Here is a 60948-nt window from a genome sequence, read left to right as displayed (position 1 = left end):
ATAGCTCCAGCAAGGTACAACAGACCCCTGCCTTTCACAGCGCGATGGGGTTGGCAGAACGGATTCTGGACTGAGGACGGGCTGCGCGGTTACCGCAGCTACGCGGCACAGGCTGCCGGCAACTGCACCCAGTTTGTTCAGTGCTGCAGTTATGGATTTGCACCAAGGCGAGTCTGAAAGCCGGGTCCTGGGGGCGCTTCACGAACAGCTTCTTCTCCAGAGCACAGGGAGGGTCGGTGCAGCTCGGCGCACACAGCAGAGAGGGTCCACGTCTCAAAGGTGCTGGGGAGGCAGAAGCCCCAGGTCTGCCATGCTCAGATGAGAATAGCCCTTAGCTGTGAATATCCATTTACTTCCTGGCAGGCAGGCATGCAGATCTGCCCATCCTTCGCTCCAGGCACCAGGACGGGCTAGGCTGGGCAGAATGAAGCTCTGGTGGAGCTGGCCAGCAAGGCAGTCTCATGGCAGCGCCTCTCAATGGCTGGACCTTCTCCAGCCCCTTGGGGCTCTCGCCACCCACGGGGTCCAGCACAGATGGGTGCCCAGACTGCCACATCTGGAGCGCAGGAAAACTAGGGGAGAACAGCCCCTAGAGACAGCCAGGCATCTCCGTGAACGTGCCGCAGTCCTTGGCCCTTCAATCCTCCTAGAGCAGCCCCCTCCCCCCTGCTGCCCCTGCCGGTCCAGGCCACTTAAACAGGTTTCGTCACCACCAAACCTATTCACACTTACGAGCTGCGGCGGGATTTGAACCCAGACCTGCAGAGGCCAGTGCGGGAAGCATCTGTCCCAGTTTCTGGTTGAGACCAATCAAGGTGCAGAGCCGGGGAGGCGGCCCCGTGGCAAGGGTGAGTGCATCGGGGCCAGTGTGCGAGAGGAAAGATGTTTGAATATATATAATATATACTTTTATTATTCACCCGTTAACTCCAGTATATGCCAATCACGAGCTAGTTTGCAGCAGTTACATTCCCTTGATCACGTCTGTACGAAGATGCAATTAAACTGAAAACACAGGAGACCCATGCCGCTGCCCAGGGTGCGACGGCTGGCGTCGCGTCACACAATCGTTACAATCAGTGGCGGTTCAGTCCCAGCTCCTCTGACGGAGGGTCTCGCTTCCTTGGAAACCCCAACAGCCAATAGCAACGTTCGCTTCCTGGCCCAGCTCCTCAGCGGTGGCGCTGCTCCTCTCCAGGGATTGGTTACTGCAACACCAGTCCAACCTGCGAGAGCCAATGGGAGAGGGGTTAGGAAGTGTTACCGTGACAGATCTTCTGTTTCAGCCCCACCTCTGGACCCCTGGCACCCATTCTCCAGCACTCCCCAGGGCTGCGGGAATGCAGCAGCAGTCTGATCCGGGCGTGGGAGTCCAGCCCGGGGCCTCGAACAGAAATAGGCAGTTCAACCAACAATCCGTCACAGCCCCAAGAAACCGTGGCAGAGGCCAGAGGAACAGTGTGTTGGTGGAAGAACACCCCCTGCTCACAGCAGCGTAAGAGCGTACGGCTATGAGTCAAGAGCCATGGGTCCTAGCCCCCACTCTGCAACTCACTCCTGTGTGACCCGGGGCAGATATTTACCCCGGGGCTTGGGAGACTCATCTGTAAGAGAGGGATGATACGGACTGACCCAGCGCGTGCTGGAGAGGTCCCTGCCAGGGCAGGATCCAGGCATTTGGAAATGATTTGTGTATCTCTTCAGGTTTTTCCCTGGCCAGTGTTCTGCACATGGAGCCAGGCCACTCTTTGGGGGTTTCCTCGGTGTCAGCTGCTGTGTGATGGGACATTCCTGGTTTGCAAAGTGCTCTGTTTCACTGAAGGGAGGTTGGGGGAAGGGCAAGCGCTGCCCACATGTGACCTACAGATCTGTCACCAAGCTGGGCTCAGGCCCTTTGCCGTTCGTGGTCCCTGGAAGCCCGTGCAGCGCCCTGCTCCCCCAGCGCCACCTTTTCCAAGCCCTGCTGGGGCGCTCGGGGGGTGGTGAGCGGAGCAAGCCCACTGGTTGCTTTGTAAAGGGCCAATTATCAGCAAGACAGGAGAGGCTGAGCAGGTCTAATTGTGAGCTTGGGGCGCTGCAGCCGGGTCGCTGCTGTGGAATTCACGGCTGCGAGGGGCTTCAAGCCACGTATCCTGGCTGGAGTAGGTCATAATCCCACACCTCATGTCTCAGGGCATGAGCCAGTTGCCCGCAGAGGCCAGAAGGGATTTTCTCCCACTGTTGCGAATAGCAACGCAAACCTGGCCAGGTGCGTTATGTGAGGGAGGGGGGTTACCGTCCTCTGAAGCAACAGAGACTATCCTCTGCCAAAGACTGCAGGAGACACTCCAGTGCTTTGGACCAGCATGGCAGGTCCTGTTACTCCAGCCAGCCTGGAGAACGTACCTATTGCATAGCCTAGAACACATGTGCGGCGCTAGGTAACAGGAATATTTTATAATTTTAGTGCACTTCCATCCCAAGGCAATTTACAAACTAGGTGTATGCACTGAAATGCAGCCACCTCTGGGGTGCAGAAGTGGCAGACAAATGGACAAGCCAGCAGGAAGGGAAGCTGTGGTCAGGACCTCCAGGACAAACATCTGCTTGTACAGTGGCAAAGACCCCATGGCCCCATTTCCCCAAGATGCAGGATGCTCGAACACACCGACTTGGGAGGAGGGAAACCCACCCAGGGAAATGGGAATCCCAACCAGTCCAGGTATTAACCTGCTGGGTAGGTGTGAAGCCACCCACCAGCAACATTCGTAATGAGCAGTTGACCTCTGGGAGCCAAGTCCTATGGGACTGAGACCCTGACAGGACAAACACTGGATTCTCTCAAACAATGGGCACTTGGTCCAGCTGCCACCATTAATTCGCCTGTTTTGCTTCTGGAGATGTTTTAAAGAACTGGGGAAAGACCGAAGTGCATCACTCAGGGGCACCGGGTGTCTGTGTGTCCTGCCCATTCCTGTACACAACAAACCCTTCTGCCAGAAGCTGTCTCATTCCTAAAACACCCCCGAAGGAAGGCTCCTAAGGGCTAGGCATGGGGCTTCGCCAGCGCGCTAACAGTCGGCACTCCTTGAGCACTCTGCCTCCATACAACACTGACTCACCCCCAGCCTTGTGTTCTCGCTCCATTTTACAGACGTACAGGTCACCACTGCTCTGCCTCAGTTACCCTACAGTGACGGAGGAGTCAGAACCCAAACTCAGGGGCTCCTACTTTAGTCCTCTGCTCCAAGGGGATAGAAAGGTGGCTCTGCTAAGACACAGCAACAGTCTCGGGTGTTTTAGTCAGCCCGTCAGGGCTCTGAGTGACAGGCTGGTGGAGGCTTCCAGATGGATTGCTTTTAAAGAGCCTGTGGGCTAGTGCTTCTAGTGGCCTGGCCCATGGTTGCAGGGCGGCAACTCAGTCCAGGGAAATCCTCCCCCCACTGACAAACAGCGTAGGAAGGCTCAGCAAAGCCTGTGGTATTTCTAGGCGCTAATTCCCAGGGTTATAGAGGTGTTGCTCAGCCCAGCCCAGGCGGGAGCCGACTGTGCTGGGTCTAGAAGAAGTCCCTTTCATTCTCCTTCGCCCTTACAAGACGCACGCATTACGAGCTGTTCTGCCTTCTGCTGAAGCTTGGCACACTGGCTGTTGCCATGACCTCAGTGGCTGGTGCAGTACCGCACCGGCCAGTGTCCCTGGAGAGATCTTTGAAGAAACCATTCCAGCGAGCGCACACAGTCACCTGCCTGCCCAGCTGCCCCAGCCAGCCCCCAGCAGGGCAATCCAGCGCTCTGGGCTGACGCGAGGCGCTTACCTTTTCTGCCCCCATGCTGGGACATTTCCAATTGTAAAGGTAATACTGCAGATTGCCATCCCCAATTCCAAACTTCAGCTTCTCCAGGAAGGGCTTGTTTTCCATCAGATCCAGAGCATTGAACACGTCGAACCCTTTCTGCACAGGGACGACAGGACAGAACGAGGTCAGGAGCAAGACTTCCCCAGGGCCAGCCGCTCGCGTTGTGCTGTCCTCCTCCACCCCCACGCACTGCTGCCCAGCGACTGGTCGTCCCGGCGGGGCGGCCATGGATTGACTCCCCTTCTCTAGGCAATGAGGGCCATTGGGAGAACACTGCTGTAGCTGTCGTCTGGATAAATACAGGGTTTCTGGCTCCATGGCTGTCAGGCCAGTGCCCCTCCCCAGCAGGCGGGCTGCAGAACGGTCCCGCACTACTACTGCGCCCCATTGTGGGCAGATGTGCTTTTTAGTGATCCCCCCTTAGGGCAGGATTTGTACAGCCCCATGCACCCAGCACATTTTTAGTGATCCCCCCTTAGGGCAGGGTTTGTACAGCCCCATGCATCCAGCACAGAGACATTTCTTGAGCCTGGTAAGTGCCTAGGGCATTCGGTAAATCAGAACCCATGTGGGAGGCCTAGGGAGACCATTAGGATGGGCAGAGCACACACTCGTCACAGCCATAAAACAAAGCTCCTCATTCACACTTTATTTTCAGTGCGGGCGGGGCTCACGTCCGGGGCTCCCCACCAATCCTGCGGAACAACCTGCACCAATGCAGCTGGTGAGGCGTTGGCTACAATCAGCCACCCCAGTGCCTGGGGTCGCACCTCTCAGGACCCCCCCCAAGACAGTCAGACCTGCCAGTGTGCCGGCCCCGCCGTGGAGCGCTGGGGGCGAAGGGCTCAACGCCAGCTTACCGACTTTGCCAGTATGAGGGCGTCGCTCATGAGGTCGAGGAGCGGGGTCTTGGTGTGAACGTTGTAGAAGGAGTACGCTGCTTTCAGGCTCTTGTGAGTGGGGTGGTTCATGATGGTGGAGGGCAGAGTGTAAAAGCTCAGGAAGTCCGTCACCTCGCCAGTGGGGCTCTGAAAGCGAAGAGCGACAGCTGAGCTGCAGCTGGAGCGAGGCCAAGGCAGGATGGAGCCGGAACCGCCCGAGCTCTCTGGGTCCACATGGCAAGTTGGCTCCCTTGCCTGCAGGCCCGGCACAAGGCCAGGCCAGTCCCGCAGGCCCCCGCTGAGGCCCAGCGCCACGGCAGAACAGCGCCACTGGCCATCGCCCCGCCTCGGCTGCACCCTGAGGGCTGTCCTGTGGAGCCCACCCAGGCACTGCCTTCCTACCCCTCCAGATCCACGGGCACCTCTTTCAGAGCATGCAAGAGCCATCCCGTTCCACGCCTGGAGACTCCTTTCTGAGCCCTGGGAGGGGGCTAGAGAGAACCAGCTAAGCCTGGAGCACGGGGCAGAACAAAGCCCTGGCTGGGCTGGTTTAGTTGGGGTTGGTCCTGCTTTGAGCAGGGGGTGGGACTAGATACCTCCTGAGGTCCCTTCCAGCCCTCACCGTCGGTGATTAATCTCTCGGCCTTGCCAGCTCACCTCCACCACGAAGGTGTCGATGATGTTCTCCTGAGGGAAGAACCAGTGCTCCACCTCCTCGCGACTCATGACCGGGGTCAGGTGGAACTGCTTCAGGTACTCGATCAGCAGCTTGTGCACGACGGCAATGTCTCTGTGCTCCATCGGCCGCAGGCCGGGTGTCTTTGGGGTCTGGAGAGAGGGGGAGAAGCTGTCCGCGCTGGCTGCAAACCGTCTTGACTCTAGTAGATTTGGTCACCATGGTTGCTACGGCCATTACCATGACTGCCAATGATGCATTAACAAAGAGGGCTCCTCCCCAAGCAGCTGCCTACAGGCCATCCCTGAGCTGCTCAGACCAGCCTCAAATCCCTGCCCTCCTAGTTTCCTGCCAGAGGGGTCCCAGAACCCCGGGCTTTGTCACGTGAGAAGAAGCTTCCAACCACCCAGGCCCTACAATAACGTGTGGCTAAGTCAGCGTTCCCATCACAGCACCCTGTTCCCGTGCCAGCACACACGTTAAGCGGCCCAGGCTGGACAAGAGATCGCCAAGGTGCTACTGGAAATGGGGTTGGTGATCCAGAAGGTGGCACCTTCCCTGGCTTGGCACCGAGTCCACACCTTACCATGGTGCCAGAGCAAACTGGAGGTGGCAAAATCAAGGCCCTACCTGCCCTGTGGTCACATTGGCACAATTTGTCCCAAGGTTCAAGGGGGAGCGGGGGGGAAGATGCCAGGGTACAGCTCATTGCCAAGTGCTTTGGGACCCCCCCAGACGGAAGGTGCTACAAGGAAGAAGCAGCTTGTCGCTTTGGTCTAAGCGACTTGCAGAGCGATGCGCTCAGTGTGGACATCAGAAGGTGGGTGGCTCTGCCCTGCGGGGGCCACACGCGCAGCCTGGGAGCTGGCAAACCAAGCTGCAGCCCTTGTGCCTCCCTGCCCCTCCAACGTGCGAGGAAATGCGCTGCTCCTGGCCAGGGTCTGGTGAGCCCAGAGCAGGAGGGCTGGTTTGTCTGGGTGTTTATTTCCGGTTTGATCTGATTCCTGCCCCAGGGGACGGCAGCGTCTAGCCGGACCCAGAACTGGTTTTCAGTTTCTGTTGCAAATAAGTGATTGGTTGCTACGGCGACAGGCATCCTAAATCATCTTTAAAGGAGGATGAACTTTCTTTAGGCAGCAGCTGCCGAGGAGCGAGGCTGCCACCGATGCCAGCTCTCCCTCGCGCTGTGCTGATGCTGGAGTGAAAACCTGGCTTTCCTGAGAACAAGCAGCGGCTGAGACGCACATGAGGCAGGTGCTGCTGGTGTCCTGGATTACAACACAGATTGGGTGGGTTTAAAGTAAGAGACAAAGCCGATCTGCAATCGCTCCGAAGCCTGCGGGCAAGGGGCTGACTCACCAGAAGGCGGCAGTTCACTAGAATTCATGACACTTGGCTACACGCGTTTTTCTTAAGAAAAGCACAGACACGCCGGCAGCGTGAACTAAGTGCTAGGTAGCTAACGATGGCTCCCCAGCACCCCTTGGTTACACTGGCCACAAAAATGTCCTTCTTTAAGTGAGGAACTCAGAGCAGCTGGGACGTTTGATCCCCGGCAAACCGCCCACGCCCAGTTCGGGAGCAGCAGCCTGCGTGTCTAGAGAGGCAGCACCTACTCCACTACACGGCAGCCCTGCCAACCACGCACCTCTGGCAGCCGGTAGAGCTTCATGGTGCGCTGCATAGTCATGTTCCTGCTCAGGTGGGAAAACTTGACTTCAATCAGTTTCCGAGGATTCAGGGACCGATGCCAGTATCTGCAGAAAGACAAGTCTAGATCACACCAGCGGGACACTCGCCACCGGACAGATGGACGAGGAGGCTGGAAAGAGCATGCAAGTCTTTTAAGTGCCAGAAGATGGCAAGCAAGAACACAAGATTATTAGCAAGGCAGAAACGTCTCCATCACATCAAGCAGCCTGGCTTCACTTTCAAGCCCTCCGCAGCCTGTTCCCACCCTACCTATCATCCCCCATTCAATACCAAGCTGTGGACACTTGGCTTCCATTGGCCCACGATGCCCATCTCCATCACCCACTTGCTAAATTTTCGAACACATCCCTTCCTGAGTTCTCCCATGCTGCCCTTCCCGCTTGGGAGCCGCCCTCTGCAAACATCCCCCAAACTAACTCAGCACCCACATTCAAATCCTCCCTTGCTGTGATGCCTACAAAACCAGCTAGGTGGCTGGTGCGCTGAGACAACGGCCCACCAAGCAGACCAGTCCTGTCGCATTGTTTCTTTCAGCTCCTGTCTGTGTATATGCACCTGCTGTCTCTTGTTCGAAACTTAGTTGATAATGTCTTTGGGGCAGGGATTCTGTCTTTTGTTCTGTGTCTATGCACCATCTAGGCCCTGGGGCCGCGGTCCATGCCTGGAGCTACACACCCAACAGCTCCCAGAGAGAAAAGCAAGGGCAGCTCAGAGTGCATGCGCTGCAGGAATCCTCTCTATGGTATTGCTTCACGGCCTTCAAAGAGTCAGCAGCTCACCCAGATGACACACGGAGCTGCCTGGCCTCCTCCCTGAAGGACAGTGCTAGGAGGGAGCCCCAGAATGTACCTGATCCGCTCTGCCCAGCGGGATCATGGGTAAATCAAAGTGCTCTGGTAACGAGCCGTGGGAAGAGAGTTCTGTTCAGGGCAAAGTCTGTACTTCTCGGTGGTGGCTTTTTAAGCCGTGGGGGAGGTCAGGAGTGTCACTTACCTACAAGTCCCGACAGGTTTTGGCAGCACTACCCCTGCAGTGTAAACAGCTTGAAAAATCCCCTCCAGGTGAACCCGCCGGGTGATCTCCCGGATCAGAACCGGAGCCACCCTTTTAGAGCGCAGCTTCTTGTGGACGCAAAGGAAGTTTATCTCCACCATTTTCTTCTCTCTTGAGAGGACAAAGAACAAAAGGGAGAGTCAAACAGGGGCGTCTTGGCAGGGTTACTCCAATTCCCCAGTCGCAGAGCACAGCCCCGCCCAGAGCTGTCCCTAGGGTATGGTGAATCGGGGTGACCGCCCCGGACCCTGCGCTTTGCGGGGCCCTGTGCTTTGTGTCAGAACTGGCTGGGAAGCAGGCAGCTGCAGCCCACCTCCCGGCTGTGCACCACGATGATTTGTCCCAGGCCCTGCACCCCCCTAGGGACGGCCCTGGCCCCACCTGGGGAGGGAAGTGGGAAATGGGAGTCGCCCCCTCCCTGCTCTGCAGAAGGGACAGAGATCTCTAGCATAAGCCAGGCCAGGGGAGTGGGAGATTTCCCAGCCTGCCCACTCTGGGCCATCACCTGTCACTGGTTAATCCTCCAGCCCATTCCATGCCCCACTCCTGGGCCGCATTCATCCATCTACACAACACTAAGCAATTCAACAGGCAAAGCTACCTGGACTCTTGGACGGGAGCCCTCGGCTACCAGTGTTCGGCAAGTCACACAGGTGGGGTCGGTGCTTCCTGTGCACTAAGAATCATTGCTGGCCCCGGCCTTGATGCTGCATAAATAGCATCACAGCGCGCTAGGAAACGCAGATGGCCACATTATCCCAGGCACCTACATGACTTGGGATCCTAAGGCCCAGCGCCAGCCCATGGGCGGGGACGCAGGACCCTGAGTTGCTTAGGTGCTTTTGAGAATTTTACCATGAGCACCACAGGGAAACACGACAGCTGTCCAAAAACCAACGTGTTCTGAAGGATTTCCACGCGCTGTCCCTTACTGATAGCCAGAGCTGTACCAGCTAGTGCTGAGGTTCTTGCGTGGGAGAATGCCATTGCCTGCCTTAACTAAAACCCACCTTTCCCTGCAATCACCAGGCACTCCTCGAGCCAGAGTGCTACACATCAGGTCTGCCGCCCGTAAGGATCAATGCAGTTGAAATGCCTCGGACCCAGCCCGGGAGCATCCGATACCACAGTGAGGAACACGGGAGGCAGAGCCAGACAGAAAGGTACTTACGTATCGTAGATGTGGATCGTGGCTGGAATAGCACTGATGAATCCAACCAGCTTCTTGCTAGTGATGACTCTGACCCCACAGTGCCACTGGGGCAGCCAGCCGGGGGGACGCAGAGCCCTGAAGAATGGACAAGCCTTTGTTAGTCCTGGCGGATTCCTGCACCAGAAGCCCCAAAGCGCCCGTTTGTCTTTTCAATAGGCCCTGCCTCCCCACAACGTCCTAGCAGGCTCTAGTGCAGGCAACAGGTGCCAGCCCTGGAGAGTGCCGCCCTGTCCTTGGGACACGGACAGCTAGGGGCAGCATAAGCTGCTTTCCATGGTCCCAAGGGCTGCACGTCAGCCACGGCCGGGATGGATCCATCCAGAGGAGGCCAGGGAGATCAGTCACACCTGGGACTTTCCACGGAATCATCCAGCCCAGGGAACACACCCCAGGTGCAGTTCTGTGCCGAGGACACGTTTCTCCCAGGGACCTCAGTGAGCCGTAGGTTTGCTTCACTTGGGCCCCAAGGAGATGTCTGAGAGGTGGGAAGCAAACAGCACGGCTGGCAGGGCTCCATTTGACCCAGAGGCCGATGGGGGTGGGGCGTGGTGGGGTGTGATTCCCTCAGTGCCACAGGCACCCCACGCCCGTCCCTGCAGAACTGAGAGACTCCCAGGAGTGCTCAGTGCTGGCCTAGCTCCATGGCCACTGGTCAAAGCCCCGCTGCCTTCAGCGAGAGCAACCAGGGCCCAATGGGACCCCAGCCTGGAGCTCGTGGGCGGACACGGGCTCACCTCTGAAGAGAATTAACACTTTACGAGTGGTGAGCCCTGCCCCGAGTGCAACACGCCCCCGAGAGCCCCCACGTCAGCGCCCCAGCCACCAGGCTGAGGGAGGCAGATACCCAGGGAGGGACCCAGCTGCCTTCTCGCTGCTGACTAGAAGGGAACCCGAGGAAAGCAGCGTTCCCGTCCGGAGCAGGGAGACAATGCAGGCACAGCGCCCGGGGTGCAGAGCTTTCACCGTACACAGCTACTTGGGGGGGGTCTTCGCGACCAAGGGAACGGTGTAAAGTTCATCAGTAATAATGCATCAATTGCTCTTACAGAGCACCTTTTACCCAGGGATTGCAAAGTGCTTCACAGCCATTCAGCCAACCCTGCAAGCCCAGATGAGGAGGTCATTACTGGTATTGCCATTTTAGGGAGAGGACCAGAGATGAGCAGGGACTCAGAGTTAAAGCCAGACAAGCCATGGCCACGAGACACCACAACGCCACCAGCCTAAAGTGAAACGCAGACTATGGGCTGGATGCAGGAATTCGCGGGTGAGGTTCTCGGCCCTGGGCTACGCAGGGGCTCAGACTCAAGGGTCACGATAGTCCCTTATGGCCTTGCAATCTAAGAATCACTGAACAAGCGGCTTCCTCACTGAGCAAGAGCTTAAGCACAATGAATTCTGGGTGGCTCCCCCGGGTTATTTATATTGCACTGGAACAGTACCTGGGGCTTTAACGGACTCTGCAGCAGAGAAGGTTCCTGGCCTGAAGGGCACAAAGCCGGCCCTGGCTGGGGTGAAGGAGGCCAAGAAAGGTCTAGCTGCAGACGGGCACTTTGAAGGGGAAGCCTCCCCCAGCAGGGTGGAAAGGGATACAGAGCTCTCGGAACAGCAGCAGAGATGTAGGGCTGTGTGCAAGGGGTCTGCGGGATCGGCATGCGGAGAGTAACAGTGTGAAGCAGGGGCCATGAGTGACTGGAAGAGGGTGAGGGAGGGGGGCCCTGCAGGAGATGGGTGATGGGGCTGCAATGCTGAACAAGGAGCTGATCACAGGGCAAACACAACTGCAGCAAGCGTGACAGAGACGGCCAGCCCCAGGTCAGCCAGCAGGGCCTGTGATTTCAGCCGCTGTGGGCAGGGTGCGCAATATAGCTCTGTACGATCACCCTTCGTTAATTCCCAACAAGGCCGTTCCTTCCCCGGGCTGTGCCACGCAGCACAGGGATGGAGAGATGGGTCAGAGGGACCCTGGCTCACAGGTGGCCAGGACATGCGATGCTGATGGTGTCTTGCCGGGGCTGAATGTGACCTAGCAGCAGAGTCTGGGGATTTGTTGGAACTTCTGAGAAGAGGAACCCGGCCTTGTGGGTACAGCAGGGGACCAGGCAGATCTAGGATCAGCCCCCAGCTTGGACACCAACTTCCTGAGTGACCTCTGGCACGTGACAACCTGCCTTCCTCTGTGACTGTGGCTAAGGCCCGAGGACTGGCACTGTAAAAGCCTCTGAAGCCCCAGACAGGAGGCTCCACAGAAATGCCAGCTCAGCCAGTGATGGCAAGCTTATCTTGTTGGCACAATCTGCTCATCAGAGCCTGGATCCAGCAGCCCCAGGGTGGCGGGGTCAGGCCAAGTCAGGAAGCCACTGGTGGTGCTCTAGCCCCCTTCCAAGGGAACGGTACAGAGCTGGGGACAAGCTCCGAGCTGGGCCGTCCTAAGCCTCAGAGGCACCCAGAGCAGGGAGAGCCATGTGTCCCCGAACCTCGCGGGCAGGAAGCCTGGGGTCGCCACCGGCGACGCTGACCCCGCACGCGGCGTGTCTGTGTGGGATGGGCGTGGCAGTGGGTGAAGAGAGGTTTGGTGGGGAAGGAGGTCAGAGGCCGATTAAGCAAAAGCGGCAGCTGCAGCCCCAGACCCAGGGAGCCAGGTTTGCCAGGCTCCAAAATCCCCACGCAGCCTGGCCCTGCTCACGGGGCGGGAGAGCCCCCGACTCACCACAGAAGGAACTCGGGCGAGTAATCGAACCGGAACATGTTGTCGTCGTCTTCCACGTAGTTCTCGTTCAGGAGCGTGTACAGCTCTTTTAGCTAAGAGAGAGATCAGTCGGCTGAGGAGGCAAAGCCGGCTAGTCAGTAACAGCCCCCCTCAGCCGGGCCCCCGACCGGCCAGCAGCCGCGACGGGGAGAAACCCCACTGGACACCTTGAAAAGGCGAGGCTAATGCCCGTGCTCAGCTCGAGGCGGCTCCTATGTCCCTCAAACTCTCCCTTTCCTCTGCTCAGCGCCCACGGCAACAGGAACTGGAACAGCCTTTGCGTGGAGTCTGCTGCCATGTGCCCTCCTCACTGCGGGAGAAACCTCTTAGCCCCCCACTCGTGCAGGGGGGCAAGCCTGGCCTGGAGCTGGGGGGACAGACACGCCTGCCATGTGCCGCTGTGTCAGGCTCACTTGATCTCCAGGAGGCAGGGTTAGATTTCGAAGAGTTTTCTAGGGAGCGAGGCCTGCGGGGAGCCGAGCCCGCGCTCCAAGGACCCGTGGGGAAGTTCCCTTTCCTGCCGGGGAGCTCGCTGAACACAGCAGGGCGGGTCAGGCTGGGGCACCGATGACATTTAAGTTAAAAAAGGCAGAGCCCGTCTTGCCTTAGGGAGAGAATAGCCCGATGGCTAGCCTGAGCCGGAGAGCTGGGGAACTGGGGCAGAGCAGAGACTCCACAGCTCCAGGAAAAACTCCAGCAGCTCAGTGCTCGGGGCTCAGCATCAGAGACCCTTCCAAACGGGCTTGTCCTGCCTTGGCCCTGCTTACCACGCCTCGGTCCCCCAGGTCCAGGGCATCCCAGGTGAAGCTTGGGGGCAAGGTGTAGGGCTCCTGACGGATATTGTCCTTGTCTGGTTCCACTGGCCCATGAGTGTTCACCACTTCTCCTGGGAAAGAGAAAGGAACAATGAAACGGGTCACTCGGCCTCTGGGAAGTAACTGCCCTCCTGACACCTGTGTGTTAGTAACACGCTCTTATGTTCTGAGAGCCCCTTTCACCCCAAAGGGTCCCAACAAATTTCGCAGACTGCGTATACAGGGATCATTCCCTCATTATTGAAAAGCAGCTAACTCCAGGGAGGAGCGCAACAGCTGTTTAACAGCACACAGCAACACTACACCATGGATCTGAGGAACTGAAGAGCTCATTCACCTGAAACTGCAGGGCAGGTTTAGGGGAGCAGAGTGTAATTCGCTGACTGGGACAGGGCCATGAAGCGGGCAGGCACTGGCTTTACGCCTCATTTTGAAGGTGACGCTTCCACACCAGCAGGACGCTGCTCTCTGGCACTGGTTTCTTTCTGACTCGGAGAAGGGTGCCTCCATGGAATCATTAACTCCTCCCTGCAGAGGCTGGGCTCTTCCTCAGTTTCCCACTCAATTGCTGACCAAACCCGCCCCTGCTTAGTGGTCAGATCTCAAAGTCACAGCCTGAGATGGTGTTAGCTACCGGCCACATGCAGCAGATCTTTCTCTTCATAGTTCTGTACCATCATAATCCTCGGTCTACCAGCCAGCCCTTTCCTGAAACTCCCCCATTGTCTGCAATACCCTCCTGGAAGCTTCAAAAGGAGCATTTCTCCCTGCCAGCTCTGCCTTTGCCATTTGGCAGACATCAGGATTTTCCTCCCGCTGTGTTTTAAATGCAGCTGAAATTAACAAGGCCACTTTTGTTTAGCTACTGTGACTCCTAAAGCATTTGATCAAGCCAAGAGATCTTGATTTGGGCACCCGCCGTACTGGGAGGCTAGCACAGCTCAGGAAGTGGTGGTGTTAATTAAGTGCTGCTGAAAAGAAAGTACAACACATTGTCTTCACGATTCCCAGAAAAAAAGCTTTAAAAAAAAAAAAACTCGAGGCAATGGAGAGGCGAATTTAAGATCCAAACATGGATACAGAGAATTCATTCCCAGAACCCCCGGGGCCAGATAGTCAGGCATGCTCACCTGCAGCAGCTCCCATGGCTCTCAACAGATGCTGAGTGCTAGAAAATCTGGCCTCTCAAACCCAGAATACTTGTGTTTACCAGCTGTAAGTAGCATTGACCTGGTCATGCTGCATGCTTGATTTTGTCCTTTAACTCAGCACTGGGGAGACACATGGTCTAGTATTTGGAGCAGGGTGTGTGTGGTACTCAGAAGTCCTGAGCTCTGGTCCCAACACAATCACTGACTGGTCTCTGGGCAAGGCCCTGGACCATTCTGTGCCTCCGTTTCCCATCTGTGAAATCGGGATAACACCTTCTGCTTTACAGGGTTTGTAATGCTTAACTGATGTTTACAAAGCTCATTGGGATCCTCACACAAAACAGGGTCTGGTTCCCACCCCCTAGGACACCTACCGCACATTGGGAGGTTCCAGTAACCGTCTTGACGGCAGCACGAGGATCGAGGTCTGAGTGCCAGACTACCTGGGGCTCATTCCCTTCCAGAAAACAGCCCTTCCCGAAAGCCAAATAAAGACTCAAATGCCGTGGTAAGGTGCCAGTGCTGACAAATGACAAATGCAGAGCCAGCTAGACGTGGCATGGGCGGCAAAGGGGATCGGACAGAGGCTCTTCAAAGGAGTTGCTAAAGAGAGCCAATTTCCCAGTCACCACAAGGCGGAACAAACCCCAGGTCACCTTAGAAAACTAACAGTTTGCCTTGTGTGATTTAAAGCTCTTCTCAGCGTGGTTTGGATTAGGTTGGGAGCTGCCAGAGGCTGAGAGAAGAAGCAATGCAATCACACCGACATCATGGGAGCTTCTGCAGAGAACTGCTCCTATTCATCTGGGACGCAAAGTCCTTCCAGAGACACGGCTCTCTGCATCAATGAGCTTCTCTTCCTTTCAAAACCATTCACTCTGGACACGACAGGGGGGGACCTCATTACTGGACCGCCATCACTTCAGTGCACACTCACAAAGTCAGACACAGTCATTAGTACACAAGCGCCCTAGAAACACGGTCACCTACACAGCAACACAAGTCTTACTGGGGGGAAGCGGCTACTTTTCCAAAGAATAACTCCAGAGATAACGGCCAGGCACGTTTGGGCTGTGAGCAGATCACACTACTTGTCACAATCCCTCCCTGGCTGGGAGAAGCTTTACCGCTTTTCCCTTAGGTAGAGAGCGCGAGAGAACAGGCTAGTGGGAGACAGGAATCCTGGATTTGATTCCAGCTCTGCCAGCGTTGCTGTGACGCCTTGTGCAAGCCTGTGCCTCAGCTTCCCCACTGTCACACAGGGAAGCAGATTAACGTGTCTGTACAAAGTGCCTTGAGAACCCTGCACTTCTGGAGGCACAACGTGCGGCTATATTCACACGTTTCTAGTGAGACTCCTTACCCGGGCCAGCACACCGGCAGTGCCTGCAAACGTCGCAACTGTAGCTGGACACTTGCCGGCTGAACATTTGGCCAACTAGTCCAAGCGATCAGCACAGAGGCAAGGAAGCACGACCTCCGGGAGCCGGCAGACACTCACTCATCCATGGCGGCAGCAGGGGGATGCTCCACGTGATGACTAGTCCCACTACAGCTCACCTTCTAGATGACGGGGCCATAACTCTTGACCTACCCAGCTTCTCCACTGGACAGCACTGCAGACTCGTGGCTCGGCAGCACAAGGTGGTTCAGGCACAGCAGGACCAGTACCGCACAAGGGATTTAACAATTGCACGCCACGGAAGAAGTGGGACGATTCGCCACGAGTCCTGCCCCCATCACTGACTCACCCTAGCTCTAGTAGATCAGGCCAATGGTCCATCTAGCCCAGTGTCCTGTTTCCCGACAGCAGCTGGTGCCAGATGCTTCACAGGGAATGAATAGAACAGGGTCATTTATCGAGTGATCCATCCCCTGTCGTCCAGTCCCAGTTTCTGGCAGCCAGAGATTTCGGAGCAGTGGGCTGGATCCCTGACTGTCTCGGTTCACAGCCATCGATGGCCTCATCCTCCATTAACCCATCTAATTCTCTTTTGAACCCAGTTATACTTTTGGCCTTCACAACGTTCCCGGCACTGAGTTCCACAGGTTGACCGTGTGTTGTATGAAGTTCTTCCTTATGTTTGTTTTAAACCTGCTGATGATTAATTTCATTGGGTGACCCCTGTTCATGTGTTATGTGCAGGGGTAAATGACTCCTCCTTTTTCAAGGACTCGAATAGGAAAAGAGGGGATTTAAATAGCTTGTTTGATGAAGAGAGGCTTGAACGTGGCCTGAGAAGATCTCAGCAACCGTCCTTGGAACTTAGGCACAGGCTAAGGACAAAACTGATCACATGCAGGGTTGGTGTAATTGTTAAAGGAGCAGCTGCCACTGACATGGCAAAGAGGAGACAAAGATGAGCAAATGCGAAGGCTCTGCATTTTTGTAACTATAAATTTGCAATTGAAAACAACATCAAATTACGCAGGGCCTTTGGGATCTCGGCAATTTATGTTTCAACGACCGGGAATCCCTGACAGCGGTGAGCTTTGCTGGGTGTTGTGATTATCATCGAGTTAAAATGAAGGAAACCCAGCTAGGCCAGCCCAGATACTAAGCTGAAGGGTCCAAAAGGAGACTCGAGAGAGAGAGCCTTGCAAGTTAGTTACGATAACGTACAGCGCCAGGCACAAGTCTTATTCGCCTATTTGCACCATGACAACACTGACAAACAATGAAAAGAAAGATCGGTGGGTGGGTCAGGCACCAGACTGGGACTCAGGAGATCTGAGGTCAATTCCAGACTCTGCCAGACTCCCCCTGTGACCTTGTCATTTAGTCTCCCATGTCTCAGTTTCTCCCATAAGGTTTCCCCATCTCATCCAGGTGCTGTGAGGACAGAATCCATTCATGGCGATGAGGGACAGAGAAGGATCAAGATACAAAGAGAACGAAAACTCCTGACCAGCCGAAACCGAGTTACCTGCGTCAGGCGAGGCTGGGCTCGGCAGACTCCAGATGCAGAGGTTTGGCGTTTACCACCAGCCAGGACACAGCGACATGGCCGTGGGCTGGGTGAGGGCATCTCTTCAGTACACGAGCACAGGAAGGGTGCCCACAAGGTACATACCTAGTTTGGGTACCGGCTGCGTGTCCCAGAACTGGTAGCTGCGCTTGCTGGCCTCCTCCATGGTCTTGGCTGGTCCTTGACCTACAGAGAACAGCTCAATGGCTTTCTGAATCTCCTGGATCCTCTCGGCTGGCAGCGAGTTCACCTGAGTAGCAGAGAAGCGGGCACAAGACCAGTGAGCCAAGCTACTCTGGCTGTCAGCTCCTGGAGCTTGAGTCTAAACAGATGGAAAGGACAAGGCAGCAGGTGCTGCCACCGGTGCATGGTCTGGCTCCAGGCATTCAAACGAGAGTGGAGCCTGCGGGAGGGGATGGGGGATTAGCAGGCGCAGGGAGCACAGAGGACACTGCCCCTCCTACTGGTGACTCTCCCATGAGGATCTGTGACATGACAGCAACGTGCTCCCCGTCTCCCAGGACGTTTGCTGTGTCCAAGGCACGTCTGCTTTCCAGGCAGCACCGGCCCAAAGCGGCCACGAGATCTACTTTAAACTGCCAGTAACAGGAGCCCAGGGGCCAGCATGACAAGGGGAGGGAAGGGGAGCCATTCTCAGGCCTCCCTTTGCTCGAGAGGAGCCGCCCAGCAGACACATGGCAGCACTTCGCTGTCATGGCCAGATAGGCTTTGGCTCAACCCTTTCACCTCATATTAAGCCAGGGCTCTGCAAACCGGGAATCCCAGCTGCCAGTGGAGCTGCTGGATGATGCAAACAGCGGCAAAGCATGACGGCCATTAAGACCAAGGGAAATGAGCTGAGCAGCGTGAACCTATCCCGCCCCCGGTTACCTAGCACTTGTATTAGGATAGTGCCCAGAGGCTCAAACTGAGACCAGGATCCCGTGTGCTAGGTGCTGCACGTACACAGAACAGGAATTTACCGATTACAGTCTAACCAGACAAGCCAAAGGGCCCAGAGAAGGGCAGTCACGTGCCCAAGGTCCGTGACAGAGCCGGGAACAAAACCTGGGTTTCCCAGAGTCCCAGTCCAGTGCCCAGGACACCGGCCCACAATGTGTCTAGGGCAGTTCTCCCCTCTCCTCCCCCCATCCCCTCCCCCGTATCCCCTCAAATGCCCCCTCCACGTCCAGCACTGCTGCTGAGGAGTCAAATGCCTTAAAGCCGCTGCTTCTCCAGCTCCTCAGCACGGCAGTGGCGTTTCACTGGCGCAGACACAACGCAGAGCACAAGGCAGAGAGCGCACCCCAGCCTGCTGCGCCACGCTCTGGCACCAGCCACTGCCACTGGCTCACAGTCAGCAGCCTTATCACCCGCATCCCCCAGCACCCCTGCCACACTCCACGCACCCAGGATTACCCCCTTTCTGCCGGGACCGAAAGGACTGTGGGACTGGAGTTAACTGCGCTGGGGTTTAAGGTGCAGTCAGTTTGATGCCCTCTGAATTGAGCAAACAGATCAGATGCTGTCCAAAAAGCAGAAAATACAGTCCTTGTCTCCAGCGCGGGCAAGGCAGGGGCACTGGCAGGTGGTGAAAGGTTCTGGCTGGCACAGAGAGCAGCCAGCCTCTCCGGGCCTCCTCACAGTACGAAGGCAGCTGCCCGGGCACAAGCGCCAGTCTGGGCATGCTTACTACAGCAACGGAGCGAGCGTGGATTTCCTAGCCCAGGGTCGTGATCAGCCCCAGATCTGCCCACAAACGTCTGCTGGCGTCAGTGGGAGTGCTGGCACACAGATCCAGGCCAGGAGAGGGCCCTGAATCAGAACACCCATAAACCAGGGCAAGTCTCAGCATCAGCAGCCTCTTTCCCCACCATGTGCCGTGCTGGAGACACACAGACATGTGCGCGATACATTCTCTCTAGAGGGCAGGCTCTTATCTGGGAGAGCGACCCACCAGCCCCACGGTAAGGGGGCAGTTTACCTTTACCGGCTGATCCTGAGCTGGATCAAGCTGTTCTCCTCCCTTCTCTTTCTTCCGTTTCTGTTTCTTTTTCTTCTTTTTGGCTCCACTGTCATCCACTGGACTTATGCCACTAGGGAACAAAGCAAACATCATTGGAGGCTTTTTCGGAGGACATTTATAGTCTTTGCAGCTCGATGGAGAAAATAAAGGGCTCCCTGTTCTAACTCAGACCCGAAGATGCATCACACCAGCTCTGGGAGCCTGAATAATCCACAGACAAGGACTGCAGCCAACAGTGCATTGCATGGGATAGTTTCAAGTCCATTTCTTAGTGACAGCACTTCCCAGATAAAGCCTCAAAGGAAAGAAGGTCAAAAATCTCTCTCCTTCTTCAGGCTGGTTCTGCCGCCCATCGCTGCAGGATCCGAGCACCTTCTGCCTAGCACAACCTGGCAAGGGGGGTCCCTAGTGGGCCAGAGGCTGGGGCTCATCCCCCTCTCTGGGAGAGGAAAAGTGCTCCACGGGGCATGAGGGATGGGAAAAGTGCTCCACGGGGCATGGGAAAAGTGCTCCAGTTATGGGGGAAAAGCTTCATCAAAGAGGGCAATATCACAGTGTTTCCTGAGGCTGCTCAGGCTCTGGGTTTATCCAGTCTCCTCTGGGAGCTGCTTCCGTGGCTGGTCTCCTGAGAACGTTCTGCCCCCGGCTCTGCCATGCTCTCCCCTGGGCTTTCTGATCCACGTGGTCGCGGAACAGACCGAGTTCAGAGACCGAACTGAACTCGAACTTTGCTGAGACGACCTGTGAATTGCCCCACCACACGGGGAATTGTCAGTTCTACTGGCCGTATCTCACCAACGTGGGGAAGTTAATGAAAGCACCCACCCCAGAGGCACAGCTTCTGTGCAGGGTTCAGAGAACATACCCCACATGCACAGAATGATCAGGGGTGTTCAGGAGACAGGTATCACAGGAAATGCTCGTACATAAGAATCCGGAGACACAAGCTGATCTCCATACACAAGGCTGCGCTCACTCCTCATTAAACCTCAACACTCCCCCAAGCCAACAGCTTATCGGGTGGATGTGGCTAAGGCATGTCAGTTTCCTAGCCCCTGGTACACAAGGGAGCAGCCAGCATCATGTCTGAGTGCCTTGACTGCCCTGACCCGAAGGATCCGGTACCCACCCTACAGCTGGGTGAACTGGATCTGGCCTTGCAGCGTGAGAATGGGCGAGACTCAAACCCATGACCATCAGGACTGTAGTCAAGTGTCTTAACCATTCAGTCACTGCACCTCAAACCTCAGCAGCTCCTCAGAGCCACAGTGACTAAGCTGCAGGATCTGCAACCAAACTCTGAGGCCCAACCGTGGACCAGAAGGACCGACGCCACGCCCGGTGCAGCGCGAGCGCACGACCCGACTGGTCAGAGCTGGGGGAAGGACAGTGGATGGAGGTAGCCAATGTTTGGGTCACACCGCTCTGCAGTAAGCCTTGGAGGCAGATCACCAGCCCTTTCCCAAACTTCCCGACGCCCTGGAGCAGAGCATGGGGCAGGGTGGTTGGCTCTGCTGGGACGGGCCTACACTTCCCAGAGGTGGGGAGGTCGCTCCAGCAACGGATCTCGAAGGGGCTACAGGAGGCACATGAGGGGAGAGGAGAGCAACAAGGGTCAGGTGAGACACGCCCAACAGCTGCTCTCGAAATGCCTCCTGTCACCCTGGAACCAGACCAGCCAGCCCGGGCAGTGTAGGCCTGGGAAGGCAGCTTACAAGAGAGCTAATTACGTAGCACAGCTGAAGCTGGCTAAGCGCCAGGATTGGAGCTGCACAGGCCTAGCCAGCCACCGCTCAGAACAGACGCGCGGGCGGCACAAGACGAGACCCTGGAGGAAGCCAGGAGGAAGGGGGCTGTTTTGTGGGAGAAGAGGCACCTCAAACACACCCTCACAGCCAGCCCGGTGGCCCTCCAGCCCCAGAACCGCAACCGAACCAGAGAATCCCGGGGAGGCACCTGCTCAGCTTGCTGGCCAGTTGTCTGCAGCCACCAGAACTCGGAGCAGTTCGCTGGGTGTCAGCCAAGAGATGCTTCCTTCACAGGCAATTATCTGTCCCGGGCCAGACCTTTACAAGCAGAGATTGTGTCACAGGAGCTCAGGCAGGACTGTGAACGGAGGGGTGACACCTACAGGGCCTAGTTCTGTGAGCTACGAACTGCCCCCAACTCCCCAGTCTGCTGGGGGAGCCCCGGGCTGGCACTCAGCACCGCGCAGAATCTGACCCTGCACTCGTATCTGTGGTTACACCGGGACGTAGAATTAATGAAGAACAGCCAGCAACATACGATCAGGGCCAGGTGAAAGCTGCCTGCTCATGGGCCTCTGCTTTAAACCACAATTTGCACACTTCACAGCCTACGTAGCCAAACTCACTGTGCTCGCTAGATGCTCTCCGCACACCACCAGGGACCCCCCTCTACCTCCACCTCACCCTCTCCTCCACAGCAGGGGCTCTGGCGTCCCCCATGCCAGGGGCTCTGGGTACCCCCAGCAGGATCCCCTGTTCTCCCCACATGCCGGGGCTGTGCCCATTTTCCCAATGCCAGGGCTTCTGTTTGCCACCCCATTCTCCCCTCCAATTCCAGGGGCACTCCGTGTGGGTTAAACCAAGCGTCCAATGCATGCCGTTGTTCAGGAATAGCTGGTCCGCCCACAGGGGTTTCAATAGCAGCAGTGAAACCTGACAAGTCTAATCAGCTGTCACTACCGCAGTTTGGCAAAGCTCTGCGGAGCAGCAGCAGCACTGGAAGGCTGCAGCCCCAGGAAGATGGTGCTGCATTTGGTCCGTGTCGGGAAGATCTTCTTCACAGTCAAAAAGCAACTCCCAAATGAAAGCTTCAAGTCTGCTAAGTTGATGGCACTTGCCTGGGAAAGATTCCTGCTCAGTTACATACACCTAACCTGGCCTATAGCACGTCCGCTCCCGAGGGCCTGTCAAAGGTTCTTTGTAGTTGGTTTTTTTCCCCCGAACAGCTTGGCAGGTTTAGAAAGCAGGTTGCTAGGCCAAGAGTTTAGGGAGGAGGGGGGGACGACACGGAACACATTTCTTTTCCTTTGTAAACAGCAACACCCCCCAGCCCATTTGTACAGTCACTTTGCAAAGTAGAACCGCACTTTAAAAGGAAAGGTTGGCCTGGGAAATGCTCCCTCCCTGCTGAAATACCGAATAGCTTAAAACTGATTAGGCCACGTAGCAGTAGTTAAAGGAGATAGAATGAGAGCGCGGAGAGTCTGCTAAGACATAGGGGTTAAATGCCCTAACTCCTGCAAAAATCATTCTGTGGTATCATCCATAACGACCTGTGAGAGGAGACTGAAAATTCAAACTCCTGAACTGTACTCCAGTTCTGCCACTGCTCGTTGGGTGACCTTGGTCACTTCACCTCCTGTGCCCCAGTTTTGCCAACGGTACAATGGGAATGTAGTTCACCTCGCTCACTGGTAAGACTCTTTGGACCTATAAATGCTTTGTATTACAGGTCTTCTCTGAAAGGTCTGCCGCAGAAACACAGGACCCTTCCAGTGTTCTGGGACACTGACAGTACCATACTGACTCAGAGGAAAGTAAGCAATGCCATTTCCTAGAGCAGTTAAAATAGTCCCTGGAGTTCTCCTGTCCAGCCAGCGCATCTATGCTTATTAGACAAGCCCTGAGGTGATTCCAGCCAGAGAGGGGCACAGCTGCAGGTTATGTCCGATTTAAAAACAACGTTATTTCAATCGTACCCAGTGAATTTCCCCCCCCAACCTGCCCATACAAGATTCAAACCGCAGAACTGGTCACAGGCCTCAGTGCATTTGCCCCAAAGGCTGTGTGAATGCATATTGCAAACAGGGCGGCAAGGAGTCCCCTTTCTACTCTAGTGTGCAGGACCAGTAAAGATCACTCGTGTCACCCACGGTCACTATAAACCAACATGTCTCGGACCAGGTCTGTACCACAGGGGCACGGCTGAGGCGCTGTAGTTATGCCAATGTAACCCCGGAGCGTAGTTCAGTCACAAAGAGCTTTTTCTGTCCGTGTAAGAACATCACCTCCTCAAGCGACGGGGACATTCTTCCATCCCCCTAGCTGCATCAACGCCAGGTTTAGGCTGGCATCGCTACAGGGTGTGGATTTTCCACACTCGAGTGCTGTTACTATGCCGACCTACATTTTAAGTGTAGGCCAAGCCTTAGTGATGTTATACCCCAGAGACTCTAAAGCAGCCCCTTGCTCGACCTAGACCTCCTCGCTGTGAATCTCTGTTTATTTCCCATCAGCACCTGGGCAGAAGAACAGGCTGAACTCCAGTTTGTCTCATGAATTAAAATGACTGGGTGAGTTTGGACTCTGGCCTGCTTCTTGCTGGTGGTGGGTGGCAGAGGAGTATGAAGCAGAACCAATACAGCTTGATTTTCCGGACCCCAGGCTGGGTTTTTGAGTGGAAGCAGTTAGAAGAACCTTGCTGTGATCTGCAAACGGAGACACCAAGGGAAAATAATTAGAGACCTGCCACTTTTAGGTGCACATGTAGTATGGCCCTGGGAGGCTACCTGCACTAAGAGGCAACTCTTGCTCCTGGGCAACAGAAACGTCTGCACTGGTGTTCAAATGTATAATTGCCCTCCATGGCAGATGGGACCGTAGAGACGTTCAAGACCTTCACCACGCAGCCCCAGTAATTAAGGGCAAAAGTGATCAAGAGATGTAGGGCTGGCAGGCCAAGGTGATGCATGATCACTGAATAGGAGTTCGGATCTGTCACAGAATTTAGCAAGGGAAAGGAAACCCCCAAGGCTCTTCTTTCTCCGTGTCGGCGCTGGAGAACAAAGTCTGGCCTTGTCTACACTAGAGATGTTGAACATCTTCAGAACCATGCACACTGCCAGGGCCCCTCTTGTCCACACTCAGATAAACTCCAGGCAGTGGACTGGTGCCAAAGAAGACAGAGGTCACTGGTGTAACAGCACAAATCGTGGCGGTCTTCCTCTTGTACCACAGCGTATCTGCAGCCTTTCGAGAGCTCTCTGACCCCACTACAGTGGGTACAGTAGCGCTGCCACGGTCACGGGGCAAAACTGCAACAGTCCTTAAACCAAAAGCACACTGGGCTGTGGGTGCTTGAACTGGTTCCGTCGCACCACTTTTGTCAGGAACAGTTCGACTTTATTGAGTTTCTGTCTGAAGCACTGGGATCTTCCCAACAATGCTTACAGGGTTCCATTTCCTCTTATCACCTTGAAACTCAGACTCTCTGCCAGATGGGGTGGGTGGGGAAGCACATTTTTATCATGTTAGCACAGGACATTTCTTGTAGCTTTCCAAATAGCCCAGAGGATCTAAACGGAATCCAATCCACCCCACCCCCAAATGAATTGAATTCACCACTGCCCAGGCTTTTAAGCTATCTGCCTGGAAATTAATCTGGTTATTGCATGTTCTAAGAAATGGGAAGTACAGCAAAGATTCCAAGATGAAATAGCTGGATCACCTCTCCCTCCTCAACGTTAACAGTCCTGTTTGTGATGGGTAGCATCAGGGCACAGGGCATGGGCACAGGGCAGGCAGAGAAGGAAAGGAGCTGAAATCTCTACCTTTGAACAGACAGTCAAACACAACCACCTAAACACAGGGTTATACAGCCAGGACAGGAACATCATGAGACTCCATGTGTGACTTCAGATTTAACACCTTAGTTTCCAAGACTGTATGGTGGGGAGACAATGTTTCAAACTGCAGCCCTGCCACCTCAACCTGGATTAGCTGAGTCCATGCTCCCTGGAATCCATCAGAGTTTAGCTGACACTTTTGATGATGCATGAAGCAGAGCTGATTCCAGCTTGTTCCCCCTTGGTTTTATCAGCTCCTACCAGGAGAAACACTTTGTATCAGTTAAGGCAGCAAGTGTGACTCAGACACAGATGGAACAGATACACTGGGAAACAAGGAGCTATTTTTTCAGTCATTTTTCTGACCATAATTTTACTCACAGTATCAATGAAATGCAAACCGAAGTTTCAGGAGCTTTGTTATTCAAAAAGTGAAAGAGAAAAAATTCAGAGAATAAAGGAAAGGAAATGGCACCGAATTCTTTCAGTTTTCCTCCAAAAAAGCTCCAAAGTTTGAAATGTAGTGTTAGATGCTCACATACCAGAGTGAAGAACCTACAAAACTCCCCCTGCCGAGCTGAGCTCCCTGGTCAAAAAGATCTCAAACAACAGTCAGGAAGATAATTTTCTATCCCATATTTAGATGCCTGAAAATCGTTCTGGCAAACCCACTGCTAATCAGGCATGATACTTACACAGGTAATCTTATTAGAATCCTGAGGGACAAGAGAACGAAGGCTGAATGGTATTTATAAGAGGCTGTCCAGATGGCGAATTACAGAAAGCAAAAGGACACAAGAACCAGTACTAAGCGCTATAGTGCTCTATAGTGGCATTTCTCAATCACTGGTCTGTGGAGCAGTGCTGGTCCCTGAGATCTCCCCGACACAGTTTAGGAAGGCAGCAAGCTGGTCCCTGGTACCAAAAAGATATCATTTAGAAACTACATTCCATAGAGATCCACTGATGGGGGACTTACATAACACACCCCTTCATGGTGTCAGTGGAGCGGATAGCTTACAAAACTAGAGAAGCTGCACCAACATTTCTAAGCAGACCACCCAGAGAAACCCGCCGCCATCCCTGCTGCATTTACACCACCCAGGCTCCAACAGTGGCTTCCCAACCAGTTTTGGAACAGCCTGACACAGACGGCACAAGGAAGTGCAAGCTTCCCTTTCCCCACACCCAGAGCAGCAAGGCCCCTACTTTGCACACCCACAACGGCTGCTAATTGTGCTGCTGCGTGTGGTGATTTTGTATTGTACACTGATCCCCACTTGGAAGGGCACCACTAGAGCCATTCCATGTGACCCGAGTCACGTGCGAATCCAAGGTCTCTAGAAGTGAACATCACCATCGTGTTTCGCGCCACAAACTACACAGATGGCTGGGGTTGCAGAAGTGTAAGCTGGTGACAACGTCAAAATACTTCTTGACCTCTATTGAGAAGAGAGAGCGCCGAAATGCAGTCATTTCAGGTGTGGCGAGGGGTAGCCAGCTGACACACAGGGCAACAGTGGTGAGGGAAGTCGCTGTGCCAAGGGTTAAGGCTACAATGGTTTACAGGTTTCCTACAGATCAAGAATACGACTTTTCTTCCTTCTATGAATAGATTTTTAAAAAAAAAACTGAACAGTGATCAGAGAAAAGAGTAAATTACACTCACTCACTAGAAAAGAAAATCATTCAGCCTTATCACAGACTATTTGAAACAGGCTAAGTTGATATTTTCCAGCACTGACGTGCCAGCAAATCAGAGGCACCTCAATTCCGTTCCTTCCTACCCTTAAAAAAACCCCCAAACAGTCAGCACGATTGCAAATAATAAAGTTAGACCTGGATTTTTTCAGTCTTGAAGCAAAAACCTAAGGGCGCTTTGACAGGAAACGGGGCACTGAGGGGAGAGAGAACTCCCAGAATCGTTTTGCAAGTCCGTTTAGCAGCTAGTTGTGTGACAGGCCCTATATTAAGGCTGGATTTCAAAGTGCTTTTCCCCACCTCAATTTGTTGTTTGACAGCATGAATTCTGGGCAGTCAGAGTAACTAATAAATGAAGTGCGTGCATGTTAGACTAACAGATCAGCAAACATCTATCACCAACAATAGAACCACTAAGATGGTTTTTTATTTTCCTGCACTCTGGTCTTTTCTCTTTCAAAGAGTCCTTTTATTGGGGGGGAGGGGGGGAGGTGTTCTTCAAAGCTTGTCTTCCTTATCACTGTATCTATTGACTTTCCCTTCTAACTTCATTTCCCAATCAAAATGCATTTTAAACTTTTCAAGCACCTTTGTAAAGACTTGTCTGGACACGCCCTGACAACTGTGGTGCACTAGAAGTGTCAGACATTTGTTAGACAGAGCTGCTGCAGTAGTGCCACTGTAGTGTAGATACTTTTTACATCGATGCAGTTAATCCACCTCTCCAATAGGTGGTAGCTACATTAGCAGAAGAATCTTTCTGTCCACCAGCCATGTCTACACCATGGCTTAGGTTGAGTTAACTGTGGCACACAGGGTGCAAAATTTTTCACAGCCCTGAGCGTCGTAGCTAGGTTGATTTACATTCTAGGCATAGACAAGGACAATCTGTTAATTTTCATGTTCTTCGTAGTGAGGACAAGGTAATTATAGCGTCACTATATTAGGGTTTAAAGTGACTCTCAACCGGGAGTACACGTAACCCTTGGTGTACACAGAGGTCTTCCAGGCGGTACATCAACTCATCTAGATATTTGCCTGGTTTTACAAGAGCCTACATAAAAAGCACTAGCGAAGTCAGTACAAACTAACATTTTATACAATGACTTGTTTACACTGCTCTATACACTATCCATTGAAATGTAAGGACAATATTTATGTTCCAATTGATTTATTTTATAATTATATGGTAAAAATGTGTAAGTCAGTGATTTTTCAGACATAATATGTTGTCACACTTTTGGATTTTGTCTGATTTGGTAAGCAAGTAGTTTTTAAGTGAGGTGAAACTTGGAACACGCAAGTCAAAGACTCCTGAAAGGGGTACAGTAGTTGGGAAAGGTTGAGAGCCACTAAACTACAACTTGCCTTGTCCACGCTAGGATGCTAAAATAGGTTAAAATATAATTTTCCCCCTAATGAATACAAGGGCCTGAGAGTTTAAAACTCAGTTTGACTGGGAAATATCATCAGAAGGCGCAAAGCAGAGTCAGCAGTCGTGCTCAAGCTCTGCTTCTCATTTCTGCTTGGATCTGGTTTTACAAACAAAATCATGTCAGACGAGAAGGAAACTAAAACTTCCCAAGCCAAGAGCAGAGCGAACCCTATTAAGCGGAGATGCAGTGCCCCACCCACAAGGCAAATGAAATATTAAAGCAAGTCTGTGTCGACACAAGAAAGCTTCTTTAATATTTCCAATGTGACTTTTTAACTTTGGTTTCTTCACAAGTGATGTTGCCTAATAAAAAATGCTGACAGAGAGGCTGCTCTTCAGTTGATGCTCTCTAAATCTCATAGTACACCAACCACCTAGTAGGGTCGAGGATAGAAAGTCGCTCAACTGAAGCTCAGATTTGCATAGCACAAGCCAGGAACCTCTGGAAAATGTGGTCGTACATGTGATTGTCAGCTCGTGTGTGTGAACTAAAATGCACACACAGTAGGTTTATGGAGAGAAAAAAAGTCTCTCCTTTAAGCCATCCACAGCACTGAAGATTTTTGTATCCTAGCGTAGGCAGCCATAAGAAGATGGTGGAGAACAGATGCCAGACATAGGTGCCATACCTGGGACACTACAACTGCATTTCACACTAGCCCTGTTAAAACATCTGCCTTACTCCATACACAGATCCACAGTATGAAGCAGCAAAATAGAATGATTCTATCCCTGAACCAGTTTCCTCGGCAAGCTCTGTTATTTAGATACCAAAATAGCAAAGGCAGGTTGGGTGGGATAAAAATTCCATTAAAAAACCAGGTCATTACAAAACCCCAATAGATTAGACAAGAATAGCAAAATGAGGCCCTCTCATCTGGAATCAGAAGCATGCTGTCTACAACTGTTTAGACACAGTTGGTGTGGCAGAAGTCTGGCCTTGTTCCCCTGATCTATGTGACTGAACAAAGCCCAACGAGTCAGTTAGGATCGTACTTCACAGGGAAGTTCACACTAATCAGGAAAAACAAGCTAAAAACCTGTTCACATCAACATGTTTAATTCCTTATTGTAAGTACTACAGTTCCTCTCACAGCATGAACTGGGCTAAAACGTTCCAAACACAGGTCCTGAAGACACTGCCTTTCTTACAGTGGGGTTAGTCAATAGCCCAAGTACTAAAATAAAACCTCAGGACAAAACTTTGATAAAGTATTACTGTTAAATCTACAGAGCCCAGGGTGGGCTAGAGGCTTGGTAGCATGGGGAGAGGAGGAGCAGGTATGTCAGGAAAGGGACACTGAGGGGTCAGACTCTGCTGAGGATGAATACCCTCCCCATAGTTTGGGGCCGTAAGAAGGAAAGCCGCCCTAGATTACTGCCAGGTAAGCAAAGCAGAGTACCCAGTTTGGGAACATCCTGCCCAAATGGAAAGTCAGGAACCACCTATAACCAGAGTCTTGTCTGCAGCAAGCGGGGCTTATTTAGCCTAAGCTAAAGCAGGCTGCGGGGAGATAGGATTGCTCTCTGTAAATACAGCAGAGGGATAAATACCAGGGAAGGAGAGGAATTATTTAAGTTCAGCGCCAATGTGGACACAAGAACTAATGGATATAAACTGCCATCAACGAGTTTAGGCTTGAAAGTAGGCGAAGGTTGCTAACCATCAGAGGAGTGAAGCTCTGGAACAACTTTCCCAGGAGAGCAGTGTGGGCAAAAAACCAAACTGGTTTCAAGACTGAGCTTGTTAAGTTTATGGAAGGGATGGGATAATGGGTCAGCCTACGATGGCACGTAGCCCATCGGTGAGTGCCAGTAGCAAAACCCCCCAACTACTGGAGATGGGCCACCAAATGGGGAGGGTCTGAGTTACTACGGAGAATTCCTTCCCAAGTATCTCTATCTGTTGGGTCTCGTCCACATGCTCAGGGTTTAACTGGTCGCCATATTTGGGGTCAGGAAAGAATTTTCCCCTGAATCACATCGGCCGAGACTCTGCTGTTTTTTGCCTTCCTCTGCAGCATGGGGCATGGGTCACTTCCAGGTTTACACTAGTGTAAATGGTGGAGCCTCTGTAACTTGAAGTCTTTAAACCATGATTTGAGCACTTCAGTAACTCAGCCAGAGGTTGGGGGTCTATTTCAGGAGTGGGTGCGTTGTGCAGGGGTCAGGTTAGATGATCACGATGGGCCCTTCTTGACCTTGGAGTCTAACACCTGCCAGTGTCCAAAACGCAAAGCTCTTGACAAGTTATGTTATGTGCAAGGGTCACTCACCTTATGTCCACGTGGAATCTTTCACTTAGTTTAGACAGCAGGCATTACCTGCACAAAATGCTCGGTCAGCTGTGCACAGGCGTCACCTCGCCCACCCGTGGAGTGCAGCACAGCCTTTAGCAGCACCAAGCAAACACCTGCATCGTCTGGGAGTTAAAGCCCCCGATCAGACTGCACGTGGACTCAGGGTGGCCGGAGCACGAGGGCTGACACACTAAGTGACTCGGGTGCAGAGCTTCACAGGGATCAGCAATGCTTACGACTGCTCAGGACCCAGTTTTGTGTCTCCCCGAGGTTCTCCTGTGCGGAGGGTACTCATCCCGTCCCTTTCCTGTGCCCTGCAGCAGCCGCCTCCCCCAGACACCACAGCTACGCATGGCAGTCGCCAAGCACCAGCAAGGGCAATGCTGACACCACCAACCCTCATTCTAGCACCAGCAGCTCCCTAGCCTCAGGCTGGGACGCTGCCTAGCGATGACTCCCACTCCACAGCTGCTTGGCGGCTGCCCAGCACGAGTCTCCCATCCACGCCGTGCTCAGGCCTGGCCCTGCTTAGCTTGCCAGACATGCTGCCGCACCAAGGCGTCGCGTCCACCGCTACCCACGGGCCCCTCCCCTTTAGACTGGCAAAGGATTTGCCCATTCACAGAGCCGAAGACCAGCCTGCAGCCAATCAGGACGCGCGAGGGGCGGAGCTAGCCCCACTTCCCGGCCGCTGCCCTCTCAATAGGGACGGGCCGGCCGCGCTCTGCGGGGCCGCGCTTACCCCCGGTTGTAGCTGTGCTCGTCCTCGTTCTCGCAATCGCTGCAGTGCTCATGATCGTTCTCATCCCCGGACGATCGCCGGGGCCTCGGCGGCGGCCGCTTCACTGCTGTCTCACTGTCGTCCGCCATCTTGAAACGGGGCCTCGCCGGCTGCCGCACCCCCTCAGCAAGGCGCGCCACGATTGGGCGGTGCCGGGTGGAGCATGCTGGAACTTGTGGTCTTCAGCGAGCTGACTCAGGAAGAGCCTGTTAAAGAGCAAGGGACTACAATTCCCATAATCCTTTAGGAGGAGGCTGCCGTGGTAGACCAGCCTGTTCATGGCCAGGGCATGCTGGGATTTGTAGTTTTCTTAGTGGTCGCTTATTGAACAGAGAGGCTGGGAGCATGGTCAGATTTACACTTTATGCACCCCTAGGCGCAGCACCTCCAGCTCCGGGTGGGGGGAATATGCTCACCCCTGCACTCTGGCTTCTGGCCTGGCCAGGGCCTCAGGTGGAAGAGGAGCAGGGCTGCCTGGCCTCAGGAGAGAGGAGGAGCAGTGGGCATGGGGCCAGAGTTCCAGCGCTTGTGTGGGTGCGGGGTCCCCCATCCTGCAAATTAGCCAGGGACCCTGGGCATGAGCCCCATTGGCCCATGCAGTAATCTGCCACTGTTTAGGTGCCCCTAGAACACCAGCGCCCCTAGGCACATGCCTACTGTACCTAACTGAAAACCCAGCTCTGGCTAGGACCTTGAAAGTGACCTTAAATTGGCTTTGGCTGTTATGTCCAGGAGCTATAGATGAGGATTCTCGCGGGGCAGCTCTGGCGACGGGCGGGGAGCGGGGCGGGCAGCGGCGGGGGCAAGGTAGAAGTAAGAGATGAGCGTCAAAACCCGCTCCTGCAATCGGAGCCGCACCGGGAGGCCGGTCCGTCCCCTGCGGCTCCGGGAGCCCCGCGCAATGGTGCGCGGCAGCGGGACCCCGGTTATCCGACCCCGCACGCAACCCGCTACCCCGGCCCAGTAAGAGCAGCGACGATTGGCTGAGCGGGGAGCGCCCGGTTCCTCTCCGCCAATGACAGGGCGGGACAGTAGCGTGTGGATGACGCAGCGCTCGGGGAGAGCGAGCGGCGCTGACGGGTGAGGGGCCGCGGGCGGGAAGCGCTGGTGGCGGCGGCGCTCGGGGGTCGGAGCCGGCTGGCGGCGGCGCTGCCCCCTTCGCTCCTAGCCGGGCGGGCCCGGGGCTGTCTCTGCCGCTGAGCTCGTTACCGCCCATGGCAGCCGGCGGGAGCCCCCTCCTCCTTCCCCCCCCGGGGCTCCTGGGCCGCGGCGCCCTAAGGTTCGGTTCGGCCCGGCCCCGCGCCCTTCTGCCATGCGGGGGCCGGGCCGGGCCAAGCGAAGCAGCCCTGCCACCCCGCAGCGCTGGCACGACGCTCCGTGGTGGGTGGGGGCCTCAAACGGCGGCCGGAGCCAAGCGCCGACCCCCCCCCCCCCCCGCGCGGCCCTGCTTCCCAGGCGGGAGGCCGGTTTGCGGCGCTTGCCCTCCTGTGGGGTCGCATCGTGCCCCCGAAGGCCCAGGGCGGCTGTCCCAGGGGCTGGCCGCAGGGGAACGCCAGGGCTTCGAATGGGAGCAGGAAAACGCAGGGCTTGGGTGTGGCAGCCTTAAACAGCCAGCCGCGGCTTTCCAGGGCGCGTTTCCTCCCGCCCTGTGTAGCTAGAGCAGCCTCTGTTTCCGTGGGACGACGACAGCTGGTTGGGTGGAAGGGCCGGGCCCTGCCCTACCTCCCAGCCACAAACCCAGCTGGCCTGTCTGCACCGTGCCCTGCTCCTACACATCTCTTCAGCCAGAGGTAGAAGGCCTGTGCCAAACTGCTGCCCAGGTGCCAGGAGAGCATGTTTTCCCGTGGAATGACAGCTCAGCACCACTGGCTCCGAATCTGGCTGCAAACTGTTCAGCTATAGGCTGTGGGAGCTAGTCCTGCTGACATAGCCTCTCCTGGAAGAACAGCTGTTGTTCCACCTGCACAGAGATGTGTGGGGCTATGGAAATCTGTCTTGCAAAGGATTATTTCTGTGTATTTAAAAGATTTAGTGAGAAACCACTTGTTTTATTGGCACTTTGAAAAGCCCACGGGCATTCTGCTGCTTGTCATCCATGTCCTGTATACAGGTTTTCAAGACAGGGGCAGTGGAGCTGGGGGTCTAGTGGCCCCACACTGGAAGTATGGGGTGGGAGTGGATCTTTGTTACTGTCCCCACAGTATCTTGCAGAGGTAAGGTAAAAGCAGGCCCTGGCTGTGTTCTACTGCCAGGGCATATAGAGGAAGGGAGTGGGGTGGAGATGAGAGAGGGACCCCAAGGAGTAGCTTGAATGGCCACAATAATGCACAGCATTGGGCTGCCTGCCAGCCGGGGGGCTCATCCCAGTCTCTTCTTCCAACCACTGAGGGTCCCAATGGAAATACCTGGCCCAGGGGAGGGACAGGTGCATGTGCCCCAGTCAATAGAGATGTGATGGGGAATGCACTGGGTTCAAGCCACTGGGGTGGGGGATGGGACAGGGTGCTGGGTTCCACCTGCCATGGAGCTACCCTAGATATGGACGTAGGAACTGCTGGAATGCGCCTTCCCCCTTAGTGTCAGCTGCCCTCCCCCCAACCTTGAGTCTCAGTAGCTCCCCTCATTTCCCCTCTTATTCATCCATTCTTCTGTTGCTTCTGTCCATTCTCTCCCCACCCCCTGGCTTCCAGAGTCAGAGTAGACGATTCAATCAGAATTAGGGTGTTCCCTTTAAAAAAAACAAAATGGGGTGAATGGTAGCTAGGGATGGGCTGGCCATGCAACATTTAAGATCAAGCATTTGGTTTGGGCCTATCCCTAGAGAGGAGCATGTGTTGTGTGATAAGGGACCATGGAATTGATATTCACCAATTCTTAGGTTTTTTTTCAGGCCAGAAGGGATTATGATGATCCCTTTTTATGATTATGATCTTCTATGCTGACCTCATGGCATCTCACTCATGCATGAAGCCCACAACTTCTGTTTGAGCTAGAGCATTTTTGTTAGAAATATATTGAGTCTAGAACTAAAATCTAGTGATGGAAAATCCACTGCATCCCTAGATAAGTGACTCCAAAGACTAACGAACTTCGCTGTTTAAAACAGTATGCCTTGTTTGTAGTCTGAATTTGCCTAGCTTCAACTTCCATCCATAGGATCTTGCTATGCTTTTTTCTGATAGATTAAAGAGACATTTATGTTCAGAAATGTACTCATAGGCTACGTTCAAGTCCTCTCTTACCTTCTCTTGGATATGGGTATGTTAAATAGATGGAACTCTTTGAGTCTCACTATATAAGGCAGGCTTTCCAGACTTCAGATCAGTCTAGAAGCTCTTTTCTGAACCTTTTCCAATTTTCAACATTCTCTTTAAAGTGTGGATGCTAGAAATGGATACAGTCTTCCAATAAACGCCTCCCCGATACCTTACAGAGCTGATAATCCCTTCCTGTATTCTCCTGCTTAAGTATCCAAGGGTCATGTGTGCCCTTTTAACCACTGTCAGTGCAATGCTGTAGCTGTGTATCAAGCCTCTAAGTCCTTTTCAGAGTCACTGCATTCCAGGATACAATCTTCCATCTTATAAGTGTGACCTACATTCTTTGTTCTGCAGCATTTGACCTTACATTTGGCTGTATTAAAACTCATGCTCTTAAGTGAGCCCACCATTTTACCAAGCAATCTAAATTAGTGTGTATAACTTCCATGTCCCCATCATTTACCAATCTCCCAATTTCAGTCACTTGCACATTTGACTAGCAATGATTCTGTGTTTTCTTCCAGATAATTAATAAAGATGTTCCTAGATTCAAAGGCCAGAATGGACAACTATGGTCTTCTAGTCTGACCTCCTGCATAACACAGGCTAGAGATCTGCCCCAAAATAATTCCTTAGAGCAGCTATTTTAGAAAAATATTGACTAGCATTGGGCTGAGAACAGATCTCTGCAGGACCCTCCTAGAAACGCTGCTGTAGAACTGTGATTTCCCCATATACAATCTCTTCAGTTTTAATCCATTTAATATGGCCTACATTGTTTTTGTATGGTGTTAAATTTTTAATCAGAACACCAAATGGAACTAAATCATGCACCTTATTGAAGACTAAAAGGTAACTGCATTGACACAGTCCATTATCAGCTAAACTTGAAGTGAACTTGAAGAAGAGTGATGCAGCAATTAAGGTGAAGTCCTGGCACTACAAGAGCAATGGGTATTTTGTTTTAGATAAATGAAAACTTGTGTTAATACCCATGTCTATTAAAACCCATCTGCAGTTGTTGCCCTGCACTTATTTAACTGAACACCAAGGGTAACACCAATGGTTCTGTGTTCTTCATGTAATGATTTTCCTCTCATTCCTGGCCCTATGATACTTGAAAGACCAAATGGCTAGTCCAGCAGAAACTGCCTGAACTCTGTCTTAAAAAATGTTTCCTTGGTGTTCCAGATTACATATACATGTTAGATCTTCTGGCATTCACTAAAACAGTTATAATTGTGATAGAAATGGTTGGTTACATTTTTGTGTCAATTGACTGCATAAGATAGAAGGCAGATGATGTAATACCTTTTAGTGGACCAACTTCTGTTGATGTGTGAGAGTGGTCCTCCCTAGTCATCTGTCCAAGCTTCCACTTCTTGTAAGCTTCTTTTTTGTCTTTAAGCTCACTGAAGATTTCTTTGTTAATTTAGTTTATTGGTTCTCGTTCCCTATGATTGCCCAGCCCAGTCTTCTTCCTTAGGCTTTTGGGGAAAAAAAGTATCAATGAGCACACACCTCTCTTTCCTGGCAGGATACTTTGGTACCTTTTAGGGTATTGACAGCAGCAGAACTAGCGAGTTTCAGTGCAGTAGTTACACAGAAACCCTTTCAGCAGGGCATTTGGCATTGACTTTCTTCGTGTCACACCCTGGCGCAGTGACTTCCTCCCCGTTTTTCGCCCCCTGTGATGAGTTGCCTCCAACTGCCACAGAATCTTCTGGAACCCTCTTGTCAGGTCTTGGGCGTTACTAGCTTCCAGACTGCCTCTATTTGTCCTATTTACAGGAGTATGAAATTTGATCTATATGATAGATACACACACACATACACATCAGCAAAATGAAAAGAAGCATATTCAGTGCCACCCTTTAATAGGAGAGTAGCCAAGATTTGCACATGAGATGAACCACTTACGGTTATTTAAGACCCTTTAGCTCTTTTTGCACAACTAAGTTAATATCAATGTATTGATCAATTTCTCTCTTGGATAATTAAATTCTGCCTCCTTAAATTCCTTCCGGAGGTTTCTTTTGGATCTGTTAATTTTCATTCTGTCCTGTACTTCTGATCAATGTTAATTTGTGTTGGTACATGATGGACACATCCCTCTTGAGAGCTGGCTGCATTTCAGCAGTAGACAATGTAATTCGTGTGTGCGTGCGTGCGTGCGCGCACATGTTTGGAGCTGGCTAGAAAAGTTTGCAAACAACCTTGGTGAAGCCTCTGGATGAAAGGTGCTATATAAATGTCAGCTTGTTAGCGTCACTTGCTTTTTAATAGAGGGAAGAGTGACACCTAGTGGACCACCAACTCCACTCCAAGCAGCATTCTTATACAATCATTGACAGTTACTGGGCATTAACTACGTTTGTTATTTAATGGTGAGTGAGGATCCTTATAGTCTAATAGCTGCTTCTTTGTAATAATTTAAAAGAATAACCACAGTACAGATCACAAAGAATGTGCAGTTCTTACCATTTACCAGAAATAATATATTTTATAGCTTCTGCTGCTGCTGTATGGAAAAAGTGGTTCTTATGACATCCAGGGGCTTAGTTCTTGTGTAGGGATGAGATATGATACACATCCACATTTATAAATAGGGAGGAAATGGCTTCAAACTTAGTATATTTTTCTATTTCTGCACTGGAAGAAATTTAAAGTCCTTTGAACAGACAGGTGTAAAGGAGCTAAAAATGAGCTGATTACAAAACTCTGTTGGATTGAGATTCTCTTGCTCTTTGCCCACCAACGCTGCATTCTGCACAAGAGTTGTCTTCACTGGAAGAAAGGGAGCTCAAATGTTGAAGAGGTTGGATTGTTTATAAGTCAGACCAGGCTCTCCAAAATAGAGGAAACTTACTGCATTTGAGATCTTAGAGTTCTTTGCTCATCAGAAAATGTTAGCCTCTGTATAGGGCATTGGGGAAATCATTCCTGGAATATTGAATCTAGTTCTGGTGTCTGTACTTGAAAAAGGATGTTGAAAGATTGGAAAGCATTCAGAAAAAAGTAAAATAAGCTTTATATTGAGAGTCTGAAGAAGGGTAATAAGCCAAATACATTGAGCAAGAGAAAATTGAGATGGCTTGAATCATAGTTCATGAGACCTAAAGGGAAGAATATTTCTGATAGTAGATGGTTCTTTAATCTGGAAGACAAAGGCGTAAGAAGATTCAGTGGAAGCTGAAGCTTGACAAATTCAGACTAAAAATAAGACAAACATTATTAACAGTGAGTGTAATTAGTCATTAGAACTTAGGGGTATGGTTCATTCTCAGTCACTTAAAATCAAGATTGGATGTTTTTTAAAGCAAAATGCTATAGCTCAACTAGAAGAAGAGGGCTTGCTGCATGAATCATTGGATGAAATACTCTGCTAGACGGACAGTTGGATTAGGTGATCGTAACGGGGCCGTTCTGGCCTTAAACTATTAATCTTAACTCGCAACAAACAAGTTGAATCTTTGAACGTTTAATGTGTTAGCAAAGTAATACGGGTGCTAATAAGAGTCATAGTCATGAGCAAATAGGTTGGATTGTTACAATAAACTACATAGTCACCCTTTGAGACGCATGGAACCGTTATTGAGAACATGGCAGCCTGCTTCCTTAGTATTGCGTTTGCATAGAGCACGATACATGTTTGTCATAGGCAGCACTGACTTGACATTAGTTTGCAGGTGCAATTCATTGTGAAAGGCTCTGTGGTGTGGGTGCTGGTTATGTTAGGCAGCCTCTCTGCGGTTGCATTCCACCTGTTGTGGTCAATTGGGATGCTCTCCCTGACTCTCCAGAGCTCATCATCTGGAGGTTGGATGTTATGAGAGGGGATGGGCTAAGTTCTCTTCTCATTTCTGTCACTGCTTTTTGTTATAACCCTGGACAAGTCACTTAGGCTGACATTTTCAGAAGTGTTCACTGATGACATCATTTGAGACTTAGGGCCTGACTTACGGAAGTGCTGGGCATCCAAAATTCCAGTTAGCCAACTGGCTCTGAAAGTACTCAACTCTCCTGAAAATTAGATGCTGCTTGACTCAAATTGTGCATTCAGAACTAGTGGACATCAAAAGATCTTGGCCTGAACCTTTGTCTCACTTCTCCAATGTGTAAAATGGGGTTATCTAGTTCAAAGAGGGCTGAGGCTTGCTTAACATTCATAAAGTTCTTTGAGATCTCCGATGAAAACATGCCATAGAAATAAAAGTATGGTCCTCTTTGAATTATCTTGCCTCTTCAGGACAAATATTTGCATGTATAGAATTAATGAAACCCAGTCTTATTTTGTTGTGCTTTAAGCTTTCTTTCCTTTCCAGAGCAGGATGTTCCTGGTCGGACTGTCGGGTGGAATTGCTTCAGGAAAAAGCACAGTAGTGGCAATACTTCGGGAACTGGGCTGTGCAGTCATTGATGCCGATGTTATTGCCAGACAGGGTTAGTTTTGCATAGTTGATCACTGACAATCTGGAGTCAATCTCTGGTGCTGCTTTGCAGTTTAGACAGCAGAGGGTGCTCTGTGTTCAGTCAATAACTGTTACCTTTTGCTTCCCCAGTTTAAGACAAGATATGCGTGGACTGGCTATCTTGAGGATTGGAATCAGGATACATTTTTTATCAAAAGTCACGTCTTAATGACACTGTGAAGAGATTTCACGCTAGGTGTTGTACTCCTAGAACATAGTGTAGTGAATACTGCTTTGCAGAGCAACTGTCTTTAAAGGATCATAACAGAGTCCTCTTGTGGATCTCTGATTCTCCCTCCCTTCGGCCACCACCAGATCTACCATGACACAACTCGAAATCTGTCAGAAGCTATTGGTGGAGCTGAGTGATTGGTGAATGTCACCAATACCCCAGAAGAAAATTTCAGCCTTTATTCATATGTGTTTGCGGAGTGCTTTTTTTCAAGGTTCCTAATAGTTCAACCCCAAAAATGTAATTCTCACCTTAGAAATGTGCTCCTAATAACAAAAAAACCAGAATCAGCCTCAAGCGAAGGCTGCAGTTATATTCAAATCACAGTTTTATTTTGTGTTGCATGAAAATGCACATGCCTGGGAATTTGTAACACTTGCAGTGTGTTCCTGCTATTAATATGGAAACAACCCACAAAACAAGGTCCAGTGCATCATCAGGTGAGCCCTGCACAGATACCAAATTTGTGTCTGCATCCTATCTGCAAAAATGATCTGTGGATATCTGCAGATTTGCAAGGCTTTAGATATAAAATTTGGATCCACATCCATCCATGATTTGCAAAAATGATTTGTGGATATGTGTTTATATATAGTACAAATATTAGTATTAAAGTCATTATGATTGTCTAATATTTGTACTATATATATTAAACTTAATAATATCATGCATCATTAGAGAAAATTATAAACAATGATTTTTTTTTTCATTTGTGTTTATCCCCCAACCTTTTCCCTACTACTTTTTTTTTATTATTATTATCCTCTGGATGGCAATTTTGATGACTCTTTAAAATGACATACTTTCCTTACATCATACAAGTCTATAATAAGCTGCAAACAGCTCTTGGGAATTGGCCTCTTATAGGTTTTCATGTGCAATTTTTCTTAAAGAATCTCAAATTGTATTATATAGGAGTGCTTATGGCTTGATTCTGAGGACAGTGGAAACCTTAAGCCTATTAATATCTAACCCTCTGATATTTAATAACCCATTACTACCTTGTGGGAACTCATCTACTTTGTTCATCCAGTGCAGGAGTTTTCAGTTTGAACAAGCCAAATATTTGTCCCTATCTTTTAAGATCTCCCTACTCACTGCCCAATTGGAATTGAACCTGCTTCCTCAGTTTTTTGGCTTCTCCCATACAATACACAAAAGCAGTTAAGCATGTGAGTACATCCTATTAAAGGCAGTGGAATTTAAGAATACGCTCAAAGTTCATATTTAAGTCCCATTGATTTAAGTGCTTTGCTGCATCAGGTCCCAAACTCTCTGGAGTTTAGTGAGAAATGATGGACAAAGAATTCTCTCTGTCTTCTTTTATGAAGACAAACAAAAATCTATGGCAGTCATAGCTCCTCTCTTAAGGCAATAGTGCGCAAACATTTCCAGTTGTGCTTTCCTTACTATTAACAGAATCTGTCTGTGCCTCCCCTCTGCATTACTGCACAGCCCACATCCTCCGCAGCCGGCTGTTTCTACCTTGCAGCCAGGCCGCCCCATGCATGCCCCTCTGCTCCCCCCCTCCCCCCCCGCTTCCCTTGGGTTTTCAGGGTGGGGGGTAGGCTGCTGGAAGTGGAAATTGGCATGGCACGCTGCTCCACACAGGCAGGGTAGCCCACTGAGCTCAATAGGGGTGGAGGTGGCACTCCTTCCCCCATCCCTCGCGAGAGACTGGCATGAGCTGCTTGGAGTTGCTGCTCACCTCCACGAATGATCCTCTGTGCCCTTGGCGGGGGAGGATGCCCCACAGTTTGTGCACCACTGTCTTAAGGCATGCATGTAGAAAGTTTACATTTTGATGTACCTGTGGCCCTTGAGAACTATACATTTTGTGAAGGTTTTATTATAACTATGCTCACTGCAAGGTTTTCCCTTTTTGAAAGAAACAGTTAAACAGAAATAACCTTTATTGTTACTAAGCACTGGTAATAGTTCAGTTAGAAACATGGCGTCTGCCCTAAGAATCTTCCAGTAGAGACTCCTCAGAGACATAGTTATTGAGCAAGGAGTGGGGAATCATGATTCTCCAGTTCTTTACACAGCAAGTCAGTAGCAGAGGTGGGAAACCTTGGGCGAGTCCTTTCTCCTACTTTACTGTTCTATAGAGTGGGGATAATGCTGCCTCTTAGGAGAAAGAGGAGGCTAATCAATGTTTGCAAAGTGCTTTGATCTCTTGGGTGCCTAGCAATGTAGAAATGTTGGAACAAAAATTTTGCAAACTTGTTTCTGCAGCATGGGATTCAAAATGGTTGTCCGGTAGATTTTTAGACCCTTAGGATGAGATGTTCCACAGCCTTGCTTCAGTGTATGCCAGTCAACACGTGTTCTCCCTTGAAAGGAATGGACAGCAATGGTTTAATGAATAAGATTCATTTTAGACCCTTCACTGATGTAAGCACTAATTGTGATGCAGAATTGGCAATAACCTGCAGCTGTTTAATTTTATCAGTGGTCCAGCCCCGTTTCTTAGCCTATCAGCAGATAGTGCATTACTTTGGAAATGAAATCCTCTTGGAGAGTGGAGAGATAAACCGGGAGGCTCTGGGAAACATCATCTTCTCCCACCCAGAAAAACGGCAGCTGCTGAACTCCATCACTCACCCTGAGATCCAGAAAAAGATGCTGAAACAGATCTTTAAATGCTTTGTGCTAGGTAAGAGACTAAGCAATGGTTATGGAATCCTAGGACATCAGGGTTTCTGGCCACAGTGGCAACCAGCAATATGTGGTTGGCTGGTTTTTGTTTGTTTAGCGGGGAAAAGGACTATAGGGGAGAGAGGGAGCTAAAGTGTCGACTGACTGGCTTTGTGCTGTCACCAGTGGCCTTTAGAGATGTGGCTATCCTTTCACTGTGAGTGTTCAGAGAATTCTGCCTTTTATTTTGCCCTTCACATTTTCTTCCTTATATGGTTTAAAGTACATCTGTAGGGTCTGAAAGAAGCATTGTATGGCTTCTTCTGAGATTATTCATTAGATAATGTCACACCTTCTGAAATGTTCGAATATTGTTCCCCTCTACCCCCAGCTTCACTAAGAGCCATAAAGCTCTTTTAAACTCGATAAGGTGAAAAATGGGTTGACAGCTGTGGTTTCTGAAGTCCTGCTTTTCCCTCTGATAAATATAACAAATACAGCTGTCAAACTTGGTCTAATCAAATGCCAGATAAGATCACCAGCTGTTTCGGAGGTCTCCGTGTAGACAGAAGGATGTCTTAATAGAGTCAGCCTAGTTTGCAGAGCTTATCAAGGATGAGCTATGTGACAGTTGAATAGCCCTTTGCTAGGGAGCTGAAGAGGCCAAGCTCTCCTGAGAGAGAATGCAGGGGGAGAAAGGAAGGCAGCAAGGAAGGTGACAAGAACGGAAACTGGGGAAATAGACAAAGGAAATAAAAGAGAAGTATCTAAATGAGGTCATGGCAGCCATTGGGGGCGGGGGAGCTTTCCTGCCATTTACCCATTGCTCAAGCTGTCGTTTTGCAAATGTTTTTGTCTTACTTAGTTTGCAGTAACTGATTTGGGATATTTATTTTTGGGATCTTGGGTCAAATGGCTTCAGCAAAGTGCACATATGGAATCACTTCCCTGCCCCCAAGTTCCACTGCTCTGAAGCCCAGTCCTGTAGCAGCTGACAGGTTTAAAGCCTGATAAGTTGCACTCTTGCCGAACTGGAAGAGGCGCACTTACACCATTGGAAAGGGTTTCCAACTGAACACACAGCCCTCACGTCTACCCTCCAGGAGATCAGCGTTTAACGCCAGGACTTTTTTATTTTTTGCATAGAAAAGCTATTTTAGATCATTTTTAGGGGAACATTACTTTTCTCTCTTTCTGGATGCCCTTAGTAACACAACCTCCTTGCTTTACAGGTGGAGGGGATATAAAATAGCATCTAGATGGAGAAATACATAAAATAGATTTCTCCATCTGGATGCTATTTATCACTAAAATTACCAAACATCTTTGGGTTTTTCTGTACCATAAATAGCATCTACAGATGACGATAGAACTAGTTATGGCATGAAAGGTTTATAGCGTCTCACATGGGATGACACACACACACACAACCCAAACAGGGCTAATAACCCTCTGGCCCACCCACGCTGTCATGAGGCCTCTCTTTAAGACCACAGGTTTTTAAAAAAAATTTGTTTGTTTGGTTGGATTTTGGTGCTCTTCAAAAATATCTCCACCTGTAAAGCCCAGGTGACTTAATACCATGAGTCCCGCTGTATAGACCTTAAAAGGGCAGGAAATAGGCCCCATGCTGGCAAAGCAGGGTTAAGGAAGTTCCTGTGGGGCCAGATGACCCTGCAGCCAAAGTCAGGGATGGAGAGAGGTGTTAAAAGGCCCAGTTGAGGGTGACCAGGAAGGTGAACAGAGTTCTGCTGTTGCTTTGCTGAGGAAAGCCTGGTTTCAGCCCAGAGCCAGAGGCAGCTTGCTACCTGGATGAGCTGTTTGATATGTGGGGTGACTAGGGCCAGGAAGACTGACAAAAAGGGACTAGCCACATGGAGACAATCCTGGAGCAGAAGGGTGGGGTCCTGCCGACAAATCTGCAGACCATCTTGATTTTGAGTTCACTGTTTTCCTTTTTGTTTTGGACTCTAACACCCTGGGCGGGATAGTGCCGTAGAGAGTGAAAGCACTGGATCTGTGAGGGGTGACAGCCGACTGCAGCAGTGTGAGTTGTGCCTTAATGGGCCGCAAGGGGGCACCGCCTAGACAACCTGGTAACACTCATTAATTTGAGAGGCATCTAAAACTGTTCTAAAATAGCTTTTCTGTAAGTTAATGTTGCAAGACAGCAGACCTTAATGTGGCCACCAGCTATGGCTAGAAATAAGTCCGGTCTCCCCCTGGGTAAAGGGGATTCCCTGCTCTTCAAGGGGTCAAGTTCTCAGCTCTAACCTTGATGGTTTGAGAGCACCTTAAACCTGTCACTAGTCTGGGATTGATCATGGCCCTTCCTGCTCCGTAGAGCAGTGTACTGTTCAGAGTTGGGGGGCAGTGGTGGAACAAAGGCTCAATATCTGGAAGGAAATCAGGAAATACTTTTGTGGCAGGTTGTTTTTCTTATAAGACAAACAAAAGGTGGCTCTATGAAACTGCTCTGAGGTTTGGAGCATTAATAATCATGGAGTGAGCAGAGTACAGGCGAAGTGTTCCAAGGTAGAAAATAAATGCAGTTTGTCATGTGGAAATTGCCACCAGGGGTGGGCCTTTATCTTAGGTGGAACTGGCAGGGATGTTGTTACGGTCCCATTATAAGTCTCTATTGTCTCTCTAACTCTAACTTTGCTGACTCTAGTCATTCGGGGGGCAGGTTTCCATGCTGATACCTGAGTCAGCCTGGTATTTCTTCTTAACGTTTCAGCAAAAATGGTTCAGAACTTCCAACAGTGAGGGTAGGGAAAAATACACTGCTGTACTCATGTTAAATTCTTACTGCAGCTTTAAGGAGCTGCAGCACCCTCCATCGTTTGGAGCAGGGACTTTAAATTTGGCCGGGGACTCACCCTGGGGTCAGAGGGGTGCCTTTTGTTGTCTCTGTGACAGTCTGCCCAAATATGGCTGAGTTATAAGCCTCAGAAAATTGCCAATTGCAGATTCTCAGCAGAACTTTGTTAGAGGCTGGCAGCAAAATTCTCTAGACATTCTGTCTGTCCCGAGCATACACTGTCCTCACAGTCGGAGTTCACTCTCCAGTCTGTGACTGAGCTGGGTTTGTCCTGCAGGTGCTCCTTCCAGCTGCTGGCGGTCACTGGCTCTGGGCACCAGAACTGAGAGCAAGGAGACTCTCTCCTGTGCTTTCATATCCTCCCTGCTGGCACTCAGGCAACATGAATGCACGGGGATGAGGGGGTCTATGGCAGGCTAGGGGAGGGAAGAACAGGAGGAGGAACAAGGACAGGCTTGGGGAAGGCAGGGAAGAGGGAGAATGAGTTGGCAGTGGTGGGGCCAGATGATGGGGGCAAGGGAGAGAGGCAGGGAGGGTGGGGCACAGGAAGAATGCATGGGTGACCTTAATTCTGACATCTCCTAACTTTTAAAGGCTTGACTTTGCAACCTTAATATATGTCTGTGTGTAATTTCCTAGGTTGGTTTGTTTGTTTTAAAAGAAAAAACCCTCTGAAATCTCATGTGTATCTCATTGGAGTAATCAGCAGGGTTGGAACCTTTAGATCCCTGGCATAGACCTCTGCCATGTGAGTTAATGTAACTGGCAGCAGTAGCAGGTTGGTATCCTCTATGTAAGCAGCCACTATAGAGGGGGTGAGACACACTGCTGGTGGGTTTCACAGCTATTTGCTGATAGCAAAGGCCTGGTGGGACTGAGGCATACTGCAGGTTGTAGAGGGAATTGTGTCTAGTGGCTACAAACCTTCTGTTCCTGTATCCCTCTGCCCCCATTGGCTCCAGCCTGGCCCTGTCCTCACTGCTCCTATAAGCCCCACCTTGTAGCAGGCCCCTTTCCATTCCAGCTTGTCCATGTCCTCTTCCTCCACACTCTTCTAACTTGCTTTAAAGCAGTGGGGGTGGACGCTTCTTCCTTCTCCTCCATGCTGCCTTAGTGCCAGCAGTGGGGCACTGAGAGACAAGGTATGTCTGAATGGCAGCTGGCAGGGAGGATCTGAATGCAGAGGGATGGATAGACCTGCTCTACCTCCGTTCAAGATAGTGCATGGAAAAGAGCAGTGTCATCATGGTACGTACCGAGGGGTCAGGTGGGATTGTACTCGGGTGGCTAGCTGGTGCTGCCGCGGCCAGGCTGCTGTTTTTAGCATGCTAGCTTGAGTCGAGCTAGTGCATCTATGTACCCATGCTAGGAAGCCCCTCCCAGCTGCTGTGTAGACATATGCTTATGCTCTCAGTTCTCGGGCCTAACCCCATGTGCCTGCAGCCAGGAGGAGCAATTTCAGGAAAAGTCTCACTCCTGCAGCTCTGGGTGGAGCTCTGGTTAGCACTTAGGAGTGGAGAGGGGATAGAGCAATTTAATTGCAGACAGAACACTAGGAGACTAAGGGTGTGTAACAAAACTCTACTGAGCATGTTTCAAACTTACAACTAGCCCAAGTTGGGCAGGTTTTCAGAGAACAGGGAAGGGCTCATCTCAGACACCAGGGTGACCACGCCAAATCTCCTCTCCCTGTGCCAAAGCAAGAAAGTGCTACAGCTTCTCAGGAAAACAGCTGTGAATTTTAAAACGATATATTTTTCCCTGATCTTATTCTCAGAAACAGCTGAACCACTTTTGCTAAAACTTTCCAAAAAGTTGGCTGGAGGCAGACGACCAGCATGGGAAATATCAGCCCATTTGGGAAGTGTTAGGCAGCACAACACAGCCAGCTCCACCGCTAACACTGTAGCAAAGTGGCAATGCCTGTTCTAGTCATACGGTGCATCAGCTTTTCCCTTCTGATCTCCTGTCCCCAGCCACTCACAAGTTTCTGACGCTTTCACCTTTCCAGGCTTAGAAACTTTTTGGAAAGTTTGAGCAAAAACTCCAGCTGTTTTTGAGGAAGAGGAGAGTGAGAGAGCTGTATTTCCCTAGGGTGGCAGCTGTAACTGTGCAGCTATACAATTCTTTGTACATCTTTTAAATGGAGAGTCTGTGTATGTCTAGTGTGTAGATTATATGTATAAGGTATTTGGTAAGAAAATGTTGTAAGTAATATTGCCATTTGAAATATACATATTATTTTTGGCGGGGTTTGGTTTGTTTATCCAGGCTACCGCTATGTGATTCTGGACATTCCTCTGCTTTTTGAGACCAACAAACTAACCAAGTTCATGAAACACACAGTCCTGGTTTACAGGTAAGTGGCACAGAGGGCCAAGGAACCTGGAGAACGAGTATTGTTTTGGAAGCTCTTGTAAATGCAGCCTTTTAGTTAAATGCATCTAGCAGGAATATGTAAGACTCAGCAATCAATCACATTCGATTTTTGACTGACTAGATACAGAGCCAGCATTAAGAATTAGAGGGATGCTAACAGGTTGTGTGATCATAGTCTGTAGGGAAGATGGATACAGACTCTGAAGGACATTTCCTCTCTTGCTTTTTGTTTGTCTTGTCTAATCAGACTATGAACTCTTCAAGGCGGAGACTGTCTCGCTGTGTGTGTCTTCAGCCCCTGGCACAATGGGGCCCTAATCTCCAGTGGGGTCTTGGTGCCAGTAGGCTGTGCAGTGTAGAATACAAATGCTAAATAATAGTGCCAATTAATAATGGACAAAAATCCCTTTCTGCAGGACTCTAGCTCCTGTCAACTGGCCCAGGAGAACTGATACACCACATGATTTCCAGTCCCCCCCCGCTAGCTGGGCTGGTGCTGATGTTGTGTTGCCTGGACACCCTTTGCCAGGGGCAGTGCTGTGCAGGCGCCCCCACAGCAGTGGTGACCCTACCACGCACAGCGAGAGCTGGCTTGATTGGCTTTTAAGAAAAAACTGGGCAGTTATTTGGATCCTGCTGGTTTTGCAGGTTCCGAATGAAAGGAGGTGTTTAACCAGGGAAGTTCTGGCTCTCGTGCACTGAGCTGAAGTGGTTTCTGATTGGAAAGTGGGGAGGGCTCTCTCCGCACCAGAAGTACTGGCTGGGATATAGGGCTGAGGGAATTGAGCTGCTCTGGGGCACTGAGCATGCCCAGTTTTCTGTAAAATTGGAGGATGGGGGTGGGCTCATTCATTTCCAGGCGCCGTGTATGCTGAGTCTCTCGTTCCATCCCTGGTAGTGATCCGCAGACACAGCTGTCACGACTGATGAAGAGGAATGGTCTGTCCCAGTCAGAGGCAGAAGCACGCATTGCCTCCCAGCTGCCACTTGATGAGAAGCGCAAACTGGCTGATCACGTGATTGACAACTCCGGGGACCGGGAGAGTATGCGGAAACAGGTCCTGAGACTGCACTCTCAGCTGGAGGACTCTCTAGATTTCCTCTTGGTGCGCTTGGTTGCAGTCACGGCAGTTGCTGGAATTGGTGGGCTGGTGTGCTTTCTCCTCAGGCATTTTCTCTCTTAATTCACTTTTTTAAGGGACCAAAACCGTGCCTGGAATTTCCAAGTTTGAAAAGGGCAGAGAAAGGTCATGAGTCTTAATGAGCTTTACCATCTGAATACAGATGACAAGATGAAGAGAGTCTCCTTGTAAACTTCTCAAGGTGAAGCATGGATTCCTCGCCAATGCACTGACTCTCAGCTTTTCTTTTAACTTTTTCCTTCTGTTATTAATGATCAGCAACGGTTGAGGGGTAGCTGTAATTGGGGGAGGTCCTCAAACATTTGGTTGTGAAGCAATTATGCGGTTAGGGGTGGACATATTAAGTGCTGGCCTACAGGATGAAAGGAATCTTTCCATCGATTCAATCCCGGATGGAAAATGGTTACTTAGTGTCTTGGGGCAATCTGGTCCAGGAGTGGGAATCTGGACTATGGGGTTCTATTCCTCCACTTCCCAGCATGTTCGGCACTTAAGACCTGGCCCTAAATGGTTCACGTTGACTGTAGACCAGTAATTTCACCTCTGTTTCCTGGTTGTGAAATGTAATGAATGTTTGCAAAGTGCCTTAAAACCCACCAATGCAGGGTACTGTAAAATGGCATGTGTTCTGTAAAACGTCTGTCTCATGCTGTGTTTGTACAAGGTGCTTTAATTTACCTATGGTTGCAATTTCCAGCCTTCAGAGAACTTCCTGTCTAAGAAATATTGTGATTGTTACTTGTGACTCAAGAGAGCAAGGCCCTGTGGCGAAGGGTGCAGTGAAAGCAGCCACATGTAAGCCACAGGGTGCTGCAAGGCGTGAATGCGCATTTGCCTGTCTGAGATCTGCATGTGCTTGGTGTAAGTGCACGTGTCAAGGGTGTGTGTAGCTTGGCCATTGTGCCTGTTGGGTGGGTGAGAGGGAAGGCACCACAGCTGCAAGAGCAGCAGCTTCAGGGTTATACTAGACCCTGCAGAGGGCTTCCCCTGTTGCTCTCTGGCCTGAGCAGGAACATTCTCCCTGCCCCAAGTTTGGCTATCCAGGTCCAGTGCAGGGCGCACGGGAGGATTTGGTCCCTAATGCCACAAGATTGATTTTAAGAATTCATAATCCTCCCGCTTGAGATGGGCCTGACAAATCAGCAGGGCCCGGATCACAAGCCCAGAGGATGTGTTGGACCAGGTTGGACCTTGTCCTGCCTTGTGAAGTGGCCAGTAGCTGGTGCTGCAGAAAATCTCTGTGCACTCACCCACTCAAGCAGCCCTCTAATCTGTTCTGGGGATCCCTGCCTCACGCCCACAGTGATCGGTGCAGGCCTGAGGCAGGGGGTCCTTACCCCTGTTCTAACATTGCCCCTTCTCTTATCAGTGCTGCCGTCCCACTCCCATGCTAGTTTCAGCGCATTTCCAGGAGCTAACCACCCTCTTCAGCAGGATTTTCAGAGAAGGGACAGTGCTCCAGGGCCGGCCTAATGACTGTAGTGACTCTGCACAGTCCTGGGTCAGTCCCTTGTCCCATGGACTCTGCTTCCTGGCCTGCGTCTTTCTCAGTCACAGAGAAGTTGGTGCTGGTGACACAAGTTGTGTGGGCAACACTGAGGAATCTTCGTGGCACCAACAGGCCCATGAGGGCTGTGGGGGAGGGACACAAGATACTGCATTATGAAATGGATTTCTTAATATTTAGCTCCACCCTTATCCATGTGAACCAAGTGGCTCCAGAGCAGAGAGGTTGAGGCAAGGGGAAGCTGGGGTGGCTGGTTTGAGTATCTCAATAAGTTACAAAAAGCGGAAGACCTCCTGTAGTGCTTTGTTCTTCATACAGAGAGAGCTGGTGTTTCACATGTTGGAGTCTGGTCGCTTTTATCTCGGGGCATGGCTGTTCTGTGTAGGGCTGCTCAGAGGCAGAGCTTATGAACACGGTGCAATATGTTCCTGAACATGGTGATCTCTAGTAGGGATTCCCTCCGGGCAGGAGTACTCCTCATGGCCAGGGGTGGCACAGTGGCGGTCTTTCACTCTGGCACCCACTGCTGCCAGTCACTCTGCTGCTGTGGTGGTCTCTTCTTGTAACTTGGCCCTCCAACCAGGTCACACTATTTATGTCCGCCCCTTTTGGGGTAACAAACAGAAATCTGACAAATAATTCCAAGACCTTGTGAGCCCCTTATTTGGGGCTCAGTGGCCAAAGCATCCAGCAGGCTTTGCATTGTCCTTATCCCCTTTATGTCAGGGGCTTCACACCCCCTTTTCAGTAACTGAGGGGGTGACCCAGGCTCTCCTTCTACATTGGATTCCAGCCCTGGGACCCTACAGCCAGCAGCCATGGTCTGCACATTTCCACCCTTGCTGCGGTTTTTCCTGGGCTTCTTCCTACCCAGCCTTTCTTCCCCACGTCTCCGAATTGACCTTTCAGGTCAGACTAGATGATCATGATGGTTCCTTCTGGCCTTAAAGACTGAGACCAGGATCCCAGACCTTATTCTCCCTCCTGGGTTTCCCCCTTGCCACCTTTCTGTTCCCAGAGAGTGACGGCAGACTCCCTCCCTGCAGTCATCTTCATCTTTCTGTTTTGGCACCGCAGCCTCATCCTATGAGATTATCACTGCCATTTCCCTCATTCCATTTTAGCCAGTGGTTTTTAATATCCTTTCACTCAGTCTAGCCTCCTTAAGGAACCTCTGCAAGGCTTTGCATTGTTCCATTTTCCTGACATTCTTGCCTAGTCCTTTTAGGGAAAGATCTTTGATTCCAAGCCGACTCAATTTTTCATAAAGAAACTTCCTTTCCATAGAATATTACCCACAATCCCAAACATGAGCAACTGTTTCTTTGGTTTGCCCACATTACACAGCCCAACTTCGTCTTTTTAATAAGCTTAACCTATCATGTAAAGCACAGTGACCTGTTAACACTGTAAAATGAGTGTAGAGTACTGTAGAACCTCCATTATGAACCGACCGGTCCAAAACAAGAAAGCAAATACAGTACAGTATTCTGTTACACGTAAACTAGTTTAAAAAGAAGGGGGTGGGGGGAGGGTTTAAAAAAGATTTTACAAGGTAAGGAAACTTTCTGTTTCATTTAAATTAAGATGGTTAAAATCATCATCTTTTCCTGCATAGTAAAGTTTCAAAGTCTATTTAGTCAATGTTCAGTTGTAACCTTTTGAGTGAACAAAATGTTATGGCTGTTTTGAGTTAGGAACATTTCAGAATTACTAACAACCTCCATTCCCGAACTGTGTGTATTAGCTTCCATTTTTAAGTGTACATCATAAAGCCATTTGGTTTCCTTGGTCCATAGTCTTTGCCATTCCTTTGCAAGCTCTGTTGTGGCCACACTTGTCACTTAAGGGTATTTGAATGTCCACCTCATTTTTTAGAGCTTGTTTTGCTGCTTTGTCAGCCATCTCATTTCCAGGTGTTCCGATGTGCACCAGAATCCATCTTACTGTTACACATGTACCTGCTTGCATGATTTCTGAAGGTAGGCGCATTACTTCACTTATGTCATTTCTGCTTTCCAGGGTCCTTGTTCTGATTGTAGTCCTGCCTGGTCACACATCTCTTACCCGGGTTAGTGCTCACACCATCCGCATTAGTTCAGCCATCAGAATGGTCACATAATTCGATAATCTTTTAGATTTCTGGATTCCAAGACGAGAGACACAAGCTAGTCCCACTTTGCCCGCACTGCCATCTTTTAATCCAACTGTATAGATGTGACAAAGCTGGTGCCATTTTTCATAAATCTAGGTATTTAATTAGTCATAATTTGTGGGTTTTATTCTTCCCTCATTTTTTTTCCCCATTCCATTCCAAATCTGCAAATGGGGGAGTAACTGTCTATCTGTAACTTGATTAAAAATGTGTAGTGTTCTCATGGGAAATCAAGTTTTCTTTTCTACTTATTTCCTTTACCCTCTTTTTGATCCTGATAGTATGAAGGAGTCTTTGTCAATCCATGTAATTTTGTCTACTAAGCTCCCAGCAATCCTCGTAAGTCTGTTGTGTACTTCTGTCTTCATAACAATGAGCGTTCTGTGGCACCTTAAAGACTAAAATTTATTTGGACATAAGCTTTGGTGGGCAGAAACCCATTTCATCAGATGCAATGTCTTCATGATTCCCTTTTACCTTTGCCCAAAGGTTTAGATCTAGTAGTTTCATCCTTAGATTTGTTGGCGCTTCTCTAGCAACTGCTTGCCGCACACACACTGCTGGTGTTATAGCACTACATGCCAGTTGCAAAGCTTGGGCCATTCCAAGTTTCTAGGAGTTGTTTTTGAGGCTGGACAAAAAGTTGGCATTCCTAGTGTAAAACTGGTCTTATCAGTGCTTTATACATCATAATCAATACTTTCTTATCTGCACCCCATTTGTTTTTAGGTACACTTTTAGGGAAGTTTATCCTACTTTTTACACTTTTGTCTGATCTTACGTTATGTGACTTTTCCAAGCTAATTAATTATTGAACACTACTCTTAGTAACACGCTTGTGAATGATCTGAATTGTTTTCATCATAAAGAAATATGTTCGTCTTCCCTAATCATCTTCCTGGTTAAAGCATTCCCTTAGTTTAACAAGTAAGAATTTAAATACCCCAATCATTTTCCCACTTGGAAATTCTCTGGAATGCCTTATTGGTCTTTTTCTATGGCTACTTTAAGTCTTTTATCCTTAGTCCATATAGCATAGTTGTCTGCAAAAAGGGAAATACCTATTTTCATCTGAACATTTTCTGGGATGTTATTTATTATAATGGAAAACAAAGTAGGGCTGATTATATTCCCTTGCAGAATTTTATTTGTAAGCATGTAGGTGTCTGATAAAGCTGTTCCCACTTTTACTGGTATAATTCTGTCACTTGAAAAGTCTCTTATCTGGCCATGTTGGTCCCAGCATATTAGAGAGACAAGGTGGGTGCAGTAGTATCTTTTATTGGACCAACTTCTGTTGGTGAGAGGCACAAGCTTGGTTTGAAAGCTTGTTTCTCACCAGCAGAAGTTGGTGCAATAAAAGATATTGCCTCACTCTCCTTGTCTCCCTTCTCTACCCAAATGTTCTCCCTTTTATTCCTATTTTGGAGAGTTTATATAGAAGGCATTCCCTCCATAGCATGTCATATGCTTTTTCAATGTCCAGGAAGACTGTTGTCATAAAATACTTGGTTTTTATGCTTTTGTGTACCTTCATTTCTAGTCTCACTATGTGGTTAACGGTGCAGCTTCCTTTTTGGAATCCAGTTTGTACCTCAGTTATGATAGCCTTGTTTCTCCAAGTATTCCTCTAGTCTTTGCCATTTTTTGCCCCATGATTTTCCCCATACATGATGTGAGGGCAATAGGCCTTTAAGCAGCAGGTCTTGTATTTGCCGTGTCTGGTTTCCTGCTTAGTATCATTGTTTCCATTCTGTTGGCAGCAGTCCTTTTTCCTATGTCATTACTGTATATAACCGCAACAGAGTCTTTAGCATCGCTTCTAACAAGTGGTGAAGCATTTCACTACTCTACATCACCTTTACCTGGAGTTGTATTTTTCTTATTCCTAATGGCTGCAATAAGCTCCTGCATAAGAAAAATGTTAGTTAACACATCATAAGTGTATTTTCTCCGGCCAGTTAATAGATCAGTTTTCTTCAATAAACCGAATTCCATCCACCCCTCCTCCCCCTCCTCCGAGACTCATTACTTTGATTCATATCACTGCTGACTGGGAATTCTTTTGCTATAATGTCTGCCTTTCCTAAGCTGGAGACTTCCATTTCATTGTTTACCATAAGACCAGTTCTACACGTACTTCTACATTTGAATTCCATTCATTCTTTTTAATTTGTGCATATAATTCTGAAAGTTTTGAATCTTTGTTCAGTTTCCCACAGAAATTTCTCCAATTTTCTTTTTTGTCTGTTTGATGATCCTTTGTGCCACCGCCTTGCATGGTTTATAATTTGTTAACCCTTTACTATTCATTGTATGTTTTGCTTGCTTGTATGCCTTATTACTTCCCTTGATTGTGAATTTGCAATCCTCATTCCACCAAGGAACCAGATTTCTAAGTGAGGGGCAGTTTGATGTTTTGTAGATGGTCAGATCAGCTGCTGCTGTAATTCCTTTTATTACATTGTTATAGAATTCTCTTAGGTTGTCATGTGTAGATACTAAATAAATATTTACCACATCTAATCTTGAAAAGGCCCCAATCAGCTTTTCGAAAATTCAGCTAGGAACTCTGTGTGTTTGACACTTCTTTTGTCTTGGTACTCAGTAAGTGTAGGGCAGTGATCACTTCCCACTTCCAGCTGCATTTAGTAGCTATATCACTTGTTGCAGTTCCCAAATCCAAAACAGAAAAGAATCCATCCACTGAATTAAATCTAGTAGGTGCTCCTGTATTCTATATTACCAGGTTTTGCATATCAATACATTTTTCTGAGTATTTACCATTTAGGTCAGTTTTCTTTCTTCCCCATAGCTCATTCTTTGAGTGCTTGCTCGTGTTGATTCCACTCTAGGTGTGTGCACACTCACGTGCACGGTTACCAGAATTCTTTTCCCTTAGCAGTATCCGTAGGGCCGCCCAGCACTCTTGAGATCCCCGTGCTCATGCCGTGGTATGTGAAGCACCACCGGTCCTGCACCCATTCAGTTCCTTCTTTCTGCCCCTGTCAGTTGCTGGAGCCCTTCTCTGACTTGCCATTGCAAGTGCTTAGTACTGTCCTTAGTAGTTCTAGTTTAGTCCTGTCTTCCCCCACCCTCCCCGGAGTTAATTGTAGATGGTTCCTAGTTTAGTGTAAGTAGTCCTGTTCAGTTCCAGAGGGGTAGCCGTGTTAGTCTGTATACAGCAAAAACAATCAGAGTCCTGTAACACCTTAAAGACTAACATATTTCTGCAGGATAAGCTTATGCCTGCAGAAATTGGTTAGTCTTTAAGGTGCTACAGGACTCTGATTGTTTCAGTCCTGTTAAGGATGTGTGTGTAGTGGGACATGCCCCATTCCCTGGGGTTGAAATATTGCTCTACTTGCAACAACCTCTTCCCGTTTAACGACCCTCCCCTCCGACAGCTGCTTGAAGTGTCTGGAGGAAGCGCATAGGAAGGACAGGTGCAAAATTTGCAAGGGCTTCAGACCAAGAACAAAAAAACCTAGAGAAATCGCTTCCAGTCTGAACAAGAAATGCACCCAGTTTCGCTCGATCTGCAGACTCAATGAGGGATTGCTCTCCGATGCCTTCCTCTTCTCGTGGGCCGAGACACTTACATCCGCCTTCCCACCAACACCTTTGATCCCCAGGATCCTGTTGACGATCAAGAGGGACAAGGCAGATGTGATCTGAATAGCTCCTGCATGGCCACAACAGCATTGGTTCAGCACATTGCTGGAACTCTCAACTGCCCTTCCCCTTTTCCCCCCACTGGAGCTACCACATTGGCCAGACCTGCTGTTGACATCCAACTCCTTACACCTGACAGCATGGAGGCTAAGTGGCTAAATGCAGATGAACAAGCCTGTTCATCTCAGGCCCAACAGGTCCTGATGGGCAGCAGGAAACCCTCTACCAGAGCGTCTTATCTGGCCAAATGGAAAAGATTTTCCTGCTGGGCATCAAGCCCAGAAGATCCTGCCTCTCCAGGCCTCAATACAGTCAATACTGGGCTACTTATTGCATCTAAAACGGCAAGGCCTGGCGACTTCATCAGTAAAAGCTCACGTGGCATCCATTTCAGCCTTTCCCCTTCAATCCAGGGAAGGGCGGTGTTTTCCCATTACATGGGGGTCAGTTTCCTTAAAGGCCTAGAGAGACTTGAGCACCAGGTTCATGGCAGAACTTAGTTCTGTCAAGACTTACAGGGTCCCCCTTCGAGCCTCTAGCGACTTGTCCCTTACTGCTCCTCTTCTGGAAAGTGGCCTTCCTGGTAGCTATCGCTTTGGTGCACAGAGTTTGAGATACGAGCGCTCACCACACAACTGCTGGAAACAATTTTCTATAAGGTCCAGCTGCAGCCACCCCTGGCCTTCCTGCCTAAGGTAGAATCCCAGTTTCAAAGCAACCGAGACACATTCCTGCTGGCGTTCTACCCTAAGCCACGGAGTTCTTGGCACGCCCGCGATGTTAGGTGGGCATTAGCCTTCAATATTGAAAGGACTAGACCCTTTCTTAGGACCACTCAGCTCTTTTGTGGCAGGGTGGAAAGGATAAAGGGTCTACCTGTTTCCCCTCAAAGGATCCCTCATGGATATCTTCCTGCAATAGCCTGCTTGTAGCAGAGCCTAACTTACCTCTGCCGGAGATTGTCATGGCCATTCCACTAAAGTGCAAGCCTCCATCGGCGGCATTCCTGGCGTAGGTACCAATACAGACATTTGTAAAGCTGCTACCTGGTCCTTGGTCCATACCTTTGCGTCCCACTAGGCCATCGTCCAGCAGGCTCGGAATGATGCCAGTTTTGGGGGAGCAGTGCTGCAGAACGCCGAACTCTCAGCCTTCCTCCACCAACACTGCTGGTGAGTCACCAGAATGGAATCGAGAGGAGTAAGCACTTAAAGAAGAAAAGACAGTCACTTGCCTTTCGTAACGGTTGTTCTTCGAGATGTCTTGCTCGTGTCCATTCCATGACCTGCCCTCTGTCCCCGCCGTTGGAGTTGACAGCAAGAAGGAACTGAGGGGGCACGGGGCCATATACCGTGGCATAAACGCAGGGCGCCAGAGCTGGCCCTATGGACACTGCTAAGGGAAAAAAATTCCAGTAAGCATGCACCTGGGTGCGCACACAGAACGGCATGGATGTGAGCAACACCTCTAGAAGAACTGGTATGAAAGGAAAGTGAGCGTCTCTTACGACTATTAACGTGTTTGCAAATTATTAATGGGGTTTTGGCATTAACTAGTTTTTAAAATAACTAATTTTTACGTGGATTATAAATATTACAATTCCCATATGTGTCTCTGTTCTGCAGGGGAATCTCAGTATTATCTTCAAAGCTTAGTTTCTGCACCTCCATTTCAATGTAACGAAGTTCCTCTTTTATAAATATATAGACACTGCCCTCCAATTCCTCAATCGCTCCGAAGTACATTGCATCCTAGTAGATTGAACATAAGTTTGTTTATTAGCCATGTTTCTTGCGTACATACTAAATCGGGTTTTTTCCACTTTTATTTTTTCCATTTCAAAGATGGCTCTTAAATTCCTCTCCATGTGTCACTAAACTCTGCACATTCCGGCTAAGGATCGTCAGAGCACTGCCCCGTTACAGAATTTGTATCTGCATCCGATCATGGTCCATGTATATCCACAGATTTGCAGGGCTCTAGATATAAAGTTTGTATTCGCATCTGAGCCGCAAACATGGTCCGCGAATATAAAGCAGGTATCCGCAGATTTGTAGGGCTTGAAGATCATCCACACCATGTTGTTTAAGCTGTATTATTGCCTTCATTTCAAATGGTGTGAATGCAGTATAGCGAGAAGTTCTCTTCAGATATTTTTCTGCTGCTTTTGCAATGATTTAAATCTTTTTTCAGTTTTCCCCCCACATGCAAGGTGCCGTTAATGAATTCTGTAATGAACACTGTAACCTGCTCTTTACTTACAAGCAATACATCATCGCTCATGCCTCTCAGATTCTTCCTCCCCTTTTGTGCTGCCCTTGTACATTTTTTCTCTTCTTTTTTTTCGGCAGCAGGTAGCTTTTGGTAGCTTTGCTTATGGTAGTTTTTGAATTATAGTTTTTTGTGTTTCTCTAGCTTGTTCTGCTACTGCACATCCTTTATATCCGTGGTTCCCAACCTGTTGACCAGTGGCCAAAAGTGTCCCCGGGGTCTTTCAGAGTGGCCCGCGGCTCTTCTCCCGCTGGCTGCAGAAGGGAGCCGCTGCCTAAGGACCCAGGCGCAGTGTGTTTCCACAGGGCTAAAAAACCAGTGCAGGTCCTTGCTGCAGCCAAGGGGACGGGAGATTGGTGCTGCCCTGCCCTGGCTGTAGCAGGGAGCACAGCAAAGTGCTCTGCCTTGGTCCCTAGGCGCCGGGTCCCTGCTGGAGCCAGAGTGAGGGGAGCACTGATCTCCCATATCCCTAGCTGCAGAAGGGAGCCGCTGCCTAGGGACCCAGGTGGAGCGCATGGGGCTATAGGACATGTGCTCTTTCCCTGCTGCACCCAGGGATAGGGGAGATCAGCGGGGAGGCTGCCTCCTCGCTGAACTCCTTCCCTCTGGCTGTAGTGGAGGCGGGGGAGCCTCCTGATGGAGACTGGTGGCTCTTCAGGGTTGTATAAATGGTATCTGTGGCCCTCGAGCCAAAAAGGTTGTGAACCACTGCTTTGTCTGCTCCGCTGTGCTTTTCCCTGCCAGTGCTGCATTGAGGTTCTGTTCCTTCTACACAGCTGGCATGTCCGTGATTTCCTCCCTGTTCACTGCATCTCATGCAAAGGGCTGCCACATGCCCAGACCTTTGACATTCACAGTTATAGCAGCTCATGAGACAATATAGGGTCAATCCAGAAAGAGTGAGACTCCATTTTGGATCCTTTCGGGAAGTGTCCCAGCTTAAAGTGTTACGTGTACAGCTGTAGATGGCTGGTTTCTTCCCTCTCTCCTACTAAGTAGCCGTTGAAGTATTGTTTGTTAATCTCCACCTATGCTCTCTCTTGCTATTATCCTCAGGCAGTCCCAGGGGCACTGCAGCCATAACCCTCTCGCTTCTGTCAGGAATTTAGGCAGTTGACAAGTAATTTTCATTTTCCCTACGGTTGCAGTTTTAAGAAGTTTTTCAGCTTGCTCCTTGTGTGTACCTTCTATCAATCGATCTCCACCCGGCATTTGTTGAGCTCTTTGTACATCACCAACGCTTGGCTTGATCTGTTCTGCCACTTTCAGGGGTTAGCATCTCCTCTTTTCACACCTTCTGTCACGGATTTGACAATTACAAAGTGTTGACTTTTAGCCTGTTTGTTTTCATTTCTGTGCATTCCTCCCCCCAGCCTCCTTGCCTCATTTTCAATGTTCAGCCTCACGTCAGCAGGGACCTGATGCAGCCGTCCACCCAGCCTGCTCCTGCAGCTCTCTCTTCTCTCGCAGCCAGCCCTCCCCTGCTCTGCCCAGCTAGGCTCTCCCGCTGGGTGCAGCCAGGTAACGATTGGCCTCCTGCCCCCATTGGCTCCCTGAGAGTCTGTGGGGTATGCACCCCATCACGCAGTGTAACCAGATCTCTGCAGTTGCTGATAGGGACCGAAGCCTGAGCACTTCCCCACCAAACCAGGGGCCAAGCAGTTGTGTGTGTGTCTGCACTGCAGTGAAAAACGCAGGGCTGGCACCTGCCACCTGCTCAGGCTGGGGCCGGTTTAATTGCAGCGTAGATGTTCAGCCATCGGCTGGAGTCCGAGCTCTTGGTTGCTGCGAGGTGGGAGGGTTCCAGAGTTCGGCCTGCCTGAACAGCTACACCACCATTAAACAGGGGCCCCAGGCCGGCCCGAGGTGTCCAATGGCCGGGTAGACATCCTACCCGGGAGCCATGATTAGACACAGCCAGCGTGCTACGCTTACACGTGTACGGTATGTAAGTTACACACAGGTAGCAGTTGTAGGTACAGCAAAGAAGGGGTCACTTTATGATTTGTGCTTATAGGTCCTGACCAGAATCAGGGCCCCTTTGGGCTGGGTGCTGCCTGTATGCAGCCCTGCCCCCAGCCAACTATCTGAACAGCTCCCTCCACCCCCCAACCAAAGGGTGAGAGGGGAAACCGGGCCAGTGACTGACTCAAAGGCATTCAGCTGGTTGGTGGCAGAGTCTGGAATAAAACCAGGGCTTCTGACTCCCTGGCCCGTACCCAGTCCCCGGGACAGCACGGCCTGTACCTTGCCCCTGCTTTGTGGAGAAACCTGTAGAGTGGTTTTTCCTGTGGCAGTGTAAAGGCGCTAGGGCAAAGCGTTAGAAATCAGGATGCCTGGGGTCGGGGCCCTGGACTTGCTGCATGGCTGCGGGACAGTCACTGAGTCTCCCTGGGCACCAGTTAACTCATCCCTGCCAGTAGCTTAGGAGCTTCCTGCTGCTAAAGCTCTCAGAGCCTGCACAGGCCAACCCCCTCGTATTCTTACTTGGCTTAACCCCTGCAGTGATGTGGCAGCGCGCTGGAGGTGGTGGCTGGGAGGAAGGGCAAGTTCTGTTCTCCACGCCTGGCTCTGCCTCCCCCAGGCCCTAGGTCAAACCTGAACGGCAGGAGAAAGTGCCCAGAACCTGGCGGAACCAGGTTGAAAGCAAGCGCCGTCCCTGCTGTGTAATGGCCTCCCTGGCCACTGGAGGGCAATGCCGGCCCAACTTTCCCTGTGCCAAGCGCTAGAAGGAGCCAGAGCTGGGGGTGCCGCTGGCAGCACAGAGCTGGGCCACCCTGGGCCAGGTTAGAAATCGGCCTCGCTGCTCGTTCTCTCTCCATCAAATACGCCAGGGCCAGAGCGCCCCATTTAGCTGCTCGCTGCTGGGCCGGGCCTGGGCTGTGGAGGGGGGCGTAGAGCACGGTTAAAGCAGGGGGCTGTCCTGCCGCAGGTGTGGCTCTAGTTCAGCTCCGCACACTCCGGCCTGTTGGCTGCAGGTCGTAGCGTTTGCTCCAGTGCAGAGAGCAGCAGCTCGGGTTAGGTGAAGGCCCGAAGGCAGCTCCTGTACCCAGCATGTGTGTGCTGCTCCCCCACCAGGCAGGGCAGAGCCTGCAGCAAAGGGGTTCAAAATGCAGGCTGAAGAAGAGCTGAGGCGAAGGGGCTCCCCAAGGGCCGGGGCAGCCGTGGGTGGCAGCTCCAGGCCCAGGGGCTATGCGGGAGAAGGCTCTTGCGCCAGACGTTAGGAGGGAAGATTTTACAACCAAGGGCTCAGGGTCTGATCTCGGTTCCTGGGTGCGATTCCACAGGGAGTGACTCTGGATTCACAGTGCCGGTGTCGGTCAGTATCTGCCCCCGAGGAGGATTCTCCATCTCAATCCCCACACGAATGGGGGAAGCTTCTCCAAGACAAAGGCGGGCACAGGGGCCAGGCTTGCTATGCCCGCTGGTAACTCTCATAGCCCAGGTAGCTGGAGGGCTTCTGCTGGGTCCATGTCCTCTGTGTGATCTCAGCCTTTCC

General features: G+C 50.5%; 2 protein-coding genes across 4 annotated transcripts; one reads left to right on the top strand and one right to left on the bottom strand.

The window, feature by feature from the left end:
- Nucleotides 1-891: 891 nt before the first annotated feature.
- Nucleotides 892-31714, bottom strand: NMT1 (N-myristoyltransferase 1). Of its 2 annotated transcripts, none has more exons than XM_067556244.1 (13): nt 31596-31714; nt 30854-31098; nt 19041-19152; nt 17162-17306; nt 12889-13007; nt 12083-12174; nt 9331-9447; nt 8100-8270; nt 7042-7150; nt 5375-5545; nt 4697-4864; nt 3795-3932; nt 892-1226 (listed from the first exon to the last, which is right to left on the bottom strand). In XM_067556244.1, the coding sequence occupies exons 2-13, from the start codon at nt 30979-30981 to the stop codon at nt 1206-1208; spliced, it is 1491 nt and encodes a 496-aa protein (XP_067412345.1). In that variant the 5' UTR covers nt 30982-31098; nt 31596-31714; the 3' UTR covers nt 892-1205. The 2 variants fall into 2 exon arrangements, with proteins under 2 accessions (XP_067412345.1, XP_067412346.1); XM_067556245.1 differs by having other exon boundaries at nt 19047-19152.
- Nucleotides 31715-31889: 175 nt separating this feature from the next.
- Nucleotides 31890-48602, top strand: DCAKD (dephospho-CoA kinase domain containing). Of its 2 annotated transcripts, XM_067556246.1 has the most exons (5): nt 31890-31972; nt 38478-38595; nt 41312-41515; nt 46592-46679; nt 47598-48602. In XM_067556246.1, the coding sequence occupies exons 2-5, from the start codon at nt 38484-38486 to the stop codon at nt 47881-47883; spliced, it is 690 nt and encodes a 229-aa protein (XP_067412347.1). In that variant the 5' UTR covers nt 31890-31972; nt 38478-38483; the 3' UTR covers nt 47884-48602. The 2 variants fall into 2 exon arrangements, with proteins under 2 accessions (XP_067412347.1, XP_067412348.1); XM_067556247.1 differs by lacking the exon at nt 31890-31972 and having other exon boundaries at nt 37508-38595.
- Nucleotides 48603-60948: the final 12346 nt, after the last annotated feature.

The sequence above is a fragment of the Emydura macquarii genome, unplaced genomic scaffold (genome assembly GCF_026122565.2).
Source record: "Emydura macquarii macquarii isolate MOO-44397 ecotype Brisbane River unplaced genomic scaffold, CSIRO-AGI_Emac_v2 contig_1692, whole genome shotgun sequence".
Classification (NCBI taxonomy): domain Eukaryota; kingdom Metazoa; phylum Chordata; order Testudines; family Chelidae; genus Emydura; species Emydura macquarii.
This window is presented reverse-complemented; position numbering and strand designations above follow the sequence as displayed.

Excerpts from the sequence above, each read along its gene's own strand:
- DCAKD (XM_067556246.1), top strand. The coding sequence starts at position 38,484 with ATGTTCCTGGTCGGACTGTCGGGTGGAATTGCTTCAGGAAAAAGCACA. Across the intron at positions 38,596-41,311 it reads CGATGTTATTGCCAGACAGG|TGGTCCAGCCCCGTTTCTTA; the intron begins GTTAGTTTTGCA and ends TAATTTTATCAG. Across the intron at positions 41,516-46,591 it reads CTTTAAATGCTTTGTGCTAG|GCTACCGCTATGTGATTCTG; the intron begins GTAAGAGACTAA and ends TTGTTTATCCAG.
- NMT1 (XM_067556244.1), bottom strand. The coding sequence starts at position 30,981 with ATGGCGGACGACAGTGAGACAGCAGTGAAGCGGCCGCCGCCGAGGCCC. Across the intron at positions 13,008-17,161 it reads GCAGCCGGTACCCAAACTAG|GAGAAGTGGTGAACACTCAT; the intron begins GTATGTACCTTG and ends TCTCTTTCCCAG. Across the intron at positions 5,546-7,041 it reads AGCTCTACCGGCTGCCAGAG|ACCCCAAAGACACCCGGCCT; the intron begins GTGCGTGGTTGG and ends CCCTCTCTCCAG.